Source organism: Lepisosteus platostomus, chromosome 5, assembly GCF_059453375.1.
Source record: "Lepisosteus platostomus isolate fLepPlt1 chromosome 5, fLepPlt1.hap1, whole genome shotgun sequence".
NCBI classification, from domain to species: domain Eukaryota; kingdom Metazoa; phylum Chordata; class Actinopteri; order Semionotiformes; family Lepisosteidae; genus Lepisosteus; species Lepisosteus platostomus.
The window spans coordinates 9,161,403-9,233,491 of record NC_142615.1 but is presented as its reverse complement, the minus strand read 5'-3'; the positions used below and the strand labels follow the sequence as shown (position 1 = coordinate 9,233,491).

At 44.0% G+C, this 72,089-nt stretch overlaps 10 non-coding genes and 2 pseudogenes across 10 annotated transcripts; 6 read left to right on the top strand and 6 right to left on the bottom strand.

Moving 5' to 3' along the window:
• Positions 1-8,452: 8,452 nt before the first annotated feature.
• trnaf-gaa (transfer RNA phenylalanine (anticodon GAA)) lies at positions 8,453-8,525 on the top strand. Its single transcript has one exon. It is a non-coding gene; the product is annotated as a tRNA-Phe (tRNA).
• Positions 8,526-8,634: 109 nt separating this feature from the next.
• On the top strand, positions 8,635-8,707 carry trnav-aac (transfer RNA valine (anticodon AAC)). Its single transcript has one exon. It is a non-coding gene; the product is annotated as a tRNA-Val (tRNA).
• A 574-nt stretch (positions 8,708-9,281) lies between these two features.
• On the bottom strand, positions 9,282-9,353 carry trnah-gug (transfer RNA histidin (anticodon GUG)). The gene has a single exon. It is a non-coding gene; the product is annotated as a tRNA-His (tRNA).
• Positions 9,354-10,043: 690 nt separating this feature from the next.
• trnav-cac (transfer RNA valine (anticodon CAC)) lies at positions 10,044-10,116 on the top strand. The gene has a single exon. It is a non-coding gene; the product is annotated as a tRNA-Val (tRNA).
• A 621-nt stretch (positions 10,117-10,737) lies between these two features.
• trnad-guc (transfer RNA aspartic acid (anticodon GUC)) lies at positions 10,738-10,809 on the bottom strand. Its single transcript has one exon. It is a non-coding gene; the product is annotated as a tRNA-Asp (tRNA).
• A 1,022-nt stretch (positions 10,810-11,831) lies between these two features.
• Positions 11,832-11,904, top strand: trnaf-gaa (transfer RNA phenylalanine (anticodon GAA)). Its single transcript has one exon. It is a non-coding gene; the product is annotated as a tRNA-Phe (tRNA).
• A 109-nt stretch (positions 11,905-12,013) lies between these two features.
• On the top strand, positions 12,014-12,086 carry trnav-aac (transfer RNA valine (anticodon AAC)). Its single transcript has one exon. It is a non-coding gene; the product is annotated as a tRNA-Val (tRNA).
• Positions 12,087-27,749: 15,663 nt separating this feature from the next.
• On the bottom strand, positions 27,750-27,832 carry trnal-uaa (transfer RNA leucine (anticodon UAA)). Its single transcript has one exon. It is a non-coding gene; the product is annotated as a tRNA-Leu (tRNA).
• A 20,827-nt stretch (positions 27,833-48,659) lies between these two features.
• LOC148663152 (5S ribosomal RNA) lies at positions 48,660-48,778 on the bottom strand (annotated as a pseudogene).
• Positions 48,779-65,878: 17,100 nt separating this feature from the next.
• Positions 65,879-65,997, bottom strand: LOC148663151 (5S ribosomal RNA). The gene has a single exon (XR_015938735.1). It is a non-coding gene; the product is annotated as a 5S ribosomal RNA (ribosomal RNA).
• A 3,436-nt stretch (positions 65,998-69,433) lies between these two features.
• LOC148663150 (U1 spliceosomal RNA) lies at positions 69,434-69,598 on the top strand. The gene has a single exon (XR_015938654.1). It is a non-coding gene; the product is annotated as a U1 spliceosomal RNA (small nuclear RNA).
• Positions 69,599-70,197: 599 nt separating this feature from the next.
• On the bottom strand, positions 70,198-70,316 carry LOC148663149 (5S ribosomal RNA; annotated as a pseudogene).
• Between the last annotated feature and the right edge of the window lie 1,773 nt (positions 70,317-72,089).

The window sequence follows — 72,089 nt, the reverse complement described above, 5'->3', positions numbered from 1 at the left end:
TTGAGCTTTATTAGCTCCACCTTGCGGAAATTCCGGATACTATAATTTTGCTTGCCGTATTATAGGAGAATTTACGGTAACTCGCGGTAGACTGCGTACAGCGTACCGGAAAATAATGCGGTATCGCCCACGCATTTTGAATGGCTGCATCTGTATGTTCCAGCAGTCAAACACTAGGGTGTCAGCCGTCTCCAAACAGACCTTCATCTCCTGAAAAGTGCCCCTCCCTGCCACACAGGTTGCTGTACCTGGTGCAATGCGTATCTCCATACAACCCTCCACCCCCAGCAGAGCACACCCCTTCAGGACACTCCATCCTGTCCTCTCTGCTCACCACCACTAATGAATTGGCTGGTGCCGTCCCCACTGTCTCTCTCCCCTCAGGAAGCACCATCTACACAGCAGAACTCACAGATGCCACGTACAGTTCTCCCAGATGTCCACCTTTTGCCCATCAGTCAAGAGAAGGAGGGATTGAATGTGCAGTGTGTCGGCACAGAGGGGACAGCCAGAGCCGACCGCTACGCCACTCTTCTGTTTAGCAATTTTGGGACTGGGGGTGAACCACATCCATAAATTTTGACTGGTCCAGAGGCAAAAGGGCTTTGCATTCTCCAGGAAAACATAGGTATGTTGAATTGGAGATTCTCAGAACTTACTTTGTATGATTGGAAACCGATACATGATAGGATAAACAAAATGCTTCAAAGAAAGAGGTGCTATTTCTCTCTGGTTTTAGTCTGTGCAGCAATAAAACAATCAGATTAAACAAGAGAGAGTGCGACATTACTTTTCGTCAATGAAAAAATAGTCTTTTCATGTTTATTTAAGTGTCCTTCTTTCATTTGGATTGCATTAAACAACTCGGGAGTTATTGTTATGATTACTCTATTATCGAATCCTCAACTCGTTCACTTTTTGTTATTTTGGGAACATTTTGACATGTTGCTTTTAGCCGTCGATTCTGTTGAATTCACTCAGTTTGTAATGTAGGGTAAGTTAAACTTTGATACAGGACAAATGTATTTCCCACAAGCTGTACTGTAGTAGCATTAAAAATATACAACATGACACTGTATGCATGTGGCACATCTTTGTTCAACTTAAGAAAAAACAGGACATTTGATTGCTGGTTGCGTTATGTTACAGGCCAACAATGACACCAGAAAACTGAAAGTTCCTTCCCCTCCCCAAGTAGAACTGTCTAATCTGCATAAACACAGTGGGGTGTAACACCTAGCCTAGACTTTGTGAGAAGTATGGAGCTGCGTTGCATTAAAATGGCTGCAATGGAATATACATAGTAGGCAAGAGTTAATTTCAAGCTGAAAAGAAAAGACTCAACATGTCCCATTAAAATCAGAAATTTTCTTACAAGTGTAAATCCAACTATTTTCTAATTGCTTTATCCAGGACAGGTAACAGTTTCACTAATATTATTTGGTAACTTTTTACGATTGTCAGACTTCAGAATGCTTCAACTGATGCTTAAAGATATGACATAATGCGTACTGTGTTAAAGAGCTATTGAGCACAGAACATCTTTACACTTGTGAAAAGATTTGCACGTGCAGTTTATTCTTATCTGTGTGAAAACAGGAAATATCGATGGAGTTTCAGAAAGTAAACAGAGGTATAGAACACCATATCTAAGATGTTTAATAAATTGAAGTTTGTGAAAACAGTGACAAATCACCCGCAAACAAAATACAATTTTAAAATACAAGCAGTTTGAAATTATTAGTTGTTATTAATAAATCACTTAACTTTGAACATCTTGTGATATTTAGAAATAGCAACAAATCAATATATTTTACTATTTTAGTTTTTCAAAGAAATGTTTTTGTTAAAGGAAAACTCATGCCAGGAGCTGGGTTCAAACAAAGCTATAGCTGAAAAGGGCAGGCAAAATGTTTAAGTAATCATGGGTGAATGAGACAAATTGATGCAGATGTTTAGAAAGAAAGTGGACTATGGTAATATTTTGAGCTTACAGCCTATCCAATATTATTCTTTATTAATCTTTCATATCACATTAAAATGAATGTTTTTTTTAAATGTAAGAGAATACACAACGCGTGTCCTCTAACACTTCAGTGTACTTTTTAATCAGTTTAATTTTTATCAATGTTATACAAAGCTTAAAATTATTAAATTGTATATACCGTTTAGACTGTTAAAGTCTGTAATTGACAAAAGATTGTCCCTCAGTATTGACAGGGATTCAAAACCAAACATTTTCTAGCAACACTGCAAATGCTGCACATGAGACATTAAGCTTTCATAGCTCCGCCTGGCGGTTTTACAAGATATTTCACCCTACTTTGATACATCATGCGATATCCTACAGTTCTTTGCAGAACAAGCACTGCTATTTACTGCACATTTTGAATGGTTGGATCTGTAGTTCTACTCAGTTTGGTGTATTCTTGATAAACCAAACTGGTGCCCTCCCTCCAACTCACCATTCCTCCCTTATGGTAGTGTATGCAGAGAAACCCATGTATATAAACCCACAGGGTCAATTGCAATGGACATCCCAAGTTAAAACACAGCCGCGTGCTAAGTTAGTACGGTACATTCTGGAGATCATCTCCCGCTCCGAGTTCAATTGCAGCAAAAACATGTGGAACAAAGATGGAGCTCAGCTCAACTTGTGCTTAATCCGGTTCCAAGGGCTTGGCCTTGTTGAACTAATTAGCCCGAACTGGAGAGGACTGTACATCAGAACACTTCTGATTAGTAGAATAATACATAGGCCACATTAATATACAATTACTTTTCTGTTTCTTCTTTATATTCAAGCTAAATTTCCTGACAAATCAGTTAGTTTTTAATTTAAGAATTGCATTTAGGCTACAATTCACCTGATGAGGCTACGTCATTATTAAATGAGATACCCAATTGTAATTAGTCATGAAACAAATGAGAACCGCAGCTGTGCATTTGAAATTAAACACTACTGTATTATTGCAGCATTAATTTTGTTTAACACTCCAGATGAATAAGTGGACACATCGTTATAGCTAAATCATTACAAAACACACCGACTAATAACCAGTAAAGTTAAGTTTAATTTTTAACAGAACTGGAAATTAAACTTGTGCAAAAAAAACAAAACAATTGTTCCTCTGACCTAAGCATTTTTTTTAAGGCAATACATTTCTTTAGCAGGGTGTGCCTTGTGCTTACTTTTCAGAACTTTGATTTTCTCCCTCTCCTGTATCAGTAGGACCGTACATTTCAAATTAAGTTATTTTTTAGTCAGTTCCAATGTCTTCCTTTCAGTTCAGCTCAACTTGTGCTTAATAAACATTTGGAACCAAGTTGGAGCTCAGCTCATCTTGTGCTTAATCCAGTTCACAGGGCTCAGCATTGTTGTTGTACTATTTAGCCCGAATTGCAAGGGACTGTGCATCAGAACATTGCATCTGATAAGTAGGTTAATTCATAGACCACGCTAATTACTTTGTCTCTTGTTTAAAATTAGTCAGGAAATTTAGTTTAAATATAGTTTTAAAATGTAAGAATTGCATTGAGGCTACAATTCACCAAATGAGGGATACTCAATTGCAATAAGTCACAAAACAAATGAGAACTGCAGCTGTGGGCTTGAGACAGGACACTACTGTATTAATTTGACATTAATTTATTTTTAACAGAACTTTACTGAAAATTAAACTTATAAAACTACCTGAGCAAATAAATACAACAATTATTGTTCGTCTGACCTTCTCAGAATCAGTTCCAGCATCTTCCTTTCAAAGTGGGGAAGTGCTTGCTGGCGTGTTGTTTTGCTAACTCATGCTTATCCTTTATAACGGTATCTTCTGACACCTGTGCACAATCCAACAACATTACAAGACCAGCACTATAACAGGAGTCATAAAAACACAAGAAGCCACATTGAACGAGCTTTCAGAATTGTAAAACAACGCTTTGCTTCTCTGTCATTTGGTTTGCATACCAGTCCATCAAGAGCTAGCACAACCCTGGCTGTTTCAACACAGTCATTGGATCACAGCCACAGGACAGAAAAGGGACTGTAAACCATCATAAATCACTTAAAATGCCGAGTTTTTTCCTTTAACATGCTTGGGTGCCACCTATTTCCTCCTCATCCCTGCTTTCCTCTGATAACCACAAATACTGAGACCCATCACTAAAATATTTAACAAATCTATCCAGTTGACTCCTCAATTTTATAAAACACATTAAAGGCTCACGCTACATTTATATAAATAATAGCTTAGGTTCTGTTCTCTTCACTCCCTAGCACCTCAAACTTCACAGCTACTAGTAATGATTAACATTCAACATAATAAGTAAATGTCACTTTTGTAAATACCCACATTAAATCAACTTCATCATGAATAAATGTGGTATGAGTGTTAAGCAATTTTAATTAAATATTACAATGTTTCCAAGCGACGGATGCATAAATTCAGTACGTGGTAACGATATTATTTCCACTATATTCTGGAGCCTTCTAATGCAATTCATCGTTACACCAAGTATGGTACTAAGTTGCTCAAGCCATATTAAGAGGTGGTTTAAAATAATTCACTAGTTTAGTCACTTCTAGAGGGCAACAACTATTACTCTGTGTTCGTTGTAATTGAGAACAGGTTTAGTACGGTGCTGTGGACTAAGCACAGCAGCAACGTTCGTTGCAATTGGACTTAAAGTGGAGCACAACTTCAGACCACAGCTGCGTACTAAACACGGGTTGAACGCCTGTTAGTACTTCACTTTCAGTTTGTTGCAATTAACCCCTAGACTTTGCACTACGAAGGTGTAAATCAAGCTCAAGCAGAGACAACCCATTAATGGCTTTCATAACTTCCATTAGTCTCCACCTCTGTCTTCCCTAACTCATTCTTGATCTTCCTAAACTAGGCGTTTAACTGAAATTCAGCCCAATGATACTGTTTAGTCTGAGAAAAAAAAAATATAATAAGCGCTATTCCTGACAGCCTGAAAAGAAACACAGATTCCTATAGCCTCAACTGAGCAAAAGAGTCCGTTTCTGCACCTTCTGAAGTATTATTTAAAAAAAAAACTCCAGCACTGGCTGGAGAGGCTGTGGGTGTCCGGGCTCAGCGGTTATATAGGACAGGACTCAGCGCGCAGCAGGTGTGACTCATTGCTCTGCGCTGCCCGTGAGGAATGCGCGTCTCCTCCCTCCACACGCCACCGCCTCGCTAAACCGCCTTCATACTCCCCAGCGGCAATAACATCTCCATTTATTAAATTTATTCTTCCATCTTAACCCAGAAACCTCCTGGGACGTTTCTGTGAACCGGTAAAGCTCTCTCTGTTGGTGGTCACAAGTAGAAACAATGCACGAGCTGAAAGCAGGAAGTCAAAGCACTCCTCCCTCACTGTATATCTGGGTCCAGACTTCCGAAAACTCCTAAAAGTGAATTCCCAGAAAGCCATATTAAAGTCTCCCATCCGTTCGTTTCAAATACATAAATTAGATGAGTTTGGGTACTTTTCTGATGTATTTTAATTGTTTGGCACTGTACCTTGTTAAATATGTTACAAGCAAAGTTTATCAACTTCATGCGAGGTTTTGCGTGGATACAAAAACATTATATGATATCTATAACACACGTGAAGAGTGAATCTGAATTAAACAGAATGCCTCGCTGCACCAGAATTGTTATTTGCGTATTTTAAAAATACATCTGGTGCATCTGAAGACAGAATAAAACCCATAACTGTAAAAGGACGACAGACCATTAAACTGTCTGGTGATATTGCTGCATGGGGCGCAAGATCACAATAGAACACGTTATTGTAAAAAAATGTTTACATTCGTGAATGAGTATTTTTTTTTAATTATACCAAATGTCCGTTAAATAATGAATTACGTTTATCAGACCATAAACACTATTATATGAAAAAGAAAAACATTTACTATATATGCATTTAACTTGCTTTTTTAAAAAACATGACAATACGGTAGATGAAAATTGTTGTTCAGCGCTCTTGTATTAAATATACTCTACCAGCCTTTTAAGTCATGTGTCAGAAATAAAGTGTATAAAATTCGCTAAATCAAACAAAACACAAGCGCTACGAAAAAGAAAAAATGTGTTTATCCTGCAATTTTATCTTGCTGAAACGTTTTTTTTTTCTGTGGCACTAACGGGCTAACGGTTAGGATTCCTGGTTTCCTGATTACATAGAAATGTGTCTCTCTTGTCCTACGGTGTCCAAATGATCAGTTCAGTGTAGAAAAGAGCAGCGTAAAACACCGGGGTAAAGTTAGCTTGAAGTTCGAAAACGATTTTGCCACGCCTGTAGCGTTTTCACGAAACCTATTAGAATCGCGAGAATACTTGCTTTGTGCATAAAATACATTGTGAATGCTTTCTCAGCCTTTACTTTTTCGTTTATATTACATTTTTTGGACCAAGCACGAATATTCTTTTGTCCATATCTTCGCAACGGAAGCACAGAACGCTTTCAAACCAAATGCATTTTAAAGACCACGACGTGGATATTTCCACAGCCTCTACATCAAAGTATCAGTGAGCTAATTATCTTTTTTTTAAACCCCCGAGAAATACTGTTCAATACGGCTTCATGCGAAAAACCCGTATATGACCATAGGAAGCATAACAGCGCAGTCTCCAATTACCCAGACTGTAAGCACGGGAATAAAGCTTTGTCTGAATTCTGAAACCCTTCCTTTACGTCCTGTTTTCATTCAGGTAAGAGTCAACTACATGCACAATACTACTGACAGCAGGAAGATTAAAATATTCTTTACTCAGCAGCTTATTAAAAACAGCTCCCATGATGTTCAAACCGATTTTTTACACAGAACACTGACACAGCTTTGTGTTCTGAATCTCTTTTTCTCGTGTGTTTATTTAATGTGGCACAATGTACTGGGATAGGGGTATTCTGTTCACAAACCAATAGCATTTAAACCACAGCACCCACAATGCTGCAAGTAAGTGTTTTACACACTAAGCAGAGAGCGATGTCTTCCTCGTTAGTATAGTGGCAAGTGTAACGCTGCTCTGTAGAGGTGAAAAGGATCCGATGCAGATGCAGGAGTCGCAGGGAGGTAAGTAAACGTACCGAGCAAATCCAGGAGCTGAGTCGTAGTCCGAAGGCGAAGGTAAGTCGAGATCCGGTAAAGGCACTGGTGGCGAACAATCCAAAACGTGAGACAGAATCGTAGTCGAAAAGAGAGCTACAGGGTCAAATCCAAAACAGCCAATGATAGCAAACAATCCAAGGGGCGAGACGAGATCCGAAGTCCGAAGGCAAAAGGTGCAGGCAGAATTCCAGGAAGGCAAAAGAGGGGTAAGAACGCTAGGCTGAGCAACAAGTAGAGAACTCAATACCGAGCAACGGGAATCAGGTACGAATGGTATAAATAACCCGGCGTGCCGCACGGTAGAGCAATTGCAGGTGTGTTAACTCGTGCGGCGGCGCTTGTTAGTAGTTATCCACTGCTGGTGCTGATTGGCTCGCTTACGTGATGATCTCCGCTGGCTGGTGGTCGTGACAGCAAGTATCCCCACCTGTCACGCGGGAGACCAGGGTACATCAGGACATGCATTGAAGTGAAAGCAAGATGCGCTGCGACATCCACTGTGCAGATCCCGCCACACTAAGAGGTGAGTGGGTCAGTTCGATCACAGCGCTAGGCGAATCCCCAAACATTGTGCGTGGCAACAAACGAAACGGGCCTGTTTCCGCCCGGTTTCGATCCGGGGAAATCGGGCCCAGTAGTGGCGGGATCTGTACAGTGCATGTCGCAGCGCTTCAATGTGCTTCCTGATGTCCTACCCCAAGAACAGAAAAGACAGCGTCCGAAACAACAACAGCTCAGGTCTCTGCACTGGAGCTAAGCTGCCCCCATCTCCTCTGCTCTGCTCTGTGGCTCCTGCGGAGTGGAGTCCTGCCTGGAGCCGTGTTTGCAGGCGGCGGCTCCCCGCGCTCTGTCTGTGCGTGGTGTCCAAGAGCTCCTGGGAGGAAGAGAGAGCCCTCCCACTCGGGGGCTTTTCCACGGTCTGTGTGAGGAGGGGCGGGTGTGTCCAGTAGCTTATCGAGCGGAAGCCTGGGGCGGCGGAGAGCTGTGATCGTGCAGACCTTGAGGTGTCACCTCTTTGTCTGCTTTCCCGCCCCCCCTCCGCCCAAGCTCTGCTCCAAAGTAGCCCGGCAACCCCTCACACCTGCACGTGTCACAACCTAAGGTGCGGTCATGAGACACCCATGGGGTGTCGTTCTGTTCTTGCTAATTGTTTCCTGCCCGTCGCAGGCAGGAGTCCATGCGAGGAAGATGCGCTGGACAGAGCTCAGAGGGCGCAGCTGGGTGGCTTTCCTTCTGAGTGACGTTCCTGCAACACTCTCCCGCTACTCTTGGTGCGCTCATGCCACAACACAGGAAGGCTGGAGCAGGTGGCTGTGGGCTTTGCGCACCGCCGAAATAGCTCAGTTGGGAGAGCGTTAGACTGAAGATCTAAAGGTCCCTGGTTCGATCCCGGGTTTCGGCATTTTGTTTCATCGCGCCCTTTGTTCCTCTCTCCAGCGCCACCTGCCTAAAGTGACGCGTCCCTTTCTCAGCCCGAAACGCAAGCGAGACACCAGCAGCAGTCCCTACAGGTTTCCGTAGTGTAGCGGCTATCACGTTCGCCTAACACGCGAAAGGTCCCCGGTTCGAGACCGGGCGGAAACAGCCTCATTTTGCACGCTCCTGTACTTCACAGAGGTCTTGAGCGACCGGTCATTTGTTCCCAATGTATTTCCGGTGCCTTCGTGCACTCTTGTACCAAACGCACGTTCCTTCTGTACGCGGAGCCGATCATTTGCAATTGGGCTGTGCCGACAGACCAGGTCGAGCTCTGTCGGCTCAAAAGCAGCGCAGGACCTGCAAGAACAACAGAATGATTAGCATCCAGCGGGGGCCTCTTAGTGAGCCCAAGAGCTCATCAAGAATCGGCTCCAGCAACAGGGCTGGGCGCATTGTTCCATTCTCCGCCCACTCTCGGTGTAAACAAGTCCCTCCTGGTCTCTGCTTGAAATGCACTTTCCTGCGTTTGCTTTGGTGTAACTGGCTTCCCCTGCATGGGCGAATGTGAAGAAGATCCTTAGTAAGTCATTGAAGAAAACCGAGAAGAGGTCGGAGTGGCCTCTGTCGTTCATCAACGATCCAGTCAGGCAGTACTCCTCTGTAAAGCGCCGTTCGTTCACATCGATTGGCTTTTATTTGCCTTCATTCGTGCGAGTAGTAAAAGCAGACGCCCCTATTCTGCCGTGACCCGGATTCGAACCGGGGTTGTTGCGGCCACAACGCAAAGTACTGACCACTATACGATCACAGCGAGTTACCGAGACACACGCGGCAGGGCGGAAAGGGCTGTGCTCTCTTCGTGTGACATAATTCGGAAAAGTCCTGACGTTGCATTTCAACTGAGCCCCAGTATACATCGACCGACACTCTGAGTGACAACTCTCTTGCGTGTTTTCTCATATTTATGTAGTTTGCTTGCATGATGCCGGGAACAGCATGGTTGTTCGCTGCCATATAGTCTAGCGGTTAGGGTTCCTGGTTTTCACCCAGGCGGTTCGACTCGGTTTTGCCTCCTGCTTTCCAAAAGATCAGCACCGTGTACGAAAGAGCCGCATTAAAACTACTCGAACGTGCAAAACGTGCGAGAAGAGGGGGCGCTTGTTTCCAACCGAAACTTCTCGCGTGTGAGACGAGCTGATCATCGCTGTGGGAGGGTTACTCTGGTAGACAGGGCTGACCTTCGGCAATAGGATTTATAGTCTCCAAGATGATATTTGCACTTTCTGGAGAGGCGATTTTCTCCACTTCAGTAGCCCGATTTCGTCGATTGCGTGGAGAGGGCTGTAGAATGTGGCGCCGCCTTTCCTGCTCCGTCCATGACAGGCGTGCTGGTCTCTGGAGAGAGAGCACGGTCCATCAGCGCACTCCAATAAAGGCACTGGAAGCAGCTAAATCGCATTGGCGAAGCTCAGCGCTGGGCCGCTGGGCACGTCTTACCACCGTTTCCGTAGTGTAGTGGTTATCACGTTCGCCTCACACGCGAAAGGTCCCCGGTTCGAAACCGGGCGGAAACAGACATCTTTTGTCGCCAGGCACAAAAGGGGATTGGGGATTCGCCTAGCGCTGTGATCGAACAGACCCACTGGACCCACCTCTTAGTGTGGCGGGATCTGCACAGTGCATGTCACAGCGCATCCTGCTTTCACTTCAAGGCGCGTCCTGATGCACCCCAGTCTCCCGCGTGACAGGTGGGGACAGGTGACAGGTCCTATACTAACGAGGAAGACATCGCTCTCTCCGACCCCCGGCATCGTGTCCCGACCCACCGTGCTGGAAGCCGACGCGTGCTGTGATTCCTTTACGGAGCAGAAATGACAACCGAGGAGCCGAGAGATCTTTTCAGCATTTCGGGTCTGAACGGAAAACACAAACGACCAACTCGGAATGACTTGCCTTTGACGCTTCTCAAAGCGTTCCTTGTGCATCGAACAGACCCACTCACCTCTTAGTGTGGCAGGATCTGCACAGTGCATGTCGCAGCGCTTCCTGCTTTCACTTCAATGTGCTTCCTGATGTCGAGTCGACTGCCGTGCGGAGGCTCTGAAAGCGAGAGCAATGAAAAGGTGCACGACGCTGTGAAAGAAAACAGAGAAGTGAAAGGCAGTCATTTCTCTAAGGAGGTGAAAGAAAAGCTACTCCCCGTCGGGGAATCGAACCCCGGTCTCCCGCGTGACAGGCGGGGATACTTGCCACTATACTAACGAGGAAGACATCGCTCTCTCCGACCCCCGGCATCGTGTCCCGACCCACCGTGCTGGAAGCCGACGCGTGCTGTGATTCCTTTACGGAGCAGAAATGACAACCGAGGAGCCGAGAGATCATTTCAGCATTTCGCGTCTGAACGGAAAACACAAACGACCAACTCGGAATGACTTGCCTTTGACGCTTTTCAAAGCGTTTTGTGCACGACGACTGCGCCGCCTAGCAGATACAAATGGGTTGTACAACTTTGAACTAGCAAATGGAAGAGGGCTAAGCAACCTCTCTTTTAGCCCAGGTTTGATCTGTCTCCCAGAATCACCAGGGCGCGCACACACACACACCCGTGCCGTTGAAGTGCTCTGCTTCATTTCTAAGGGCAACTCAACATTCACTCCTACCCCGAGTGCAGAAAAGACAGCATCCACAGCAACAACAGCTCAGGTCTCTGCACAGGAGCTAAGCTGCCCTCATCTCCTCTGCTCTGCGGCTCCTGCGGAGTGGAGTCCCGCCTGGAGCCGTGTTTGCAGGCGGCGGCTCCCCGCGCCCTGTATGTGCGTCGTGTCCAAGAGCTCCTGGGAGGAAGAGAGAGCCCTCCCACTCGGGGGCTTTTCCACGGTCTGTGTGAGGAGGGGCGGGTGTGTCCAGTAGCTTATCGAGCGGAAGCCTGGGGCGGCGGAGAGCTGTGATCGTGCAGACCTTGAGGTGTCACCTCTTTGTCTGCTTTCCCGTCCCCCCTCCGCCCAAGCTCTGCTCCAAAGTAGCCCGGCAACCCCTCACACCTGCACGTGTCACAACCTAAGGTGCGGTCATGAGACACCCATGGGGTGTCGTTCTGTTCTTGCTAATTGTTTCCTGCCCGTCGCAGGCAGGAGTCCATGCGAGGAAGATGCGCTGGACAGAGCTCAGAGGGCGCAGCTGGGTGGCTTTCCTTCTGAGTGACGTTCCTGCAACACTCTCCCGCTACTCTTGGTGCGCTCATGCCACAACACAGGAAGGCTGGAGCAGGTGGCTGCAGGCTTTGTGCACCGCCGAAATAGCTCAGTTGGGAGAGCGTTAGACTGAACATCTAAAGGTCCCTGGTTCGATCCCGGGTTTCGGCATTTTGTTTCATCGCGCCCTTTGTTCCTCTCTCCAGCGCCACCTGCCTAAAGTGACGCGTCCCTTTCTCAGCCCGAAACGCAAGCGAGACACCAGCAGCAGTCCCTACAGGTTTCCGTAGTGTAGCGGCTATCACGTTCGCCTAACACGCGAAAGGTCCCCGGTTCGAGACCGGGCGGAAACAGCCTCATTTTGCACGCTCCTGTACTTCACAGAGGTCTTGAGCGACCGGTCATTTGTTCCCAATGTATTTCCGGTGCCTTCGTGCACTCTTGTACCAAACGCACGTTCCTTCTGTACGCGGAGCCGATCATTTGCAATTGGGCTGTGCCGACAGACCAGGTCGAGCTCTGTCGGCTCAAAAGCAGCGCAGGACCTGCAAGAACAACAGAAAGATTAGCATCCAGCGGGGGCCTCTTAGTGAGCCCAAGAGCTCATCAAGAATCGGCTCCAGCAACAGGGCTGGGCGCATTGTTCCATTCTCCGCCCACTCTCGGTGTAAACAAGTCCCTCCTGGTCTCTGCTTGAAATGCACTTTCCTGCGTTTGCTTTGGTGTAACTGGCTTCCCCTGCATGGGCGAATGTGAAGAAGATCCTTAGTAAGTCATTGAAGAAAACCGAGAAGAGGTCGGAGTGGCCTCTGTCGTTCATCAACGATCCAGTCAGGCAGTACTCCTCTGTAAAGCGCCGTTCGTTCACATCGATTGGCTTTTTTTTGCCTTCATTCGTGCGAGTAGTAAAAGCAGACGCCCCTATTCTACCGTGACCCGGATTCGAACCGGGGTTGTTGCGGCCACAACGCAAAGTACTGACCACTATACGATCACAGCGAGTTACCGAGACACACGCGGCAGGGCGGAAAGGGCTGTGCTCTCTTCGTGTGACATAATTCGGAAAAGTCCTGACGTTGCATTTCAACTGAGCCCCAGTATACACCGACCCTTCGACACTCTGAGTGACAACTCTCTTGCGTGTTAGTAGTATAAAGCGACACCTTTCGTCAAACTTTTGACAGGTACCACGCCCCCTTTTCCATCCAATGGTCGTCCGCGGTGTTTGGTTGTCCCGCCCCCCAGCCATCCAATGGCGTGTTGTTATTTGTGCATGTCCCGCCCCCTCAGGAGCCAATGGTGTGGTTCGGAACCCCCACCGGCCGGTCGCCCCGGCGCCTCGGGGTCCCAAAGCCCCCAGCCGGCGCATCCCTGGGTGTGTGCGAGTGTGTATTGGTTCGGAATGGGGAGCATGTCTGCCGCGGGGTTGAGTGCGCTCTATTATAACCCTAGGAAATCGGGCAGTTACGGCGGCGCAGGGGGTCTGTTGCGGGCCGCGAGATCCCGGGGTGTGCGCGGCGCCAGCCGTGGCCGGGTGGTCGAGTGGCTGTCCGGCCAGGCTGCTTATACGCTGCACAAGCCGGCGCAAGTACGTTTTAAGAGAAACAGGACGCTGGTGTCCGAAATGGACTGGCAGTGGCAGGCCGACTTGGTGGACATGAGAGAACACCACGCGTTCAACGACGGTTTCTGTTACATTTTAATGTGTATAGACATGCTGTCTAAATACGCTTGGGCCGTGCCGCTGAAAACCAAGACTGGTGGGGCCGTGACAGGCGCTTTCCGAAATATACTGCAAGAGGGGCGTGCTCCTAAAAAGCTACAAACGGACGAGGGTAAAGAATTTCTTAACAGGACCTTCCAAAATTTTCTCAAACGTGAGAATATTGAACATTTCAATACGGCCAGCGATGTGAAGGCTAGTGTGGTCGAGAGGTTTAACAGAACTATTAAAACAAAAATGTGGAGGTACCCGACACACAAAAACACCTTTCGTTATATCGACGTCCTTTCAGATCTTATTTACGCTTATAACCATAGTTACCACACGACTATTAAACGAACCCCGGCTTCTGTTACGCCCGACAACTCCCTTGAGGTGTGGAGAACGGTCTATGACGCGCACTTTAAGAGAAAACCGTCAAAGTTTTCATTTAATGTGGGTGATCGCGTGCGGGTGTCCAAAATAAAGGGAGTGTTTGAGAAGGGATATGAACAGACCTTCACAGATGAAATTTTCATTGTCAAAGAGCGGTCCGCGGCTCTGAGACCCTATTACAAACTGCAGGACTACGCAGGCGACGATATTAAGGGTTCCTTCTATGCCGAAGAGCTACAGAAGATAAACCCGGATGTTGAGAACGTCTACCGCATCCAAACGATTTTAGCAACCAGGGGTCGTGGCAAAAACAAACAGCTTTTGGTAAAGTGGCGTGGCTGGAGCGATAAATTCAATAGTTGGGTGAAGGCTTCTGAGGTCCGAGACATATAGAGGTGGTGAAAAATGAACCCCAATGGTTTCTATGTGACGCTGGCCAGTAATTCATCCTCAAAGATGTTTCCAAAGAACACTAACGCCTGCTTCACAGAGCATCTGGCAAAGGCGATTGACCTGGACGGGGGCTGGGAAGTGGGCCTGGTCGAACTACACTATCCGAATACAGTAAACACTTTTGATGAAGACGAAGTTTTTCTGTTCATCAGCGAGGAGCTCAAGACTATCTGGACCTGTACCTTACCGAGAGGGTACTACGGCAACATCGAGCAGCTCTTGCATGAAATGAAACGGGCTGCTGAAAAATACAAGTTATCGGCTGTAAGTCTTAAATACAACCCCATTAGCCGGTCGGTAAGGATTGTTAGTGATAAACGGTTTGTTATGCAGCTGCGTAATCGCCTAGCGCGGATGTTGGGTTTCAATTCGGGTGTAGCGGGTGTAAAATCACCGCACCCCGTCGATATGACTGGCGGATTTAACACCATGTATATATACACCGATATCATAGAACACCAGTTAGTAGGCGACGTCTACGCACCGCTTTTGCGGTGCCCTTCAGAGGCGTGGATGGTGAATTCGTCACAGTATTGTACGACAAACCCCATTATGTGCCGGTGAGCATCGACCATTTTAACAACATCACTATTGAAATAAAGACGGATCAAAACGAACACGTGTCATTTGCATTTGGAAAGGTCATCGTCAAGCTGCATTTCAGACCTGTGAAAGCGTCAAACATCTAAAAGGATGACGGTCATCAAGAGCTAGGGGATCCTTCTCTGTATACGCACTACTACAAACAACAGGCTGGTTATGGATTACCAGGATTTTCAGGGCTACCAGTTCAGTACGGCGCTGGTATCGGGGGTATTTTCAGAGCGCTATTTAGAAAAGCCGTGCCTTTTCTGAAACGCTGGTTTGAAATAGCTAAGCCGCACATGGCATCGGCAGCTAAAAACATCGCCAAAGACGTGGTCGGCAACGTTACAAGCGCGGTCATGTCTAAGGTGGCTGCACATCAGCAGGAAGGTTCGGGTCTAGCATACATCCGCAGGGGTGTCAGTAGAAAAAGACAGACGTCATCATCCCACCGTCGGGGGCCGCCGAAACCTGATAAAAGAACGGCTAAGCGCAGACAGGCAACTCATAGAAGCTTCAGGTCGACCAAGAAGAGCGTGACACACCGCAATCAACGCGACACGAAACGAGACATATTTTAAACATGGCTTTTGTTCACGGCGGGTCTGCAGAATGCGCCAAGTCGGAGCTGGACATATTTCAATTAGTACCTACCCAAACAAGCGTCGAGAAAAGCTTTTACATAGAAGTTCCACCCCTCACGGCCCTCACGGAAAACGCACCTCTGGAGTTCTACGTCGCAGGCAACGGTGAAGATTATTTAGATTTAAACAACACACTGCTCTATTTGACCTGTAAAATAACGGAAGCAGACGGTCGGGACATTGATGCGGCAGCCCGTGTGAGCCTGGTGAACTACCCCATCGCTGCCATCTTCAGCCAGGTTGACATCACCGTAGGAGACCGATTGATCAGCCAGAGCAACAACTGCTATCCTTACAGAGCCTTTATAGAGTCGGTCCTGAACTACAGTGAAGAGACGCTGAAGACGCAGTATTCAACAGGTCTCTTTTACAAAGACACAGCCGGGGAACACGAGTCCACACTTTTGGATGGTCCCAATCAGGGGTTCCGAAAAAGAGCATCATACACGGCGCAAAGCCGAAAACTGGAGCTCCTGGGTCACATTCACGCTGACCTGTTTTTTCAGGACAAACTACTTCTGAATGGCGTAGACCTGAAAATAAAACTCACGCGAAACAGAGATGCTTTCTGCTTAATGAACAACGCCGGAGAACACAAACTGAGCGTACTCTCTGCATCTTTGTTTGTGAAAAGAGTCAGAGTGTCACCCGGGGTCAGACTGGGACACGCCGAAGCACTCCTGACGGCCAACGCTAAATACCCCATAGACCGCGTACAGATGAAAGTCTTCAGCCTGCCAGCAGGGAGCCGTGTGTGTAACCAAGAAAACCTCTTTCTCGGGCAGTTACCCAAAGTGGTCATTTTGGGGTTTGTGGACAACGCGGCATTCAGCGGCAGTTTTACCCAAAACCCCTTCAATTTTAAACACTACAACGTTAACTTTCTGGCTCTCTTGTTCTGGAACAAATCCCCACTAAACCGCTTCAACCAGACTTCCAGAATGGACATTGCGTCCGTGAATATTTTAATCTGGTGGAAACAGCCGGGAAGCGTCTGAAAGACAAACCAGTTCTGGTGGACCGCGAGGAGTACGCGCGCGGTTACACATTGTTCGCTTTCAACCTCAGCCCCGACGACGAGTGCACAGGACATTATTCACTTATCAAAACGGGTAATCTGAGAGCTGAAATACGCTTCGCGCTCCCGCTACCCACTACAGTTAACATGGTTGTGTACGCGCTGTTCGACAACGTGATAGAGCTGGATATGAGACGTCAAGTCATTTACGACTTCAGCTAAAAAGCACTTGGAGACCACACAACCTGCACATAAAGATGAACACCAAACAGCTGGAAGACATTCTAACCCGAGACCGCTATACCCGAGACAGTTTTCTAGGCGTGTTCCCCAGTGATGCCCTACCGAGCGAGAGACTGGCGCGGCGCCCTCTGAGTTTAATAGTTAATACTCACCCACACGACCGCCCCGGTGAGCACTGGCTGGCTATTTACTTACCCGACGACGAGGGCGCAGAATTTTTCGACTCCTACGGATTTTCACCCCAAGCCTTTTTCTTTCCCAAGAACATTAATGATTTCTTAAACAGAAATGCTAACTCCATATTTTACAATAACAGATAATTGCAAGATTCTTTTGCAGTGACCTGCGGTCTACACTGCGTCTTTTTTCTATACCATAGATGTAAAGGTTTATCTTTTAGAAACATTTTAGAACTTTATTCTACGGATGCAATCCAGAATGACCGCATGGTGGAAATGTTTCTGAAAAACCGACGTCGTGTCGTGAGACGGAGACCCCTGTACCCTTTCAAGCCCTTTGAAAATACGAATGTTCAATTATGCGGGTGTTTACGACAATTTAAAACATGTCATAAATGTTAATCGGTCGTCTAAAATAAAAATGAAATCGAACCATTTCGACGTCTGTGTGGTTATTATTTAAAAAGAACACAAAACATGGATGAAAATCAACACAATATTTTTATTATACATTCGCTGTTACAGCGCTCAAGCTTTTTTTAATACATGTTACAGACAAACCATTTTTAAACATATTGCGCACGCTTTTTAATATACATTTCAAGTCATTTAACACAAACACACAGACCCAGAGAAAAAAATGTTACAAAGACAGCCATGTGGGTCTAGGTATTAATGATCGTCTCCTTTCAGCGGTTATCTTAGAGACCGGGTCGACCGTCGACAACTCTACCGGTTGTTTTAAAGTTTTGGCCGACGCGGCACACCCCGGCGGGGCAGCCTTGAATTTTTCAAGTAGCTCTCGGTTACCAGCGTTGGCTAGCAAGGTGCCCGGCACGTTGATTTCAGCCATAGCCTCCATGAACACATCCCAACCTTTTGGCTTCTTACCGCCAGCAACTGCTTGCTGCTGCGTGAGAGCCCTGACAAGATCAATCATGTGAGAGCCCTCAACGGGTGCCCCCCACAAATTCCCCCTTTTCATTCCAGGCTATTAGTGGTTCATTGCGGGCCATGGTCTTTAACAATATCTCGGCATTTCTCCGGAACCTCTGAGACACGCTGTCCAAAATATACTCAAAGTCAGCCTCGCTCGATGACGGCGGTTGCGCGAACGTACGTGATAGTTCGGTGGGTGCATTTTCCGGTAGTACAACGGTTAATGTCCCCTTTTCGGAAGTCTCCTGGCGTACTAATGTCAAATACCGTTGCAACACCTGGATGTACAATTTCACTTTTTCATATTCGGCCAGATGCGAGTTCTGCAGAATGTCACGCATTTCATCATCCAGGCGACGGGCGGTTATTTTTCTTACATCGCTTTCGAACCCAGACCGCTCTCGGAGTCGATCGAGCTGTTTCTGAGGTACCAGGTACATTTTTTCAGCGTGCTCCATTATCGAAGTTGTAGAAGCCCCGTAATCAGTGGTACTGCAATACTCAACAGGGCCCCGATAAAACCACCGGACTGGTTCACCAAGAGTCTCTTTCTTTTAAGAGAAAGACCCTTTCGACTCAAAGTCTTTATAAGCTTACGCTTTCTCTTCAGGGTCCCAAACTGCTTAGCAGATAACGGTATGTTCCCTTTCAAGGTATTCAAGGCGATTTCAGCTATGGCCTGTACAAGATCATTTGTAGCCCCGCAGAGAATAGCTTTCCGCTGTTTGGGGGTGGCTTTTACCAGAAAATTTAAGAGAGTCAGGTTTCTCCGAACGCGTGAAGACATGACGACGCCCCGAACGTGTTTTTTCGACTGAGTCGGTGGTTGTGAGATCACCGACTTTTAGATTTTTTAAACACATAAGCCGTGGCTACATCTGGGGGGAAAAGACCTGTTCGCAAGCGATAGTCATCTGGGGTGTCGGCATTTAAATCCACCAACAAGTAACCGAAAGGTTTTTTAGTAGCGTCATCGAACGCTTCCAAAAAAAAATTTGGCTTTACCGGGGTACATCTGCCGGGACAGGGTTGTAATCTGTAGTTTATCTCTAGGGTTTTTAAACAGCACCATGTACTTTGTATTTAACGCGATGGTTCTACTTTTCCGGCCTTGACAAAACACATTTTGGACGATATACATGATGCTGAGGTTTCGGTGGTGTACGTATTTGGTAAAAGCTTTTTCTATCTCATTATTTTCACACGCAGACTCCATCAAATCATCCACTATAATCAAATTTACTCTACCCGGCGGCAGTAGCTGGTCGTCGGAAAACGACGTCGGTAGTCCTTCTATAAACTGAATGTATGGAAATTTCACAAGCAACTCGTCGTATAGAGGTTGCCAGCAGCTGTAACACCAGACTATGTTTTCGGGTTTACGAGTCATAACGGTATCACCGCTCTCCAAGAGCTGTTTTATAAAATAACTTTTACCGCAATTCGAGGGTCCGGACAAAATGCACGAAAAAGGGTGTTTTAACCTGACATCCATCGTGTTAATATCCGTAGGGCAACGATGTCAAATTTTCTTGCAGCACCCGCTTGTCGTACACCACCTTCTGGGTTTTCTTTAAGGTCCGGGTCTCAATGCGCCAATCCTTTTTAACACGCACGATCATCGGCTGTTGAATAGAAATGTGTTTAAATTCCCGGCACTCTGCATAAGGGTTAACGCCATAGTCAAAAACCAAGTCCCGCAGACTCTCAAAGTTAACTTTTTCACAATTGTTCACATTGAGCGTAATGCCTTTTACCTTTAAACAGGCTTTCCCTCCAGACAGTTTGTACCCGTACGACTTGGGTCCTGTTGATACAAACTCGGTGATGTGTTGACCAGCATCGATTTTGCTGGTCAGCTCACCCAAGTAGTCACCCAGTTCCGGATTCCACTCACCTTCCCGGCTCACAAAGATAACTGAATCTGTGTCGTGGTACAGACAGCGGCCTTGCAAAGCATTTAGCAGATTGTATAACTCCAAGCGGGCATAGGCGGTTGTAAAGCTAGTGATGAAAATGTTAGTGTTTGAATGGCCCGTATAGTGGTGTTTAGTGTGTTTCCACGTAACAAAGGCTGTGTTTTCATCGATAAACTCGCAGGCTGACACCTCATGATATGGCGTAAATAAGTACCTGAACAATTCATCGGGGTTTCTCACAATGGTGGTCTGTGGTAAATTGTCTCTTTGTCCATACTTGCCCCACAAACTGTTCAAGGCAATTTTTGAAAGCTGTCTTTTGGCCGGATTCTTTTTAATGTTGCCAGGGTCCAGCCGGACACCCTCTTTTTCATAATATTCGCGGATATATTTCTGTTGTTTCTCGACATCTGTACACCACTCTGGAAACCCCGAAGCTTCCTGTTTCCCTTTCAGATGCAGTTTGATGTAGTCGGTAAAAAGATCGTGTGAGGACTTTTCGAAATGCCAAATTTTGTAATTTTTACCCACTCTATACCCCAGATCTAAGGCCATATGTAATTCCGGGGTGCACCAGACACCAGTCAAGGCACGATCTTCATCACTGTGCTCGCAGGGAGTGGTCTGTTTTGTTTCAGCACATGTACGACACAGTGTGAAAAACAGTTTTTTGTCAATTTTGGTTGGAAGAACTGGAAAGTACAAACGTCTGGGTGGGTAAACTTTCACCTTCGCTAAACCGAAATACCGTTTTAAATCTCCAAAGTTGTTATAAATTATTCAGGGGTGCCCCATTGGGTTTTTGTTAGTTTTGTTCACAAATGGGTACAGACTGGTGAAATCAGAGTAATGAATTTTTTCACCTGGTTGTGCGATGTAATGCAAACAAATAGCATTTGTTCTCCCCCCAAAAAGCGAATCGCTCGGTTGCAGAGGCTCTGGTAAGTCTCCATTTTCAACAAGCATGTCTCTGAACTCGTGTTCCCACAAAACACGCATGTTAAAACCTCTCATTTTGAAAAAATTAATTTTCACCACCATCTTTCTGTACAACCAACTAAAAGTAGTGTTTGTCAGCGGATTAAAACCATTTTCACAATAACAAACGCTACAACCGTGAAAAAGCAACCGTTGAACTCAAAGGCTATCTGCACTCCGTCAATTACAGCATAACCATCCAGAAAATATGGGCCAACCTTGAACTCACCAGCCGTGGTTAAGGCGTGTTGGATTTTAACGGGCTCTGTGTGTTCGATATACATAAGCCACTGAATGCTGGGTGTAGAAATTGTTTTTGCTGGTGGTGGTAATTGTCATGGGGTAGCAACGCTATCGTCTCTTCCTGTAAAAACATAAGTCTGAACATGGCCATGCAGACACTAGCGATGGTCACAAACTGACAGGGGTCGATGCACACAATGCAGGCTGCCCCTGAATCAGTCACGCGTGTCTGTCTGGTCATAGTCATGACCTTGTCCCGGAACCTGACACAGCCTTCTCTTAGAACTGCCACATCGATCTGGCAGTAGCGTTTCAGCTCTCTCTGTAAGATAAACACACTTCCCTTGCATTCTTCATACCAAACCAAAAATTCGGCTTTCTCGCTCGGCAGCATGTAGTTAATGCCGTAAAGTTCTGGCGGCGGCATCAGGCCGACATAATTTTGGTTTTCTGAAGAGTTCATCAAGTATGGAAAATGACCCTTACACCCGGGGAACCCCATGGCGGCCGGCAGTTTGCTTAATTTCATAGGCAGAAAGTTTAAAGAATCGATAAATCTGATGTTCAGAGCTTTTACGGTCATACACATTATCTTTCCACCCTGATTAATTAGTTCAACGTCCATCTTTTCAGCTAACAACTGTCTGATCACTAGGTAATTGTCATATCCCTTGCCATTGTGCGATATTAACGTATGGTTTTTGAAACGTCTATCGATAAATTTACACAAAAAATCCTTTAGACAAGTTTCACTATAAAATTCCCAGCTTTGTTTATTGTTAATATGAAGGGCGTGGACGTAATTTGGTATGTGTGTCCCTGTTTCTTGCATGCATTCAAAGTCGAAAAAAATGTACTTGTTTGAAATTTTGGGGTTGTCCAAAGGCAGTATGTAGCACAAATGTGTGTCAGGGGTGTCGATCACGTTGTTACAACGCGAGCACAGTTTCTCTTTACATTTGTGACTTGCGAGGTTACTCACACTGTTCTTGGTGAAAATGTGCTGCGGTGTCTGTGTTTGATTCAGACCGCTAAGAATATTATCAAGCAAAATGTTTTTTATTAACGCTATAAGAAAATGTATCTGTTCTTTATAGCGACGTGTTCACAAACCAAGCTTAACCTTTTGAGGTTTTATTTTTTCGCGATGCGATGTTAAGAACATTTTTCCGTGAAATACATGTGGTGCTTGTAAATTAGAAAACTTTACATGAATATAAAATGTAAACTTTCCCTGGGGTCAATTTTAGCCCCCCTCCCCCACTCTGCATTCCAAAGCCTTTAACTAAACGCCACACCGCTCGTCTCCAAAACAACTCAAATTATCTCTAATGCGTGATTTTAAAACTTTAAGACCAATCCGTTTAAGTATAAAGAACAACACCCCATCATTTGTTGCCTGTTAATACCTTAAAGATTTTTATGCTTGCGATGTGTGGAAATTTATCTCAAACTTTCGAAAAAGCTGTTGCGAATGTTTTATTAAAAATCTTATTACATTATTTTAAAAACTTTAAGACCAACCCCGCGTGTTTAAAATTTCTTTTCTGGGCAAACACATCATTTGTTTGCGTTGTGTGTTAATACTTTTAAAGTTTAAAACTTATAAACTGATATGTGAATACTTTTCACTCTCGATAAAACAATGGGGGGGGGGGGGTCTTTTTAAAGCATCACAACCAATTGAAAAATGTCTTGTGTTATGTAGGCTTGGTAACACCATTAGCGCATATTCTCAAACGCGCCGGCCTGACAGGGTCGCAGCGCGTCCCTGGAGCTGTCAGACACCACCCCTTGTTGGGAACTGCGAAGATGGCTTCTTTGTGTGGAGAAACATCGGGGTCCGCTACTCTACAAAGTGAAGAGGTAGGTGGCTAAAATATTTTTTCTGATCGTGGAATTGTTGTATCGGTGCTTAGCGTATGTCATTTTAATACTTGGTCTTCTTTTTAGCAAAACCAGACCCCACCCTCTGCACCCTGTGACAACGGCGGGGATGTGAGTTCAGCTGGGGTACCAGAAGAACTGCTGGGTGCTAGCGATGATACCACGCTACAAATGGTAAATATTAATGAAAAACCTTAGCTCAAAAGTGCGTTAAATGCTCGATATTTTAGGTACAAAGCATGTCTATTTTGTTAAGCCTTCCTTTTCTTTTTCCTTTAATAGAATAAAGAGGATGTGGATGGGTCAATCTTCAGCCTACTGGCACAACTGAATGTTTCGTGTCTATGTGTTTGGCCAAATGTTAATAAAGCTGATGCCCATGTCCCTAATGAGCCCGATGTTATGCCCCAGATTGTGAAAGCAGTAGTTTATTGCATCTTCAAACACTGTTTAAAGGGGGTCCTGGTTGATGACTGCTCGGCCTGTTTGATTGACCATCCCGGGCAGCAAGGTCACACATGCCTGTCTGTCGGCTACACAGATGGGTTTGAAGATGTGACGTTTGCTGCTTTAGAAATTTATAAGTCTCTCAGTTTAGCCTGAAATTTATCGGCTGTTCTGTACACTGCCAGGTGTCTGGGTTCGTACACCATTACAAATGACACTGAGCGGGGCATAAAACAGTTGCTGAAAAATATAATTGAGGACCGCTCCCCATTCGAGCATGTACACACCATACTTAAACAGCTGGATGAAAAATTAGTAGACGTGACTTTTGATGCGTTGCAAAAGAAACACTATTCTTATTTTTACAGACGCAAAAAAAAAGATCTATGTAAAATGTGAATACAGATTTCACTCTGTTTTACAGACCCGGGTGTGCCATCGTCCGAAGAATGAAGTATTTCTAATGTATACGTCTGAATTCTTACTAAGAGTGCTTTACACACTTCTCTCTACAAAGCTTGATATGCAAAACAGAGTCGAATGCTAATGTCCTTAAATTTGTTGAAGAGATAGATGTGTATGTCAAGAACTTGAGTGAAATTATTGCAGATCTGATGTTTTCAGATCAGAAATGGAAGCCTGGGGTGTTCTACAGTGTGTATTCCAAAATACAGCGTGTTTTGCACAGAACCTGTGGTAACACCATCCCGCTGTCTACGCAGGCAAACTTTTTTGCTCTGCTAGATCGGATCGCCCAGTGTGGTTAGCATGGCTTTAGACATGGGGAGCGGAAGGGGGTTATGAATGCTTTTTCAGATGCCTCAAAGTTTCTCAGCAATGTTGGGGTGGTGGTTACGTGTACCGAACTAATTTTCCGCACCAACACTTAATTGTTGAATGCAAACAGGGGCCGGTAACGCGTGTGTGCTACGTTGTTTCAGTGTTTGAAGCACGCACTGTTGAAATAAAGCGGTTCACATTTCACATACTTGCAAACTGGAGTCTGTAACTTGTGTGAAAAGTGCTGCTGCGCTGTTTCTGTGTTTGAAAACCCCCCGTTGAAATAAAGCAGTTCACATTTCACATGGTGTTTGTCCTGTGCGTTCTTTCCGTGAGACTTTACGCTGTGTGTGTGTGTGTGTGTGTGTTTACACCCCTGATGCTTTTGAGACACAGCTTATGCAGCGTATAAGCAGCCTGGCCAGACAACCACTCGGCCACCCGGCCGCGGCTGGCGCTGCTCACACCCGGGGATCTCGCGGCCCTCACCAGACTCCCAGACACGAAAACTACCCGATTTCCTAGGGTTATAATAGAGCGCACTCAACCCCGCGGCAGACATGGTCCCCTTCCAAACCAATACACACTTTCACACACAAGCGAGGGATGCGCCGCCTTGGGGCTTTGGGACCCTAAGGCTCCGGACCGACCGGCCAGGGGGAGGCGGGAGTTCCGACCCTTAACGACACACCATTGGCTCCTGAGGGGGCGGGACATGCACAAATAACAACACGCCATTGGCTGGCAAGGGGGCGGGACAGCCAAACACCGCTGACGCCCATTGGCTGGAAAAGGGGGGCGTGGTACCTGTCAAAAGTTTGACGAAAGGTGTCGCTTTATACTACTCGTAACAATGCTTGTCAAATTCTCAAACAAATCTGCGTTGTATTTCTAATCTCTTTTAGCAGAGGACGCAACAAGAGTATAAATGATATCTCCCGCCAGCCATTCAAAGATACTTTTCCATGGGTAAATATGGATTTCTGGGGAGTTGCGGTGTTGATCACTATTGGACTTCCCCGGTCTCAAGTGTTGTTGTTGGACACGGGCAAAAGACTCGCATTTTCTGCAAATATAAAGAGGGTTAAGGTTTCAGCTTTAGCGGAGACAGTGTTTACATTGACAATAATAAGAAGATTGTCCCTGGGTGGGTTTGAACCACCAACCTTTCAGTTAACAACCAAACGTGCTCACCGATTGCGCCACAGAGACTGATGAGAGAGGCTTTTCTCCATTCGCACCTTTCTGGTCAAAAATTAAACATTGCTCTGATAGGCAAAAATTAAATTTCATTTTTCACAAGCTGTATGAATTTCTTGAAAAACAAGTTGTTGCAGAAAGGAAATGCATTCATGCATTAAACTAAATCAAGCCCTATGCGGTTGTCCAAGATGGTTGTTTCTGCACAGAAAGACAGGAAGAAAGGCACAGCTGGGATGTGGAGCCAGGATCCCCAGTTAACGAGACAGATACTTAAACCGATTCAGCTACAGTGCCGGCAGAATTCTCCTCTTTTACAGCCGCTTGGACACACCGCTCTGAGCCATTTGCATTCACTAAGCCCTGAGTCTGACGGCTGAGCAAGCTGTCTCCTTTACACGGAACAGGAGCCCTGACCGTAAAAGAAACGAAGAGAAATGGCTTTTATTGGGCACTTTTCATGTCCAATGCGCTTGACATCTCCCAAGGGCAACAGAGTTCATTTACGACACTTTTTCTTTCTTTCTTCTTTCTGTACTCTTTGATGAAACAAAATTCTTATAGGCTTCAGTTTGGAAAAGTGCGCTCTTTAGAAGTTACCGAAACCGCTAATGGTTACATAACACTTAATGAAAAAGCAACGTTCGGGTTTGAAAAAGAATATTACTTGCTATGAATACAAACACTGTTACAGGAGGCGTGTTAGGGATATTTTAGCTTAGATCATCAATTCATCTTACATTTCTTCTCCATCTATATCAACAGCGTAATCGCTACTGAGCACTAAAGGCAGGTCCTGGCAATACAATCTTCTTTAGAAAACATTTTTAAAACTATTTCCACTACCATCCGTAAAGTAAAAGATTCCGATTGCACGCAACTAATAAATTATCTTTTCCAGGGACGTTGTAGCTAGATGCAAATTACAATTGAAAATATAGCAGCTTTAACATTTTCTTTCAAATCCACAGGACGATCAGCATGAGCCATCAAAGAGCCTGTAACGGCAAAAAGGTTAAAAGTGCACAAGTGATCTGTCTTTGGTCAAAGGAATTGCTGGAGCAGTAGGACGCAGAGCAATATCTAGCAGCTGTAGATGATGTTCGGGGAAGAGATAATTCTGTTTTCAGCACAGGGAGTGAGAATGAGCTCAGTCCGGCTCCCAGCAGAATCCATTCTGGTTTGGTTACTGTCAGACTGTGTGTCTGAGGCTCTTTGGATCGCAACGTGAAAAAAAAAGAACAAAAAACATTTGCTCACATCTTGTGATTTCCACGAGAGGAAGAGAAGATATCACTTTAAAAAAAATCAGAACTGAAGATTTGGATCCGGGACCTCATACTTGTCAAATGATTAAAATAATAATTATGAAAATATCAGGTTGTGTTTCTGCAACATATCCTGCACAGTATGCCATTTTTTTCTAAAAATACAGTAGATTGTACTTAATAAAAATGTACAATTCACCACTGGTATAAACAGATGTGTGCTGTGTTTGCCTTTGTAAGCATTTGTTAAAAAAATAAGTTCACAATATGATAAAAAACACAAAAAGCACAAACGTAATAATATAATGATACAAAATCAATACTAAATCATAAAGCCAATTAAGTACCTATCCTTTGAAAACAGTGACATTTGTATCTACTTTTGAATTACAAATCAGACAGCGTAGTCCCTTAATTCAAAGATAAGATATTTGCCAAAACAAGACAACCAGATGTTAGCTGAATTCGGAACAAGAGCCTCTGCTTCATTGTTTATTGAGCTTTTGATCAACGTCTGAGTGAAAAAGATTTGCTATTTTAACTATTTGATTAAAGTTCACAAAAGCACCTTTCTTCAAGCTGGAGTCGAAACAGCGACTTAAGGATTCCAAACTGTTTCTAATACAATCAGCCACGCTACCAACTGAGCTATCGAAGGGATTTAAAGTGCTCTTCTCTGGCACATATTGCCCAATGTAGTGAAATATTCCGGGTACTTAAATTCCAGTTCGACATCAAGTTTCCAACTCGTTTCCTTAGTCTTGTTTACCTTGAATTTAAGCCACAAACCAGGATTCTACTGTATAATCTTCCGGGGATGTTACAAAATGTTTGATGGGGCATCCATCATTATAGGTGGAAATCCACTCCTTTTTTTTTCTCGAGGCATCATATTAAACATTTCATTTGGATCGAGAAGAGGATCACCATGAGAGACAGAACAAACTGTTTGATTCCGTCTTTATTGGGAACTGAATCACAGCTAATGCATGTAAAGCCTTCAGTATGCGATAGTGAGAGCTCAGTTATGCCAGGGAGTGGGAGTGAAGAGAACTGAACTGAAATTTATTAAATTCATATTTAAATAGAGTGTAAATCATCAAAGTGTTCTGTCACTTAAAACTTATTACAACACTACCAGGAGTGGGGATTGAACCCACGTGGACATTTGTCCATTGGATCTTAAGTCCAACGCCTTAACCACTCGGCCATCCTGGTCTACAGCAATATGCTCTTCAGTTGTTTAACATTTAAATATGATTCAACAATTAAAAAAAATTAAACCACGAAACCTCTTAGAGTTGCGAGAATACTTCCTTTGTGTATAAAATACATTGTGAATGCTTTCTCAGCCTTTACTTTTTCGTTTTTATGACATTTTTTTGACCGAGCACGAATATTCTTTTGTCCATATCTTCCCAAAGGAAGCACAGAACGCCGTCAAACCAAATGCATTTTAAAGACCAAGACTTGTGGATATTTCCACAGCATCTACATCAAACTATCAGTGGGCTAATTATCTTTTTTTAAACCTCCGGTTTTTCATCGATGCATAATTACGCACTTACTGGAACCTGGAGGACTGCTGTGTACAGACGTTCACAACGCAAGAAATACTGTTCAATACGGCTTCGTGCGAATAAGCCGTATATGACCATAGGAAGCAGAACAGTGCAGTCTCCAATTACCCAGACTGTAAGCACAGGAATAAAGCTTTGTTTGATTTCTGAAACCCTTCCTTTACGCCCTGTTTTCATTCAGGTAAGGGTCAACTATATTGACAATACTACTGACAGCAGGAAGATTAAAATATTCTTTACTCAGCAGCTCATTAAAAACAGCTCCCATGATGTTCAAACCGATATTTTACACAGAACACTGACACAGCTTTGCGTTCTGAATCTCTTTTTCTCGTGCTTTTATTTAATATGGCACAATGCACTGGGATAGGGATATTCTGTTCACAAACCAATAGCATTTAAATCACAGCACCCACAATGCTGCAAGTAAGTGTTTTGCACACTAAGCAGGTCTTCTGACTTTTTCCAGCTTTGTTTTGGGTTGTGGAACCTTTATTTTTTATGATTTTCTGAAGATAACACTACAGGTATACACTGGGATAGGTGGGTCTTTTTCATGGCTCAATAGTAATTCAAATACAACAGCCACACTGCTGAAACCATATGTTTTACACACCAGACAGGGCCCCTAACCTCATACAACCTTGCTGTGGCTGTGGCCTCTTTCTTTATTTTTTTATGATTTTCTGAAAGTAACACTACAGGTAATACACTGGGACAGGTGGGTCTTCTTCATGGCTCAATAGTGTAGTGGTTTGATGGGTTTACTGAGACAATTATTAATTGTAACAGTAATCACGAGGTTGTTCGTTGTAGCTTTTAGAAAATAAATCGTCAGAACAACTAACAACGCACACACACGGGTTCAATACACGAGATACATTTATTAATATAAATTGTGCACCAAAGATATACTAGTCTGCCTGGATACGAGTGGCAGACCTTGCTGTGAGGGTTATCAATATACAAGGTATATAATCTCGAAGAGATGCAAACACAAAGAGATACACAACAGAGAATATATGTCAATATATATCGTTCGGTTACCAAATCGCTAACCAGTGTTATTACCCACTGTTACTCTAAACTCGGAAGTAAATACATTACTCATGAATTAAATTGATAACAACTTGTGTTGAGGTACAATTGAATTCTCGAGACGCAACGTAGAATATGGGGTTTACTTATCCACTGTGTATGGATTTGGAATCTCCTGGCACGAACACCAAACCAGCTGACAGGCTCTGTTGCAGCCTCTGTTGCAGCGGTTGGCCAATGGGCATTGTGTCGGCGTCCTCTAGCTACCGGCCAACCAGTCAAGGTGCAGCTCAGAGTAGGACGGGCGGAGGAATCTGACTGCGGCGCACAGGGCAGTCGTTGCTCCGAGGGGATCTACCAGGAGTCCGGCTGGCTAGTAGAAAGTCTCTATGCAAAGAGTGTGACCGTGAGTCTTCACAAGTCACTCTTTTGCCTGGGAAGAAGCTGGTTCGTTCCCGGTCCAGCGCTGCTTCTGAATAAGCTATTCAGGTTGTCGACGAGGGGTCCAACTGTAGGCTGCCGTTGATCAAGTGGAGCATTCACGTTGGTAGAATTCTGAGTACGTACGGGATCCTCGGCCTCGCGCTTAGAACAAAGTCCAAGTCCTTTTGCAGACAACAGCAGTTGTCACGTGATTGTCTCTGAGGATGCACGAAAATGGCCAAGGAGAGCCCCGATCTGAGCTTGCGCTCCCTTTTTGACCAAGACCCAGATGTGTGCTGATTGGTTGAGAGTTTGGCGGGCATTGGAGACCCACGTGGTATTACCACGCCCTGCCAGTCCCTGATTGGTTGGTCAAGATGAGATATAAGTCACTTACTCTTGACACTTAGGAATGCAGTCCAGATGTCCATTCGGCACTCTCTAGACTGATAGGCACCAATGGATGACCATTGATCATGATAGCCAGGCTTAGCTAAGTGCATCCCCGTCTGGGAGCTTGTTCCTTATCAAAAGAAAACATCTTAAATCAGCCTGCATGAATACTTTCTCTGTGGCTGCACCACAGAGATGGAGGGTGAGATGGGGCCTCCTTTAGGACAGCATACCAACGCCTAATTCTGTCTTATTAACAAGCATTGCCGCTACATATCCCCCCTTTTTGAAGGTCACGAGGTCCTGAGGCGTTGTTGCCTTCAAAACAAAAACAGAGTTAAGTGATGTCTGTTGTACCACGGTGGATTCTACCACCCAATATTCACATTACCTCTCGAGAATTTGTACAGGAAATAGTGTTGGAAAGAACATTGCGTATACCTGCTCTCAGTTATAAGGTACATAGAAATGAGGCATCGGGCATCATCAATAGCCCTAGACCTTAAACTTCCGGCAGTTCACTATCAGTATCGGATAGCTCTGCAGCAGGCAGACGTTTGGGAGTGGTTACCTGATTTCGGTGATACACCATTGCTCCCTTTGTCTCATTCAAACTACCCCGCAAGGCTTTGATACAAGAGAACAGCATCCAACGCATTACCCCAGCCATGATCCAGCTACCCAGCAGCAGTGTCAAGATGACCACGTTTACTGTTCCCAGCGCCCCAGAGGATCCACAACGACCGTACTTGGGACCTACCAGCGTAGTTTTTAAGTTTGTGTCGTTGAGAACAAATTCAAGTAACTGTACACCCTCAAGGCTTACTGTCTCTTGGATTCTCTCATCCAAGTCAACGCTGTGTCCTCTGAAAGCGTCCTCAATCTCGAGTTCCGTTTCATACAGTTCTGACTCCAGGTGATATAGTGCTAAATCGTTGAGATGCACTATAGCTCCTTCAGAAACTTGTAGAAAAACTGTTTGGTTGGGTAGCTGCACTTCGGTAGCTATGTCATGTCTGTCATAGGTTCTTGTAACAGTTAACTGTGGTGTGCTGACCAGCCATATCTTTCCCACCTGCTCAACCTGGGGTTCATTAACCTCACTTTTGCTCGTCACTGTGGCTTTACACTTTTCAGTGGCAGCCCCCTTTCTGATACCACACAACCTCTGAGTTGTGTCCCTAAGGAATGGCTTACTTGGGCATACCCAGTGGATATCCTTGGTTGACATACACAGTTCCAGGTTTGGAACAAGGTACAAATTTGGATCATCCTCCTGGTAAGCTACGAGCGATGGGGTGGTCAACTTCACATGCATGTCCCCCCTCCAGAAGCCAACGTTCGATATAGACTTGAGTCTATAGATATCCTTGCTACTCACGATGGGAAGGTTCAACAGGAAACCTATTTCCTTGGCTTCGGGGTTGACATGTATGGGAATGGCACTGCCTAGACTGTATGCAAGATGTACTTGCACTGGCTGCACCATCTCAGAAGTGGTGATCCTCAGTACTTCTTCTACCAAGGACAGTGGAACCAAGTAGGTTGGAATCTGTCCCATGGCTAGGCTAGTTACCATGGCACTAAGCTCCCTAAGCAAATCCTGCATCAGCATTCTGACCTGTTGCACGTAAGCATAATCCCACTGTAACACGTCGACAATCCTGCCCACGGTGTGGAGGGTGTTATTTAACACTGCTGCATGAAGGTTTACTGCTAATATTGTGCCCTGTAAGGTTTTCCCTAGGCTTTCCAGCCGCTGCTTCTGTTGATACAGTCTTTCACTACCCTCTGGCATTTCTGACACCTGCCTTCTTGGGGCAGTCAGGGTGAGAGTGCCGGTAACAAACAAACCTATCAAAAAGAGCAAATGCACAACAGTGGCGGCAGCAATCAGTCCTCCCAAAAGTTTTTAAGGGTGGCTGATCCCAGTCATCTCCTTCTGAGTGACTGTCGCCTTTCTAAGCTGGCGCAGCGTGTACATGGTGTCTTTCTCAGTATGCCATGTGGCATCCTGGGCACCAACATCCTGGAAATCTGGGGAGATCTGACGCAGCTGCTGATGCTGCTCCTCCATTTCCAGGGCATCTGCTTTTTTGATTTGTTCATGCCTGTGCTCTAGGAACGTTGCAGGGGGCGGTGCAGCGGTGGAGCATGCCTGACCCTCGGCTGAGTGGTCATCTGGAGCACCTGAGTGATCTGGGATTGTTACCCCATTCTCACTGTTCAGGTCCACCCTGCACCCCTCCTGATTGAGGAATCCCTCTATCGGCATGTTTACAATCGTTCGCTGGGCGTGGGTGTAGGACACCTGCTCACTCCCCCCTTCCCTCGCTAGGGGTTCAGGGAGCTGCCCCAGCACTGGGATAGCTAGTTCACTGTCTTTGAACTCGCTATCACCCACCAGGCCCATGTCAGTGCAGGCGGGGATTCTGACACCCCTCTTTGCGATGTCCTGCGCTGGCAGGCGGGTGGCTTGAGCATCCAGCTCCAGTATGGCTGAACCACTGTTGGTGAGACTCAGACTGACAGACTGAGCTGGTGGCTGTAAGAAAACCGGCTCGGCTTTCATTCCCTGTCCCTTCTTGGGGACTGGATGTGTTGGAAACCCTGCCGTTGAGGCAGGAACAATCAGGTCGGTCTCTCTCACTACCTGGTAGTTGTGAGAAATAATGTTACCTGACTGCAGGTTCCCTGGATCACAGCAGAGGGAATCGGCATCCACAGCGGTAAGCTACAGCGCAGTAGTCCCAGTGTCCAGCTGGACCTCCTGTCTAACCTGTGAATGTTGCACCAGGGGCACCTGGCGGTGGCCCTGTGACAGCTGCTCAAGCAGATCCTCACTAATAGAGGACCTCTCAGGGCTAAGGGTGAGGGCTACATCACCAACCTGCTCTCTTGCCATCTGGATCCCTTCCACCCCTGCGGGGTGGTGGTCCTGACCCCTCTTGGGTGCCAGGGTGCACAGGGAAAGCTCCTTTTCATCACCAAGTGGGGAGATCCGCTCCTCTTTAGGGATGTGAATGGGGTTTGCTTTACCTGGTGGATCAGGCCGCTGCTCGGAGCACCGCTCCTGTGGCATGGAGGCTGTTGGGACCTTGGCCAGGGCACGACTTCCCTGTAGTTTTGGAAAGCAAGAAGAGACATTTATTTCTCGTCCAGAGGAACCAGGAGGAACCTCCAACTCAGCTATAGTGTTCAGTGGGCACTGTGTGATCACAGCATAACCACTGAACCCCCCTTTTTGCTGTGCGACAGGCTTAGGGTTTTTGACCTGAGCCCACAATTTTCCACGCTGGCAGTCCACCAGAGGCTCCAGCCTGTCAAGCAGGTCTTGGCCAATGAGTAGTGGCTCTGTTTTAAACCTAGAGTTATAAACAGGATGCACCACGTTCATTGGCCCGAACCTAAGTGCCACCCACACTCGGTGTGTGATCCTGGCATGATCCTGGGTATAGCTGGAAATATCTGTCTTACATGGTTCTACCTTAAGTCTGATGCCTTTTCCTTTTGCTACTCGTTTGAGCTCGCTGAGTAGATCGGCTGACATCAAACTAATTTCAGCCCCAGTGTCAATCAGTGCTTCTCTATCTAAGACGTTTTCAAGAGAAACCTTGATATAAATACGCCTTGCTTTGCCTTTCTGGCTGAGATTCCTTAAGAATTGTTGGAAGCCTGTCTTTTCTTTGACTTCAGGGGCGGGGTCAGCGCCCAACTCAGAGTCACAGCCTTCTTCCAGGCAGGAACCCTCCCACCCAATCAGATAGACTGAGGGAGGGGTTTGGGACGGATCCCCGCCTCCTCCAGTGAGAAGGGGCGTGGTCCCCCTCAGCTTATTCACGCTTCCAGCATTCGGTGCGGAAGGTTTACCCTGTCCTGATCTCTCAAGCAGGGTGTAACGAACAGTTCTTTCCGGACCCTATGCGGACGACACAGTCCGACGGAGTGGGGAAACACTAGGGAAACGTCATGCAGGAATACGGGGCTGAAGACAGGGGGGCGTGTCCAAGGTGCGCTGGTGCACGGGGAAGGTGTGGCCGAGGCGAACAATCCGAGAGAGTAGTCCTTTGGGAATATCCAAAACACAAGGGTAAGTCCAAAACCAGAAGATCCATCAGAAGAAGGAATTAAAAGCCACGAAGGCCGGGTCGGAACCGGCGGACGGGGAACAGGAACAGGAACGGGAACGGGAACGGAGGTTAAAACCTTAACGGGACCAGGCGCTTCCAGGTCCCGGACTCGCACGATATGGAAATCAGATGCAGAGACCGGATGAGCGTCAGCGCCTGGCTTTTAAGGTGGGCTGGGAATGGGAAACAGGTGCAGAGAATAAAGTCTTAAGTGAAAGGGCTGGAGCACCCTTAAGGAGGGGGGACTAATATCATGACACAGGGCTTGTTCAAGCCGGGCCAGGCGGGCTGCAGTCGACTCCCTTCGTCCAGCCTTATGATAGGCTCTGCCTGAGCCCTTGCCTTCCCCGTAGCGCTCACAGCGGCTCTGACGCTTAGTGCGGTCCTGCCTGCCTATTTTGCGCCGGGGCTTAGCGGGCTCAGGAACCTCAGCTCCCTCAAGCTGAGGCGAGTCGTCAACCCTGCTGGCTTTAGTGGTGAACACGGCCGTTTTAGCAGGTTTTCGCTCTGAGGAAGCAGAGACTTCAGCTCCCCAGGCTTTTTGAGTGTGTGCATCACAATCATTTTCCTGACTGAGGGATGCAGATTAGCAATGAATAAACCTTTGAAATTCACGTTCTCTTCGCAACCCTCTTCATTCCGCCCTGCAAAATAAGTGCGCCTAAGCCTCTCATAGTAGTCGCGAGGGGCTTCAGCTTTTTCGTGCTTAATATGGTGCGCAGCGGCCACGGCAGATATGGGATCGATAAAAGCCGAAAATTCTCCGATCATTGCCTGACACAGCTCCTCAAAGCTATTACAGACCTCCGGTCCTTGTCTAGACATCCACTCGTGGACCGCTCGGCTGGTAGTTTTCCTTACTAACATAGCCTTTTCCTGTTCGGACGCTTCGGGCATAAACTGCAAAGTATATCTCAGCTCATCGATGTAGGTTTCCACATTATTCCCTGACACTGACAGGTCGAACCTTTCTACATCTTTGGCTAACTGCCTCAGGGAGTGGAGGTTAATTTTTACGGTTTCTCCGCGGGCAGGAGGACGGCCGTGATCAGGAGCAGGGGGTCTATGCCTGAATTGAATCGCCCTTGCGTCCCGCGCAGGACTTGGCGATCTCCCCCATGCCGATCCGACCACAGACCCTGGCCGGGAGAAACCTCCTCCCGGCGCGCTGGGTGAGCGCTCCGGGCTGCTAGGTGGGCTGGCATGCAAGTGGGATCTAGCCTGTTTTGCTTCCAGTACGGCAGCATCTAACTCCTTTTGCCTTTCCTGGCTGAGCTCATTTAAACTCTCAATTTCTTTTTCTTTCAAGGTCGCTTCCAGGTCTCTCCTAGCTACCTCAGCCGCAGTTTCTCTAGCAGACAGGTCATCTAATTTACCTAAAACTTCCCTGAGTCTGTCTTCACTTTCCTCATTTTTCACTCTCTTTTCTCTGATTATATCCAACAACTCAACTCGCTCCGCCTTATATCTTTCTAGCTTTCCCTGAAGCTTTTGAAACTTTGTCAGCTCGGACAAAGACAGTTCCAGCTGTTTAGCTAGATTTAAGGCGAAACTCGATAGGACCTGAACTGCATTCACAGACTCTCCTGTGTTAAGCTGGTTCGCTACCTTAGTTACTAGATTTACTTGCAGCTTCTCAATATCATCAAAGTTCAAATTTTCGATACCGCTCCAGCAAATAGGATTGTCGTCGCTAGAAATAGTATTTATAAGCGACTCCACTTCAGACATTTTAGCAGCCATTGTCATTACGTCAGAAAAACTTTAAGAGTATTACTTTTTTTCCTTTTTACCAAAATACAGTACGGAATCTAAACACCCGAGCAGATGGATTTCCAATCAGCACACGTTACACTAAATGCTAGAAAACAGGGGGATTTCTTTAGGCAGTTATCAGCACACCCGGTATTCACGTATAGAAGCCGTGGTGCTGTGCTGAACTTGAACTCACAGCAACATCAGTTATTCTGTGCGATTGATTCTCATTTCATTCTAAACTCGCCCGCACAGGGACGCCATTAAATGTAGTGGTTTGATGGGTTTACTGAGACAATTATTAATTGTAACAGTAATCACGAGGTTGTTCGTTGTAGCTTTTAGAAAATCAATTGTCAGAACAACTAACAACGCACACACACGGGTTCAATACACGAGATACATTTATTAATATAAATTGTGCACCAAAGATATACTAGTCTGCATGGATACGAGCGGCAGACCTTACTGTGAGGGTTATCAATATACAAGGTATATAATCTCGAAGAGATGCAAACACAAAGAGATACACAACAGAGAATATATGTCAATATATATCGTTTGGTTATCAAATTGCTAATCAGTGTTATTACCCACTGTTACTCTAAACTCGGAAGTAAATACATTACTCATGAATTAAATTGATAACAACTTGTGTTGAGGTACAATTGAATTCTCGGGACTCTCCCGGCACGAACACCAAACCAGCTGACAGGCTCTGTTGCAGCCTCTGTTGCAGCGGTTGTCCAATGGGCATTGTGTCGGCGTTCTCTGGCTACCGGCCAACCAGTCAACGTGCAGCTCGGAGTAGGACGGGCTGAGAAATCTGACTGCGGCGCGCAGGGCAGTCGTTGCTCCGAGGGGATCTACCAGGAGTCCGGCTGGCTAGTAGAAAGTCTCTATGCACAGAGTGTGACCGCGAGTCCTCACAAGTCACTCTTTTGCCTGGGAAGAAGCTGGTTCGTTCCCGGTCCAGCGCTGCTTCTGAATAAGCTATTCAGGTTGTCGACGAGGGTCCAACTGTAGGCTGCCGTTGATCAAGCGGAGCATTCACGTTGGTAGAATTCTGAGTACGTACGGGATCTTCGGCCTCGCGCTTAGAACAAAGTCCAAGTCCTTTTGCAGACAACAGCAGTTGTCACGTGATTGTCTCTGAGGATGCGCGAAAATGGCCAAGGAGAGCCCCGATCTGAGCTTGCGCTCCCTTTTTGACCAAGACCCAGATGTGTGCTGACTGGTTGAGAGTTTGGCGGACATTGGAGACCCAAATGGTATTACCACGCCCTGCCAGTCCCTGATTGGTTGGTCAAGATGAGATATAAGTCACTTACTCTTGACACTTAGGAATGCAGTCCAGATGTCCATTCGGCACTCTCTAGACTGATAGGCACCAATGGATGACCATTGATCATGATAGCCAGGCTTAGCTAAGTGCATCCCCGTCTGGGAGCTTGTTCCTTATCAAAAGAAAACATCTTAAATCAGCCTGCATGAATACTTTCTCTGTGGCTGCACCACAGAGATGGAGGGTGAGATGGGGCCTCCTTTAGGACAGCATACCAACGTTTAATTCTGTCTTATTAACAAGCATTGCCGCTACAATAGCAATTCAAATACAACAGCCACACTGCTGAAACCATATGTTTTACACACCAGACAGGCCCCCTAACCTCATACAACCTTGCTGTGGCTGTGACCCCTTTCTTTATTTTTTTATGATTTTCTGAAGGTAACACTACAGGTAATACATTGGGATAGGTGGGTCTTCTTCATGGCTCAATAGCAATTCAAATACAACAGCCACACTGCTAAAGCCATATGTTTTACACACCAGACAGGCCTCCTAACCTTATACAACCTTGCTGTGGATGCGGCCCCTTTATTTATTTTGTAATGATTTTTTCAATATGGCACCATTAGACAGCCGGTACATGGGGATAGGGGGGTGTTATTCACGAGTCAATAGCTCTTCAAGCACAACAGCCACAGTGCTGCAACCAGGTGTTTTACACACCAGACAGGCCCCCTAACCTTATACAATCTTGCTGTGGCTGTGTCCCTTTTCTTTATTTTTTTATGATGTTTTCAATACGGCACCATTAGACAGGCTGTACATGGTGATAGGAGGGTGCTATTCACGAGTCAATAGCTCTTCAAGCACAACAGCCACAGTGCTGCAACCAGGTGTTTTACACATCAGACAGCTCCCCTAACCTTATACAACCTTGCTTTGAGTTGTGGAACATTTCTTTATTTTTAATGATTTTTTTACTGTAATCAAGTGTTGTGCTCATTAATAATAATAATAATTGCTTACACTTATATAGCGCTTTTCTGGACACTCCACTCAAAGCGCTTTACAGGTAATGGGGACTCCCCTCCACCACCACCAATGTGCAGCATCCACCTGGATGATGCGACGGCAGCCATAGTGCGCCAGAACACTCACCACTATCAGTGAGGAGTAGAGAAGAGAAATGTAGCCAATTCAAAGAAGGGGATTATTAGGAGGCCATGATTGATAAGGGCCAATGGGGAAATTTGGCCAGGACGCAGGGGTTACACATCTCCTCTTTTCAAGAAACGCCACGGGATTTGTAATGACCACAGAGAGTCAGGACCTCAGTTTTACATCTCATTCGAAGGAAGGCGCCTGTTTACAGTATAGTGTCCCCGTCACTATACTGGGGCATTAGGACCCACATGGACCGCAGGGTGAGCGCCCCCTGCTGGCCCCACTAGCACCTCTTCCCCCAGGAACCTTAGTTTTTCCCAGGAGGTCTACTATCCAGGTACTGACCAGGCTCACACCTGCTTAGCTTCAGTGGGTTGCCAGTTGTGAGTTGCAGGGTGATATGGCTGCTGGCCATAATCAGCAGCCTTCAGTACTGAAGCAGGTGTGAGCCTGGTCAGTACCTGGATGGGAGACCTCCTGGGAAAAACTAAGGTTGCTGCTGGAAGAGGTGCTAGTGGGGCCAGCACCACCATTAGGCAGGCCTCCTGACCTTTCAAAGTCATGCTTTGTTGTGTGAAACTTTAATTATCTTTTTAGGATTTTTTGAACATGGCAACTTCCACCGAGATGGGTGGGGGGTGTTGGGGTGCTCTTCAATAGCTTTTTCATCTATACACACAAACGGATGTAAACAAGACACACAGAACCTGTCACGCATTGGCTGACTGCTGAGGATAGGGATCCAATGCGGTGCCCTTGGTAGGGTTGGCGCGAGACGCAGACGTAGTCGGAGTAAACAGGCAGGGGTCCGAGTCCGGGAAGGCGTATGTCGAAGAAAACTCTTCACTCAGGCTGGGAGATTGTCAACAGAGATCTTTAATACAATCAGCTGAAGGGGAGCATATCACAGAGAAAGGGTTTCCCCTAGCACTCAAGACATGTTCATTGGACTGAAGTTATACTTTCCTTTTTTATACAGTAAAAGTAGGCAATACTTTAACATGTAATAGGTTTATTCCATGCTGAAAAAAAGAAGAAAGAGAACACAACGTTTCGGCCGTGGAGCCTTCTTCAGGTGTGAGAGAGACAGGGCAGTAGGCAAAGGTAAAGTAGCGGGAGAACAAAGGTTGGGAGGGAGGAGGAGTGAGAGGCGGGAGCAGGGGACAGAAAGAGAGGCCAATCAAGAGGTGTGAAGTCAGAATGGGTGCAGAGAGGTGTGAAATGAAACTTCCAATGAATGGAGAAAATTTAAAAGAAGGGAGAATGTGTGATCCTAACTGCAGAATAATTTTAGTTTCGGTGGTCTTTCTGATGTATGAGTTCGGAAAACCGTCTTTGAGAACACAGACGGAGAGATTAGTGTGGTCGTGGCCGTCAGAGGTGAAATGAGAAACAATGGGCTTGGAGAGATCTTTAATCTTCACAGCCCTGACGTGTTCTCTGAAGCGGTCTCCGAGTCTCCTTCCTGTTTCTCCAATGTAGATGGCTGGGCATTTACTGCAAGAGATACAGTAAATAAGGTTGCTGGAGGTACAAGATGCTGTCTGGGTGATCCGGAATTGTCCTGAGGGGCCTTGAATGAGTGTGGTGGTGGCTGTGTACTTGCAGGTGATACAGCGAGCTCTGTTGCAAGGGAAAGTGCCTGGTGTGGATGGTTGTTGAGGGCGGCACCGACGCAATCATCAATATATCGTTTGTAGAGACGATATATTGAACGATATATTGATGATTGCGTCGGTGCCGCCACATGCTCCAACGATCAGCTCGAGTTCTTCCTGCACCATTTCACCAACTTCCACCCGTCCCTCAAATATACAGTTCACATATCTTCCACCACTCTTCCGTTTCTAGACATCCACTTGTCTATCAACTACCCCTGACTTTCCACTTCAGTTTATTACAAACCCACGGATTCACACAGCTACCTCCTGTACAGCTCATTTCACCCCAACCACACTAAAAACTCTCTTCCTTTTTCACAGTTCCTTAGGTTACGAAGACTATGCAGCGACGACATCGACTTCGAGAACCAAGCCCTCGAAATGTACTCATTTTTTATCAACAGAGGATATCCCAGCAGTGTGATTGACAGGGCCCTTGCCCGAGCCAAAAACACCCCCCGGACCATCAACCCGATCAGGAACTCCCGCCGTAACAACCGCATTCCCTTGGTGCTTCCTTACCACCCTAACACACTTCCTATCCCCAGGACCATTAACCAGAATTTTTCCATCCTACAGGATGATCCCTCCATTGGGGCCCTCTTTTCTGATCGCCCTATCATCTCATATCGCCGACCACCTAATCTGCGTAACCTCCTTGTTCACAGCTCCCTTGACCGCCCTCAACAACCATCCACACCAGGCACTTTCCCTTGCAACAGAGCTCGCTGTATCACCTGCAAGTACACAGCCACCACCACACTCATTCAAGGCCCCTCAGGACAATTCCGGATCACCCAGACAGCATCTTGTACCTCCAGCAACCTTATTTACTGTATCTCTTGCAGTAAATGCCCAGCCATCTACATTGGAGAAACAGGAAGGAGACTCGGAGACCGCTTCAGAGAACACGTCAGGGCTGTGAAGATTAAAGATCTCTCCAAGCCCATTGTTTCTCATTTCACCTCTGACGGCCACGACCACACTAATCTCTCCGTCTGTGTTCTCAAAGACGGTTTTCCGAACTCATACATCAGAAAGACCACCGAAACTAAAATTATTCTGCAGTTAGGATCACACATTCTCCCTTCCCTTAACGACAGATTACTGTTCTTTTAAATTTTCTCCATTCATTGGAAGTTTCATTTCACACCTCTCTGCACCCATTCTGACTTCACACCTCTTGATTGGCCTCTCTTTCTGTCCCCTGCTCCCGCCTCTCACTCCTCCTCCCTCCCAACCTTTGTTCTCCCGCTACTTTACCTTTGCCTACTGCCCTGTCTCTCTCACACCTGAAGAAGGCTCCACGGCCGAAACGTTGTGTTCTCTTTCTTCTTTTTTTCAGCATGGAATAAACCTATTACTTGTTCCTTTGCAGCCTACGCATGCTGACGCAGCTACCCACCTGAAATACTTTAACATATCAAAGGAACATACAGGGAAAGGGGCAGTGTCAGAAGTCAAACAAACAGGACAGGGGGGTGCCATTTGGCATCCTACAATCTGTTTCAATTTTGTCTGATTGAATGGGTGTGAGGAATCACAGGCTTTAGTTTGCACCTAAGACAGTGGTCTTAGGTGCGAACAGATAACCTTTCCCACGCATAGTCACTGTCCTGACCTTTTGACTCAGTCTTCCACATGTAGCACAGGCGTAGGCACAGAATCGACAGGCGAAATTGTAGTTGAGGGACTGGCAGGGGTCGGAGTCCGGGAAGGCGTAGAAGTTGCGTCGGTGTGGATTCAGAAGGCAGAGGTGTAAACGAAGAGACAGGCTTGGGTCAGGATCCGAGAAAGCGTAAAACAGGCGAAGGTACAAAATCGAGTGGCTAAAGCGGTAGTCGGAAAAGCGGGGTCGAGGTCCAGGGGAGAAGTCGTAGTAAGGCAAAGGTGTAGTTAGTACGTAAGCTCCGGGAGAGAATCTCAATCGTGAGCAATGACCGGGGGGCAGATGAGGGTTTAAGCAGAGGACTGATTGACACGTGCACGTTTGGTACGGGGAGAGCTCGTAGGAATGCGGGAGCGCTTGCCTGCGTGAGGGAGATTCGTGGCAAAACCAACCTGAACTCACAGAAAAACAAGAATGCCCCCGAGACACCTGCACCCCCCCGGACCACTCTGGTATCAACACCCCCAAACCCATCCATACCAGCTAACAAGACTCAGAATCGGTGCAACCCTCCAACCTGGACCAAGAGCAGGATGGGACAAGAACCTGCACCACACTACGCACCCCTTATCCAGACCAGCAGGACAGCCAGACCACAGACAGCACCATCATGTAACCCCCCTGTTCATTCCAACAGAAAAGGCGAACTGACCCCCACCAGCATGGCGACGCTGCAGCTCTGGTCACACCAGTAGGCCCAATGGGCTCAGAGCTGGGGGACATACAGATGCAGCCATTCAAAATACGTGGGCGATACCGGTACGCTGTACGCAGTCTACCGCAAGTTACCGGTAAATACCGCGAGTTACCGGTAAATACCGCTAGTTACCGTACATTCTCCTATAATATGACAAGCAAAATAATAGTATCCGGAATTTCGGCAAGGTGGAGCTAATAAAGCTCAACCTCTCATGTTTGAGCTGTGGCCATCAAAGTCTTTAACGAAGATATTACTAATAGTATTAATAATGAATGACCTTGGACAAGCTGTAAGTGTAAACTCAAAGTATTGCCCTGGTCAACATTCTTTTTTTCATTGACCGTCTTTGTAAAAGTAACACCACAGCATTTCGCAATGACGCATTTGTTTCCAATCATGCAAAGTACAGTAATTTTTGAGAATCGATTCACCATGCCTTTCACATGCTCATAAAAGAGATTGATTTAGGAACGTAAACATATTACTGTATGAAAACTGTACTGTATACAGTATGTATATGTATATTTAATGTCTTAACTGTGCCCGTTTAAGTATTGAATATTCATATCTAATTTTACCACTGAAGGGAAATCTTAGTAGCTGAGCATAAAAAGAATAGGAGAATACTGCAACGCGTGTGAAGGCCATAAACGATATTAATTTTGGAACATAAACATACAGTATATGGCTGGTCTCGGTACTTTAAAGAAAACATACACGAAACATGGTTTCATTATGACCAGAATCGGTCTTGAGATATTTTTAACTTGATTTACAGTATTTGAGAGGTATGTCTTAACACCGATACTACAGTACGTAAATACTGCTCACGTATATGTTTCTAGGTTTATATTATGCATTTCATACGGTCAAATTTCTTTTGAGCAACTAATAAGAAGCGCGAAACGGTATGCCCAGGGCATTTTAGTTTCGTTTTACTGGGACTCTGCTTTAACAATGTCGCCGTGGATTGATTAGAGATATCAAGTACATACAAGTCATTTTTTAAATGTTGTAGTTCGTCTTGTAAAAATGTTACGAGTACATCATCTATCAATAATTACACAGGTTCTGTTTCCATATTGCGGATTTTGGTTACATAATATTATTTTCTAAATTTCATGTTGTGAATATATGATTTGGGCAAACAGAGCCGCAAAGAAGTACATTATGGGTTGTTGTTTTTTTTTTTCAGTTTTATCTAGAACAAGCGATGCTTAAACCTTTGTCTGATTCTTGTGAAACTATCCACACGACAGTTACAGTACCTAGGAGTTGACTTCAGTGATGTCACTGATGGGATGAATCTAAAAATCCATCCTCTGTAAAACGTCTTCTCTAGTTGTCCTGCATATGTATTCGCTAATGAAGCTGTGTGTTCTGAGCCTGGATCTCTACATTTCTGTATGAACCAGCTTAGAGGGCTAAAGACAGCTTATGTTTAAATTGAGTGTAAGGCAATTTATGCTTCTAAAGTCATGGTCAGCATTTATTATTGTACTGTGCTGTAAACTTGTTCTGTGCCTAGTCACATTATTTTATAGCGTTTTTATAGCGTTATCAAATCCGGTGGCGCTGTGTGTTAGTTTCCTGACTCCCATGTCACATGGTCTGTGATTGAAACCTGTGAAACCGGTTTAATTAGTCACAGCCAGCACTCCGGCAGAGAGGGGTTGTACTTGTAAAGTAGAAGCAGGCGAGATTTCCAGTGAAAGACACCTCCCCCTCCCCCCCCACCCTCATACGATTCAAATTGTATTACAGCATTGTAATTACACATTGTAATTGTATTACACATTGTACACATGCTTAAAAGAGAAGAGAGAAAACGTAAGCCTTCTTCAGGTGTGAGGGTCTTCTGCTCAGAATGAAACACTAAAATGTAATGTAGGCTCTGAATGGGTTCAATTATGATTTGGGCTTGATTAAGGTCGCTGCCTTTCATCTAAAACCCTACTTGAATCCTTCTAAACTAAAAATCAGTGTTAGTGAGTTCTAAATAAAGAGGTATCCAGGTAACAGTGAAACGGGCGGACAGTCTGGGGAGATCGCCCGTTTTCCATGTAAATAGTTCCCTGGTTCCGCACCCCTTGGTGTTTCTCTCGCTCTCTCTCGGGTAACCTGATCATTAGCTCGAAAGATTTGAGTGCTTTGTGTATATTCTAATGGTAGTGGGGGCAGGTGTGTGGGAACAGGTTTGGTTGAAATTGCATTGGAGTTCTATGTTCTTCACACCTGAAACATTTTCTCTGAAAGCATTTTCTTCGCAGTTTAACCGATCTTGTTACAGCATGTTACAGTTTACTATTATTAACCATATTCATTTTAAGTGCTTAATGCCATTTTTTGACCAGGCACGAATATTCTTAAGTCCATATCTTCGCAAGGGAATCAGTGCGAATTGCAATACTAATTAAATTAAAACTACTAACTACTAACTAATACTAGCTAATTAATACAAACCAGAAACGTATCTAATGACATTACAAGTGGAAAGATTACAGATTTTAATAGTCTTTAATTTTGTTATGTTATACATTTTAGAAACGTTTCATCCATACAAACACCACAAAACTATTTTCGATTGTATTTCTGAATAGTATGTTACACTTAGTTCACTGTTTTAAATACATCTAATTAAGAAAGTTAGGTGTTAGCATAAACTATTAGCAATCAATAATATTAAATTTAGCACTGTAATAAGCTGTTGCACTTTCCCCCGCATCTTGTAAAAATATATTTTCATTGTTCAAATATACATTAAGTCTGACTATCATATAATAAGTTAAATACAAAACTAAAGAAAAAATAGGGTTAAATATAATTCAAAATATTTTGTTAACAATGTTAAAATAAAATGTATTAACTAAGGAGTAGGGTGGCACAGTTGTTAGTATGTTTTTTGTTTTGTTTCTTTTTCATAAATACAATAGTAGTACCTGATGTCTCAGTGGCTTTCAAAATTAAATTATGCATGCAAACCTGTGAACTAGAAAGATAACTAAGATATCCATCCATTTATAATGGTGGCAAAGTGGTTAGCATTGCTGTCTTGCAGCACTGGGGTCCTAGGTTCAATTCCTGCCATCCTGTGTGTGTGGGGTTTACATGTTCTCTCTGGGTTACATGGTATTTCTCCATATGTGTGATATGACTCCCTCTCGCACTCCAAAACATACTGGTAAGTTAATTGATGTATGGGAAAACTGGCCCTGGTGTGTGTGTGTTTGTGTCTGTCTGTCCTGTGATGGACTGGCGCTTCGTCCAGGGTGTATTCTGCCTTGTGTCCGTTGCTTACTGGGATAGGCTCCAAATCCTCTGTACTGGATAAAGAGATTAGAAATGGATGGAAGTAAAGGCACTGTGTGGATGGAACTATACACAGTGTTAGAAACCCACTATGAAATGGCAGCATCTCACTGAGAATAAAATATCTTATAGTGCTGGCTTAAGGAAACAGCCTTTCCACCTCTCTTGCACATCAGTATCCATACCTAGTTATTTAAACAAATTGCCTCTAATTATAAACATCTTAATATGCTGGCTCTGTGGATCTGCATCAGCTATGTTTGCCCATTCCTTCAATTCATGTGCATCCAACACACAGTTCAATGCCAGCAACTACACATAATCTAAAATACAATCCTTATTTCAGTATCTATGTAAACATATAGTCTGTTAACTTCATCATCTTCATCAAAAGTATGCCTAACCCCATTAGGAAGTGTTCTTGTTATAAGTGTATTCCTCAGGTTTCCCCAAATTATCTTCTTCTTGTCAACATCTCTAGTCTTTTATCCTGCAATAACTCAGCCAACACTTAAATCTCCAAAAGCTGCTTGTGTTAATTTCTTTAAATCACAAATATCATGTGTAAATACTGGCCATGTAATACTCTGCATTGTGGAATAATAGTTTATTTTAAAGGGAAATAGAGAAACTAAGAACTAGAGAAATCAAGAAAGGCTTTTTTTCTAGAATTAATAAATGCACATCCTGTTCACTGGGGAAATTAAATCCACACTGAGCAATCTTCAATATGTTCAGAATATGACAGCAAGAATCCTATCAGGGATGCATTATACCTGTTTTCAAGTCCTTGCACTGGTTACCTATCAGATTTAGAGTCAACTTCAAAATCCGTATCCTCCTTATATACTGTCCTACAACTGTTATTATTGATCACCGAATTATTGTACTTGACATGACTTCATTCAGCCTTTCCTGAACGTCTATGACAGGCAGAGAGAGTGCTGTTTCTGGTGCGATCTTTTGCAGCTGACATTTCACTGTTTTAAACGAACAAGAAATTAGATTGCTCATAAATCAGTTATTCTATATAAACACAGCGTAATTGCCCTCCGAAAATCCTTTTTCTTGTTCGTTTTAGAGACCTTGATCGAAACTGATTTTAGATGTCAGAAAGGATTTATTTTCTCTGTATTTCCTACATTGCTTTGTCGAGATTTTAACTTTATATCTAACTTTATATCTAGGCTCAGATTTCAACTATAAATCGTACAGTAATTAATAGCAGTAAATACTGATGTGTTGCGCCCTCTTACCACAAAAATATATGTTTTGTAGTTGGGATTAACTTTATTTCGTACGCATAGCTACTCCGATTCAGACACGGAACAGTTAAAGATGGCGGCAAATCAGACACCCAGAGGGGGGCGGCTTCTTGCCTTCATAACTAAAATGCCAAATAGGAGTGGCTTAAGCGACATACACAGTCGTGTAACTGACAGTTTGAGGTAGCCTATCGTGTAAATTTCGCTTTGTTGCTGATAGGTTAAGCTTTCGAAACTCTGCCCCAAAGTCATGTGACTGATTTTTCGCCCTGTTTCGTTGGTTAAACGCAATGATCACAAGCACCACCATGGTAACTGGGATGTGTAGTTTTTAATTCCGTTTGAATTATAACTGTACGTACTGTCTTCATATTTGACCAGGGCTTCAAAGAGAAGGCGCGCCAAAAAATTTCGGTGCCGTCGTCTCCGCTTTAAAGGTACCCCCGTGCTGGAAGAATTTGACCTTGGAACGTTTGCCCAGCATAGTTATAGTGGACATAAAAACAAGAGTTCGCTGGCATTATATCCTAGAAGACGCAGACCGGCGCCAGACCGGTAAATGCTTGATGAACTAGGGATTGGACAGTTTCCAAGTGCTTGTACAATTGATAGAAATGTTCAAATAAATGTGCAAAAGAAATAAACAAAATAATCATTTATTTCTTTATCATATTGGCTAGCTAATGTCCTCTCTTTGCTAGTTAGTGGCTGTGTTTCTGCGTTGGGTAGCAACGGGTGACTGTTCTCAGGCGGAAGATGTAAACAGCTTAATTTTCGTGTTAAATAATTTTTAAAAATTAAAATTCATTCTATACAGCAATCACATATTTGGGTACCATTTCATAAAACTTTCATGCTTAAAATGTTTAGGGAGAAATGGAAGACTGGTGTGTATTTTTTCTTTAAACAAATCAAGACCAGCCATACACAGTACAGTTTATGTACATACAGTAATGTTTATGTTTCTAAATTAATATCGTTTAGGACTTTCAGATGGGTTATGCTCCTCTTCTTTTTATGCTCAGCTACTAAAATTTCCCTTTAGTGGTAAAATTCCATATAAATATTCAAAACTAAGCGGATTGAAACGTGCACAGTAAAGACATTAAATGATTAAATCTTTTCACTACCAACCAATGCACCACGAGTGCCCCTGTCGGTCATTTTGGCCAGCAAATCACTTACCGCGGTGCCCTACGGTGCCCTGCGGGTTGGTTAAAGAACCACGGGTTTTTAACGCTCATTTTGAATGGCTGCATCTGTATTTCACTTCAGCCTTTCACTCTTGCTTCCTTCCAATGAGGACGGAGCTGCGGGAGAAAGGGCGCTATAGAGGATCGCTGTGGAGAGCTGCTGCTGTGCTTTGACATCTGAGCTCTGTGGAAAACGATCTCAATACAATTCTGAAAAACGCAACTCCCCGAACGCCAGCCGAACAAGTCTCCAAAGCCGAACTGCTGTGTCTCTTTTCAGCTGACGATAAACCTTTCCTCGATCCTTTGCGGACTTGTAAAACTGTTCATGATCAGAATAAAAAACGCTCACGCTAATACACAAGCACCCGTGTCTCGCCAAAGCTGACAAATAAACAGACGGACAAGCCGCACTGCACGTGTGAACAGGGGAATGAGCGAGCGAGCGGGGATAGGGCGCCTCCTGCGCTTAAAAGCTTACAGCACCTGGTATTCCAACGCGGTCTCCCATTCAAGTACTAACCAGGCCCACCCCTGTTTAGCTTCCGAGATCAGAAGAGATCAGGCGTGCTCAAGGGGGTGTGGCCGTAAGCGAGAGCAAGGCTCGCTGGCACCCTTCTTATAGAGAATTGTCATGGAAATATAACTATCAAGGAAGCCACAAGAGAGAGTTCTCACCTGAGTAAGGTCTTTATTTCAATATTGCAATATTGGGAGCCCTGCAAAGTGCAACCAGAGACTCAATTTGTTACAAGCAGTACAGGGTTTTTATAAGACGTTGCGCTGTAAAAAAGTTCAGCACTTGGTCCCTTCTAAAACTTCCCCTTTCTCTAAGAGAAAACAGATTACATCATAGAGCGAGAGAAGAAAAACTAGATTTGTTATTCAAAGCTTATCAGTTACTTTCAGCTAATTCTAATGACCCAGACAGCATATATTGTTTTGGTACATCTAAACTAGTCTTCTAAACTAACCTAAACAGTGTACTTTGTTGACGAACTGTTTTCTAAAATTCTGCACGTACTGTAGCACAGCAGTTACATCTTTGAAATATATTATCTAAAAGCACCAATATATTTTTTTCAAAGCTCTCTACATTTTTAAGAATCAATTTACTTATTAGATTTCCACTTCAATTCCCTCCTTTTTATTCTTGAAAATGATTAAAAGTTAGATTCTTCATATGGACTCCCAGGAGGCTCCCGTACTTCGGATTCTTGCGTTCTTATCAGAACATACTGATGCGCAAACATATTCATTACCATATTTCAAAGCATTGGAATAATATATTTCGTACAGCAACACAAAACCAGGAAGACAAGTATCACAGCTACTATAATCGGTGTTAGTAACTTAAAGAAAAACATTCCCCCTGTCCCAAACAGTGATTCTAACCAGGAGAGAAATGGGTGAGGCTGTAGAATGAGGCATTAAAGCACATACATAACAAGATGCATTACATTTCTTTAACTTTACAGTATGATTTATAAGTTTATACCACAAATTACTCATATCCCCCTCATTATCAGTTTCATTCAGCCAGTTTGTATACAAATAGGCTTCGCGTTTAGATTCTTCCTCTTTCTGGGTGATGACAGGCTTCCACATAAAATGGAAAAAGGCTGGGCACATCAGTCCCAAGGATGTGATCTCCATCTATCCCTGTGGAGACATCACTCCTGCGCTTTGCTCAGTTCATTTGTGACCTTTTTACAGTGGGAAGCATGAATACAGGGCACCTGGCATGGCCCCCTCCACTTGAGTGAACACCATTTCTTTTTCCTGAAGTCTTTCACCAGAATCCAGTCTCCTTATTCATGCATTAGTTCTTACAGCACAGGTAAATCCCTGTGGGCTGGAGCCCAGCATTTTTCTTAGGGTTTTATTTTTTACAAGATTGGTCAACAGCTGGGTAATAACTCTTAGAAAAATCTACACATTGTTCCACTGACTCAGCTGTGCCGTTTTGCAGAACAATTCTAGCTGAAGTTGTAAAATTTCTCTTTGGTCCGTTCCTGCAAAACATCTTATTATGAACAAACAAACCATAATAATAATGTGCATCTATGGGAATCACTCCCAAGGGTAACCCCCCTTAAAACTATATTGTTCTACCCATCAGGTTCTGCCACTAGATAAGAGAACCTTTCCCATGAAATCATTTTTTGACCTTTATGATCCCTTCAGGGCATACAATTAGCACAGAAGCAGCAGCTTTAGTCCACATGTTTTTCAAGCAGGATATTAACAGTATGATCGTAACGAATAATACCAGACACACAAATCTGTATTGAACCAGAGACCCTCGCCAGGTTCCTAGCACAGACTGTAGCCATGCACCAATGCCCCAATCATCTGGATTCTAATTATGGTATATATTTTTCTTCATCATAGATGTGCTTTGCTAAGTCATTAATTTGCTAATAATTGTCTAGAATACAAGTACTGTTTAGTCTTTGCTCACCTAAACAGCTGTCTATCACCCTAATAGAGAATGGCCTAAAACTGTGATTATAGCGAGGAGCATACACTTATTTCCATTCTAATACATCTGAGTTACACACAGACTAAAAGCAGGGCTATTTTCCCATGCCAGTAAACCTAAATAATCACCTCTATCAAAGGGGATTACTCCCATGACCATCTTTTATAGCAATACAATCCCAACATGAGCTCTGATTATTATTTGTGGCTGACTGATAAAGTATTGATTCCATATCCCCATTTTATCAAAGTAAAGCTCCTTACACTTAACAGGTACACTGTCGCCCCCCCTCAGGAAGCTCAACAAACACAGAAACAGTGACAATATAATAATAAATGTTCACTCAGTCTCTGGTGAAGAAAGATGTGAAGACGGGGGTTTGAATTTAATCCTTTCTGTAGGGGGTTTAGACTTCCAAGTCACAAGCTGGGGTTTATGGCAGGAAAGGGGGTTAACTGATAAGGATTGCAGATGCAAGCTAGGAACCCCCCTGGGTGTAATCTTAAACTGACCATTTGTCCAGAACATCGTAAACTGGTCAAATACCATGAACCCCCCTCTTTACCATCAGACCGAGTGTCGTCAGAAACGGAGAAGAAAACACTATATAACCCAAAAGTTTGTAACAGTACGGCGAACAATACTTCGGTTTTGTTGTTTCTTGCGGGAAACAAGACTTCGGCTTTATTGTTCCTTGTATGCAATAAACTCATCTGTTTTACTTCATCTCGGGATCAGGAACCTTATTTCTTCTGTTACAACACTGGTGCAGTGGTTCGGTGTCGGCGCAATGCGTAGATCCAGTGATCTCATCCTGTCACTCAGATGGCAGAGTCGGTAGTCAGTTGCACTTGATATGGTCCTTCCCAGCAGGGTTGCAACATCTGGCAGGATATATCTTCCACACCCACACCCCACTCGCCAGGTATCAGGTCGTGTCTTCCCTCTACTGGAGGTCTCCAGGAGCGTCCAGCACCTGTTCACCAGCCCCGTGCACCACTTCAATTAACAACCTACAATACTACAATAGAGAATTAGCAAATTCAACAATCCATTAGCCAAATTCATCCCTCCAGGAAGTTTCGTTGATTGGCCTGTGATGATATCAAACAGGCTCTATTACACAGTTCTGTTTGATCCAGCCCGCATCCCATGGCGTTCCTTCAGTCTGATGTCTCGTCGATCTTTTAGAGTTCTGTTCCTTCATTCCACTGTTCCAGCAGACTGAGGGTGATCTCAGTCCATCTCACCCCGAATAATGCAGCCACAGCCTGTCCCTTGATCATAATATAAGCGGTAGGGCAGTGCCCACCGAGGGCTTATCTCCATCATCAAGTGTTTGGTAGACACAGAGGCAGTGACAGCAACCCACTGGGAAAACAGATTATAAGAGCCAAGGTTTCCCTTTACAATTGTAAATTGTAAACATTTGCTACTGCATGAAAGGTTTCTCAGGAGCAGGCCTTTTGAGCTGTAGCACCTGCACCTGAACTGTAGTTGAGTTCCTTTGATAAGCATCACATTGAGATACAGTACCACATAAGTGGCTACTGCTTCAAACACGGTCCCCACCCAGGTTTGGGTAACCGGCATACCATTTGACTCACACCCAGGTGTCTGACAGAGTGCATTTGTCGAGCTACAAAGGGCATTAGGCTGTGAGGGCATGCAGGGCGTCCAGTGTGCTGGCAGCACCACACTCTTTTCTTACCATGTCCTTTTCTCTGCTTTAGAGGCCTCAGCCTGAATATCTTGTAGCGGTCCCCTTTTCACCAACAGAGGTTTCACAGGGGTCTCAGACTCCTGTTCTACCAGGACTGCGCACCTGACAGCTACATCTGCAAAGTTGTTCCCTCGAGTTACTGGAAACATTTCTTTATTATGTGATTTACACTTTACCACAGCTACTTCAGTCAGTAGCTGCAAAGCTTCTAACAGTTCAGAGACAAACTCAGCATTCTTAACTGGAGTCCCTGCCATGTTGGGGAAATCCCTATTCCTTCACTGCCATCCAAAATTGTGGCATACACCAAATGTATATATACAGTCTATATAAATTGCTACAATTTTCCATTTAGCATATTTACAAGTTTCAATTAAATCTTTTCATAGTCTGCTAGTTCTACACCAGATTATTCACAGTTTATACAGCCAGGCAGGTAGCCTGCACAACACATAAACACGGCCCCTTGGCCACCGCATCAAGGGGTCCTGAATAATAATAAACCCACCAGACGATGCCTATCTCCATGCTCCTGCACCAGCACAATGGCTCACAACCCATTTCTTTCACTTACAGACAGATTACATACAGATGATCCGTCTGAGGGAATCCAGTCCAGGGCCAGTGCCTGCAAGAAAGCTTGTCTCAAAACATCAAAAACAGTTTCTGCTGCAGGGGTCAAGGCAATTTTGTCTTTAGACTGCACTACCCCCCTTAAACCAATACGTCACTAGACAAGCTCGTTCTGAGAAGGCATTCACCCTGGCTTTATCATGCAGTTGGTTTTATACTCCTTTTTTTTTCAAGATCCAGTACTTGGAGTAGCCCGGCCTTATGGAGTCCCTCATTAGGTAAAACAATCACAATATCACATAACTCTATTGAGTTAGGTTTACATAAATGCTATTTCATGCAGTAATTCCTTATAAAATGCTACAGTCTGGGCCTAAAATAGGTCTGGGGTGTCCCCCACCCACATCAGTAGTTGAAACTGTACATCTTTACCCAAGCAGACTCTGACAGCTTATATTTGTTTTAAACACAACTCCTTCTCCTGTAGCCTCCTGTTACCTGTTAGAAAACTTTATATCACATTTTTATGCTGTTTTAGTCTAAAAACAGAACAGCTGTGCTCCTGTGTCCCCCAGTTACTGCACACTGTAAGATTATTTCACTTTTATTTCAATCCTGAGATAAATTTAGGAAGGCTACAGAGGGGTTTACTAGATTAAAACTGTTAGTTCACGCACAGCTCTCGTTTCAGCTTCTGACATGTTCTTTAATTGTGAAATCAAGCCTCTTTCTTCCAATTTCTCCAAAAAACATTTTTTGTTTTAGTAACTGCACACCAGCTTATTAGTAGTTTTGTCTTTGGGGTTTTATATCTCAGTATAACATGAAAGTCGCACAATAATTTTGACAAACTGGCGGCTCCCTTTTCTCCTCCTTGGGAGTCTTTTTACCTCCCATTTGCAGCGCTCGCACTTCTGCATGCATGCTTCGCGAGTTATTAAATCAAATCTGTCTCCGCTGTCCGTAATATCAGGAAAGCATAGTTGTACATTCTTGGCAACATCAGGTTTTAACACACTCAAGTAAATTTGTTTTATTACTGTGGAAGTATCTTCATTCACTTCCTTTTCATCGGCTAACCCCGAGTATACTATCCATTAAGCTATAAACCTTTCTGTAAAATCTGAAAACATCCTCACTTCCTTCTGCTGACATGCTGTTACTTTTCTCTAATCAGTTTTCGGTGGGTAATGCTCTTTCAAAAATCTCCACACTAATTCCCACCCTTCTCCCAGATTCTCTCTTAAGGCGTTCTATTTCTTCTTTTGCTGTTTCTTTTTCTGCATATATAACTTCGTTTCGTTCAGCCATTGCTTTTAGCTTTTCCATCAGGGATTTTTGCGTCTCATCTATGATATTCTGTTGAATTCTCAAATATTCTTCTAACTATTGTTTATTTTTATCCAAATATTCATACACTTTTCTACATTCCTGTTCAGCCTAAATTCCGTCTGACAGTCAATATTTCTTTTAAGTTTCACTTTGGATTAATCAAACTTTTTTTCTTCACACCAAACCATTTTCACGTCTCCCACGTGCCCCGCGGAATCCCCCAGTCGAGACAAACTGACGAACTATCACAATACGGGAACACGGACCAGGTTCCAAATCCTGGCTTTAAACACACAGTTGAATCGAGTTACCATTTTCGGCTCTTCTGCGAGTACAGTTCTAGTTACTACCTTCAGCCGTATTGCAGTCGTGTACCAGGATGCAACACCTGGATTGTTTCGCACGGGCAGGGCGAGACGCTATTCCTTCAGCAATCCCTCTTTTTCTACCCCACCTTCACAAAACAGGCATCTAAAAACACATACACCATTAACTCATTTTTCTGTTGTACTTGCTTCAGCACCACAGCAACATGGAGAGGACAAGGGACTTTTTAGAAAAGAGGAGTCCTTACCTCTTTTTAGAAGCGGCCGCCTATCTTTTCCTCTCCATGTCCGTGTGGTTTAATTTAGATGGACACTTCTTCATCATTTGGGTCATGTATCGGCCAATCTGCCTCCTCCTTTTTAGAGGATGTTGTAAACCTTTAGGAACAATATGATCTAGCAACAAGGTTATGTCACTGTAATTACAGATGCAGCCATTCAAAATGAGCGGTAAAAACCCGCGGTGCAGTAACCAACCCGCAGGGCACCATAGGGCACCGCAGGGCAAGTGATTGGCTGGCCAAAATGACCGACAGGGGCACTCGTGGTGGATTGGTTGGTAGTGAAAAGATTTAATCATTTAATGTCTTTACTGTGCACATTTCAATCCGCTTAGTTTTGAATATTTATATGGAATTTTACCACTAAAGGGAAATTTTAGTAGCTGAGCATAAAAAGAATAGGAGCATACTGTAACGCGTGAAGGCCATAAATGATATTAATTTTGGAACATAAACATACAGTATATAGCTGGTCTTGGTACTTTAAAGAAAAAAATACACACCAGTATTCCATTTCTCCCTAAACATTGTAAGCTTCGAAGTCTTTAACTAACGTGATACCGGAGTCAACAAGCATACATTTAGAATTTGATTAAAAGGGAATATAATATGGAATCGCGTATCTCAAGAATTTAATAACGGTATGATTATATCCGTGTGCTGCGACAGGGCTGTGTGTTAGTTTCCTGACTCCCATTATTTAAACTTTGACACTGATCATTCATCTCTAAATAAACTTTATTTTATATAGCGTTTTAAGCGAATAGGTAATTAGATTGCTCATAAACCTAATCGCTTTTTCTACATAAACTGCCTGATTGCTCTCTGAAAATGCTTTTCCTTTATTTTTAAAGTAGGCTCAGATTTCAACTATAGATCGTATTATTATAAACTTTCTTGGAAAAATGTATTTTATGTAAACCATGTTTGCTATTAATTCATTTAGGGCTAAAATACGTTCATTGTCTTCCAATCGAGTTGAGTTGACATTGGAAGCCTGCCACACCCGGACTGTTAAACCAACGCATTACCACGTCAAAGCCCATTGAGCCAGTATTGGCTTTAGTATTCCCCCCTTCTCCCCTCAATTCAATTCAATTCAAGGTGTTTTATTTGCATGACAGATGGGTACAAGCAGTGTTGGGTATGTATATTGTAACGCTTACGGCAGACAGGCACTGTGTAAGAGCCGACGCACCAGAGCAGCGCACCGAGGGAGCGTCTGCATTTATAACTTAGTTTTTAAAATTAGTAAAGCAATATGAAGCATCTCCTTTTACTTAGTGCCTGAGCATAAAAAGAATAGGAGCATACTGCAATGCGTGTGAACTTTGGAACTTAAACATACAGTATATGGCTGGTCTCGGTACTTTAAAGAAAACATACACACCAGTATTCCATTTCTCCCTAAACATTTTAAGCATCGAAGTCTTTAACTAACGCGATACCGGAGTCAACAAGCATACTTTTAGAATTTGATTAAAAGGGAATATAATATGGAATCGCGTATCTCAAGAAATTAATAACGATATAATTATGTTCATGTTGCAAAAGAACTGCAACGGACATAAAAACTCCCTTGCTTTTAACAGAGCGTTCCATAATTTCTAACTACGAAAATGCCAGGTGAAAGGATTTGTAAACATATTTTGTTAAAGCAAGTCACTTTTTTCCGCAACACATAAAATACATTTTTCCAAGAAAGTTTAGCCTTTGTCACTATGAAACCACTAAATAAAGACATAAATATAGAAATCTTATTTAAATCTTATTTAATGTTGGTAGCAGGATGAACTGTCAGAGTGTATATTTTGTCGCAGATTTGCTGCAAGATGTTAACAGTGAAAAAGGTATTTAGAAATGAGTTATTTCAAGATGAAAATTTTCAGAATAATTGCAAATCTAGGAGGATAGAGAAAGCACAGAAAACTGGCAGTTAGATTGATCAGATTAGTATGAAAAGTCATTTAGCAAAGGGAATGAGAAGAGTGACAAACTAGTACACTTTAGATCTTTTTTTCTGAACCAGGGAAAATCTGATCATGTTTCCCTATAACAATAATAAAAAACTTTATTTGATATATCACCATTAAAGGTGGCATCTCAAAGCAATACAGTAGATGTAAAAACAGATAAAAGGACCACAGATTACAAAGTAAATGCATATAAGAAAGACAAGCAGTTAGAGGTGCTACCAAAATTAGAAAATGAAGCAGATACAGACACTAAGTCTTCTGAAAAGAAAGGTTCTGAGGTTAGATTTAAACTGGCCCTGGTGTGTGTGTGTTTGTGTCTGTCTGTCCTGTGATGGACTGGCGCTATGTCCAGGGTGTATTCTGCCTTGTGTCCGTCGCTTACTGGGATAGGATCCAAATCCTCTGTACTGGATAAAGAGATTAGAAATGGATGGAAGTAAAGGCACTGAAGAAACCCAGAAACCCACTATGAAATGGCAGCATCTCACTGAGAATAAAACATTTTATAGTGCTGGCTTAAGGAAACAGCCTTTCCACCTCTCTTGCACATCAGTATCCATACCTAGTTATTTAAACAAATTGCCTCTAATTATAAACATCTTAATATGCTGGCTCTGTGGATCCGCATCAGCTATGTTTGCCCATTCCTTCAATTCATGTGCATCCAACACACAGTTCAACGCTAGCAACTACACAAAATCTAAAATATGAGCTCTACTTGCCACTTAAAATACCAACAGTACCAGCTAACTTTAGTAGTGACATTTTCATGGATCTTTTTAACAATAAAATTTACAACATCAGACTTCAGACACAATTAAACAGGCCTCAAAAAAGTCTGGTACAAACATTTTCAGCATGGAATAAACCGTTACTTTAATGGTATAAACCTTAAATGGATTCATATTCTCAATAAGATTTGGTGCTCAGTAACATGACTTAGAAAATGACAGAAGACATACGTATCATGCTTATCCTTCTATTTTTCATAATCATAAACTCCTTAAGGCAGTTACATTTTCTCTGTTCTGACCTGGAGTTACAGAGAAATTTAAATTCTAATAAGAGATTTGTAATGAGGAAAGTCATACCAATCACTCATACAGTACCAGGATTTCCAATTACAATACAAATACTTTCTTTCTGTGTTTATTTTGCAGTTTGAGTCTATGGCATTCCTTTGGGGGTCTATACTCCAAGGCATGACTTTTTTATGTATAAACATCAGTATTTACTGCTATTAATTACTGTACGATTTATAGTTGAAATCTGAGCCTAGATATAAAGTTAGATATAAAGTTAAAATCTCGACAAAGCAATGTAGGAAATACAGAGAAAATAAATCCTTTCTGACATCTAAAATCAGTTTTGATCAAGGTCTCTAAAACGAACAAGAAAAAGAGGATTTTCAGAGGGCAATTATGCTGTGTTTATATAGAATAACTGATTTATGAGCAATCTAATTTCTTGTTCGTTTAAAACAGTGAAATGTCATCTGCAAAAGATCGCACCAGAAACAGCACTCTCTCTGCCTGTCATAGACGTTCAGGAAAGGCTGAATGAAGTCATGTCAAGTACAATAATTCGGTGATCAATAATAACAGTTGTAGGACAGTATATAAGGAGGATAAGGATTTTGAAGTTGACTCGAAATCTGATAGGTAACCAGTGCAAGGACTTGAAAACAGGTGTAATGCATCCCTGATAGGATTCTTGCTGTCATATTCTGAACATATTGAAGATTGCTCAGTGTGGATTTAATTTCCCCAGTGAACAGGATGTGCATTTATTAATTCTAGAAAAAAAGCCTTTCTTGATTTCTCTAGTTCTTAGTTTCTCTAGTTCCCTTTAAAATAAACTATTATTCCACAATGCAGAGTATTACATGGCCAGTATTTACACATGATATTTGTGATTTAAAGAAATTAACACAAGCAGCTTTTGGAGATTTAAGTGTTGGCTGAGTTATTGCAGGATAAAAGACTAGAGATGTTGGCAAGAAGAAGATAATTTGCGGAAAGCTGAGGAATACACTTATAACAAGAACACTTCCTAATGGGGTTAGGCATACTTTTGATGAAGATGATGAAGTTAACAGACTATATGTTTACATAGATACTGAAATAAGGATTGTATTTTAGATTATGTGTAGTTGCTGGCATTGAACTGTGTGTTGGATGCACATGAATTGAAGTAATGGGCAAACATAGCTGATGCGGATCCACAGACCCAGCATATTAAGATGTTTATAATTAGAGGCAATTTTTTTAAATAACTAGGTATGGATACTGATGTGCAAGAGAGGTGGAAAGGCTGTTTCCTTAAGCCAGCACTATAAAATGTTTTATTCTCAGTGAGATGCTGCCATTTCATAGTGGGTTTCTAACACTGTGTATGGTTCCATCCACACAGTGCCTTTACTTCCATTTCTAACCTCTTTATCCAGTACAGAGGATTTGGAGCCTATCCCAGTAAGCAACGGACACAAGGCAGAATACACCCTGGACATAGCGCCAGTCCATCACAGGACAGACAGACACAAACACACACACACCAGGACCAGTTTTCCCATAAACCAATTAACTTACCAGTATGTTTTGGAGTGCGAGAGGGAGTCATATCACACATATGGAGAAAAACCATGTAACCCAGAGAGAACATGTAAACCCCACTCACACAGGATGGCAGGAATTGAACCTAGGACCCCAGTGCTGCAAGATAGCAATGTTAACCACTTCGCCACCATTATAAATGGATGGATATCTTAGTTATCTTTCTAGTTCACAGGTTTGCATGCATAATTTAATTTTGAAAGCCACTGAGACATCAGGTACTACTGTTGTATTTATGAAAAAGAAACAAAACAAAAAGCATACTAACAACTGTGCCATCCTACTCCTTAGTTAATACATTTTATTTTAACATTGTTAACAAAATATTTTGAATTATATTTAACCCTATTTTTTCTTTAGTTTTGTATTTAACTTATTATATGATAGTCAGACTTAATGTATATTTGAACAATGAAAATATATTTTTACAAGATTTTACATTAAGCACTTAAAATTAATATGGTTAATAATAGTAACTGTAACATGCTGTAACAAGATCGGTTAAACTGAGAAGAAAATGCTTTCAGAGAAAATGTTTCAGGTGTGAAGAACATAGATTTCCAATGCAATTTCAACCAAACCTGTTCCCACACACCCTGCCCCCACTACCATTAGAATATACACAAAGCACTCAAATCTTTCGAGGTAATGATCAGGTGACCCGAGAGAGAGCGAGAGAAACACCAAGTGGTGCGGAACTATTTACATGGAAAACGGGCGATCTCCCCAGACTGTCCGCCCGTTTCACTGTTACCTGGATACCTCTTTATTTAGAACTCACTAACACTGATTTTTAGTTTAGAAGGATTCAAGTAGGGTTTAGATGAAAGGCAGCGACCTTAATCAAGCCCAAATCATAATTGAACCCATTCAGAGCCTACATTACATTTTAGCGTTTCATTCTGAGCAGAAGACCCTCTGCTCCTGAAGAAGGGGGAGGTGTTTTTCGCTAGAAATCTCGCCTGCTTCTACTTTACAACCGGAGCGCTGGCTGTGACGAATTAAACCGGTTTTACAGGTTTCAATCCCAGACCATGTGACATAGGAGTCAGGAAACTAACACACAGCGCCACCGGATTCGATAACGCTATAAAAACGCTATAAAATAATGTGACTTGGCACAGATCAAGTTTACAGCACAGTACAATAATAAATGCTGACCATGACTTTAGAAGCATAAATTGCCTTACACTCAATTTAAACACAAGCTGTCTTTAGCCCTCTAAGCTGGTTCAAACAGAAATGTAGAGATCCAGGCTCAGAACACACAGCTTCATTAGCGAATACATATGCAGGACAACTAGAGAAGACGTTTTACAGAGGATGGATTTTTAGAAACATCCCATCAGTGACATCACTGAAGTTAACTCCTAGGTACTGTAACTGTCGTGTGGATAGTTTCACAAGAATCAGACAAAGGTTTAAGCATCGCTTGTTCTAGATAAAACTGCAAAAAAAAACAACAACCTATAATGTACTTCTTTGCGGCTCTGTTTGCCCAAATCATATATTCACAACGTGAAATCTAGAAAATAATATTACGTAACCAAAATCCGCAATATGGAAACAGAACCTGAGTAATTGTTGATAGATGATGTACTCGTAACATTTTTTCAAGACGAACTACAACATTTAAAAAATGACTTGTATGTACTTTATATCTCTAATCAATCCACGGGTCCCAGCACAAAACGAAACTAAAACGCATACCGTTTCGCGCTTCTTATTAGTTGCTCAAAAGTAATTTGACCGTATGAAATGCATAATATAAACCTAGAAACATATACGTGAGCAGTACTTAAGCACTGTAGTTTCGGTGTTAAGACATACCTCTCAAATACTGTAAATCAAGTTAAAAATATCTCAAGACCGATTCTGGTCATAATGAAACCATGTTTTGTGTATGTTTTCTTAAAAGTACCGAGACCAGCCATATACTGTATGTTTATGTTCCAAAATTAATATTGTTTATGGCCTTCACACGCGTTGCAGTATGCTCCTATTCTTTTTATGCTCAGCTACTAAGATTTCCCTTCAGTGGTAAAATTAGATATGAATATTCAATACTTAAACGGGCACAGTTAAGACATTAAATATACATATACATACTGTATACCGTACAGTTTTCATACAGTAATATGTTTACGTTCCTAAATCAATCTCTTTTATGAGCATGTGAAATTCACGGTGAATCGATTCTCAAAAATTACTGTACTTTGCATGATTGGAAACAAATGCGTGATTGCGAAATGCTGTGGTGTTACTTTTACAAAGACGGTCAATGAAAAAAAGAATGTTGACCAGGGCAATACTTTGAGTTTACACTTACAGCTTGTCCAAGGTCATTCATTATTAATACTATTAGTAATATCTTCGTTAAAGACTTTGATGGCCACAGCTCAAACATGAGAGGTTGAGCTTTATTAGCTCCACCTTGCCGAAATTCCGGATACTATTATTTTGCTTGTCATATTATAGGAGAATTTACGGTAACTCGCGGTAGACTGCGTACAGCGTACCGCAAAATAATGCGGTATTGTCACAGACGTCCAAAGGGACTAACCGTGGGGAGCAGGAGAGCGGAAAAAGACCCATATGCGTAGCAGCGAGACGGGAAAAAGGCCCGGGCTCATTAGTGCAAAGAGTTCAGGAATGCCATATAGAAACCTATGCCCTCAGGGAGCGGATGTGGGGCGCCCTGGTGCTAGGCGGGTCTCAGGACATCCGAACATCAATGCTGAGCGAGGACAGAGTGCAAGACCCGGAAATATATAGCCCAAGGAAGAGAGGGACAGGAAGGACAGCAGACCAGAAACTAGGGACAGGACAGAGAAGGAGCGCCCTCTGGCTGCAGAGGGCGTGACAGGTATCGCCCGCGCATTTTGAATGGCTGCATCTGTAGGCTTAAGACAATCAAGAACAAGGCTTGCCTTTCGTCTAAATTCCTTACGATCATCAGGCAATTTAGGAAAAGACTTAACTAATGCAAATAATTCACCAGGAGACCAATGTCAATGTACTGTACATATGCTGGAGTTCCTTCTGGACCTGGAAAAGTGCACATTGGCATTTCACAAACAAGTGGCTCCGGACCGCTTTCTAATTTAGGTGGAGACTTTTTCTTTTTAGTAGGCATGGCCATGACTTTAGCTGCAGCTTGCTGTTCTTTAGTTTCAAGACTAGTCTTTTTTGAAGCTTCCCATTATTTCTGTGATTCCTCTTTCCATTACATAAATTTTCCAATTCAATTTCTTTCCTTTCTTCTCCTTCTCTTCTAAGTTTCCCCTTCTTCAGGAAACTTCTTTTTCCTAATTCAACTTTCCTCTGTCCATTCTGATTCACTTACAAAGATCCTTCATAGTTATGGGCCCCTAATTATCATAAATAAATTATATGCAAGTTCCCTTACACCTATTACCCTAGCTTTACAGTTCATGAACATAAATTTTTTTTTTACTTTAACCCAGGCTATAATTGTTTCTCTGAATTTGTCGTACATATACTTTTGCTGGACTGCTCGGTCCCATTTTCGTCTCTGAATTTTAATTTCCCATTTTTACCGATCGGTGCCTTACTTAGAACCTTATCACATTAACTACTCCGCAGAGCAAAAACCACACGTCTGTGTTAAGATAAGTTCTTTATATGAGTCCTGGACTCATCAAACCCGCGTGAGAACACCCCTGTGACTCACTTCTCAAACTATTAATTTTAAAGGATCACTTACTGACATCAGACAGCTGCCAATTCTCCAGACGCGTCTCTGGAAGGATAAACAGTTTATCCTCCGAGGTTCGTCCAATTTGCTAAAATTGTCCGGGTCCGGATGGAGTTTCAGCAGCCGTTCGCGCTCAGGTTTGTGATCCCGGACGAGCCCCCAAATTGTCATGGAAATATAACTATCAAGGAAGCCACAAGAAAGAGTTCTCACCTGGGTAAGGTCTTTATTTCAATATTGCAATATTGGGAGCCCTGCAAAGTGCAACCAGAGACTCAATTTGTTACAAGCAGTACAGGGTTTTTATTAGACGTTACGCTGTAAAAAAGTTCAGCACTTGGTCCCTTCTAAAACTTCCCCTTTCTCTAAGAGAAAACAGATTACATCATAGAGCGAGAGAAGAAAAACTAGATTTGTTATTCATAGCTTATCAGTTACTTTCAGCTAATTCTACTGACCCAGACAGCATACATTGTTTTGGTACATTGTCTTCTAAACTAACCTAAACAGTGTACTTTGTTGACGAACTGTTTTCTAACATTCTGCACGTACTGTAGCACAGCAGTTACATCCTTGAAATATATTATCTAAAAGCACCAATATATCCAATATTTTCAAAGCTCTCTACATTTTTAAGAATCAATTTACTTATTAGATTTCCACTTCAGAGGACAGCTCCGTCACCTCTTTTACGACGCTGCTTTTTTTCCCCTGCGTTTTTCTCTTCTTCCCACGTTCTCTCTCTTCACTGCCTTCGTCCCCGCTCTATTTCACTTCAGCCTTTCACTCTTGCTTCCTTCCAATGAGGACGGAGCTGCGGGAGAAAGGGCGCTATAGAGGATCGCTGTGGAGAGCTGCTGCTGTGCTTTGACATCTGAGCTCTATGGAAGCCCGTTTCCGCCAGGAAGGAAAAAAAAACGCGCTATGGTATCTCAGAATTCCGACTTAGTATCTCAGAATTGCGACTTAGCAACTCAGAATTCCGACTTAGCATCTCAGAATTGCGACTTAGTAAGTCAGAATTCCGACTTAGTATCTCAGAATTGCGACTTAGCAAGTCAGAATTCCGACTTAGTATCTCAGAATTGCGACTTAGCAACTCAGAATTCCGACTTAGTATCTCAGAATTGCGACTTAGCAACTCTCACATTTGTGACTTCGAAATAGCCATATTTCATTGTCTGTCCTTTTGTTATTGTAACGGATTCGGGTTCTAGGGCTTGTGCCCTCGCCGCTCCCACCCTTGTTCGTGCCTCGCTGCACTGGCTCATTTTCTTTAACCCTGGCGGCCAGCATCCCTGTTCTGCGCAGGGGAGGGTGGTGTACTGCAACCAGATCGTACAACCTGTATGTCGGCCGTTCTGTTACACTATTTTCATGAATCGTACAGGATCATAGGATCTATAAGCCTGAAGACTTGTCCTGTACAGTGCCCTGATAAAAATCAAATTAATTACACTAATTTTTATAGAATCCCATTTCCGCCAGTGAGGCTTCCATAGTACCCGGATGGAATAGTGCATGGTGGGCTTTTTAAAATAGTTTTTATTTACGTAGACAGAATATGAAATAAGATACAGAAATAGGCACTTCACATCCAGAAGAATTCACAATTATAAAAGCTGAAACATACTTTTTACGTATTTCCATTGTATGTCCTTTTTTACTTAAAAAAGAAGGTCTTCTTTAGCTCAGCTGGCAAGACTCAGGTTCGAGCCAGTGCAGCGAGGCACGAACTAGGGTGGGAGCGGCGAGGGCACAATCCCTAGAACCCGAATCCGTTACAATAACAAAAGGACAGACAATGGAATACGGCTATTTCGAAGTCACAAATGTGAGATATAAAGTCGGAATTCTGAGTTGCTAAGTCGCAATTCTGAGTTGCTAAGTCGCAATTCTGAGATACTAAGTCAGAATTCTGAGTTGCTAAGTCGCAATTCTGTGATACTAAGTCGGAATTCTGACTTAATAAGTCGCAATTCTGAGATACTAAGTCAGAATTCTGACTTACTAAGTCGCAATTCTGGGTTGCTAAGTCGGAATTCTGAGTTGCTAAGTCGCAATTCTGAGATACTAAGTCGGAATTCTGACTTACTAAGTCGCAATTCTGAGATACTAAGTCGGAATTCTGAGTTGCTAAGTTGCAATTCTGAGTTGCTAAGTCGCAATTCTGAGATACTAAGTCGGAATTCTGACTTACTAAGTCGCAATTCTGAGATACTAAGTCAGAATTCTGACTTACTAAGTCGCAATTCTGAGATACTAAGTCGGAATTCTGAGTTGCTAAGTCGCAATTCTGAGATACTAAGTCGGAATTCTGAGATAGCATAGCGCGTTTTTTTTTTCCTCCCTGGCGGAAACGGGCTTCCATAGAGCTCTGTGGAAAACGATCTCAATACAATTCTGAAAAACTCGACTCCCCGAACGCCAGCCGAACAAGTCTCCACAGCCGAAGCGCTGTGTCTCTTTTCAGCTGGCGATAAACCTTTCCTCGATCCTTTGCGGACTTGTAAAACTGTTCCTGATCAGAATAAAAAACGCTCACGCTAATACACAAGCATCCGTGTCTCGCCAAAGCTGACAAATAAACAGACGGACAAGCCGCACTGCACGTGTGAACAGGGGAATGAGCGAGCGAGCGGGGATAGGGCGCCTCCTGCGCTTAAAAGCTTACAGCACCTGGTATTCCCAGGCGGTCTCCCATCCAAGTACTAACCAGGCCCATCCCTGTTTAGCTTCCGAGATCAGACGAGATCAGGTGTGCTCAAGGGGGTGTGGCCGTAAGCGAGAGCAAGGCTCGCTGGCACCCTTCTTATAGAGAGGACAGCTCCGTCACCTCTTTTACGACGCTGCTTTTTTCCCTTGCGTTTTTCTCTTCTTCCCACGTTCTCTCTCTTCACTGCCTTCGTCCCCGCTCTATTTCACTTCAGCCTTTCACTCTTGCTTCCTTCCAATGAGGACGGAGCTGCGGGAGAAAGGGCGCTATAGAGGATCGCTGTGGAGAGCTGCTGCTGTGCTTTGACATCTGAGCTCTGTGGAAAACGATCTCAATACAATTCTGAAAAACGCGACTCCCCGAACGCCAGCCGAACAAGTCTTGAAGTGGAAATCTAATAACTAAATTGATTCTTAAAATGTAGAGAGCTTTGCAAAGAAATATATTGGTGCTTTTAGATAATATATTTCAAGGATGTAACTGCTGTGCTACAGTGCGTGCAGAATTTTAGAAAACAGTGCGTCAACAAAGTACACTGTTTAGGTTACTTTAGAAGACAATGTACCAAAACAATATATGCTGTCTGGGTCGTTAGAATTAGCTGAAAGTAACTGATAAGCTTTGAATAACATATCTAGTGCTTCTTCTTTCGCTTTTTGATGTAATCTGTTTTCTCTTAGGGAAAGGGGAAGTTTTAGAAGGGACAAAGCGCTGAGCTTTTTTACAGCGCAACGTCTTATAAAAACCCTGTACTGCTTGTAACAAATTGAGTCTCTGGTTGCACTTTGCGAAGTGGCAGCAGGGCTCCCAATATTGCAATATTGAAATAAAGACCTTTCTCAGGTGAGAACTCTCTCTTGTGGCTTCCTTGATAGTTATATTTCCATGACACCGGTTTTAATGTCTGTAGATTGTATCTTATTTTTATTTTTTGTTTTGTTTCATGTTCATATTATGTGTTTTCACCCAGTTGACTCCAGTTAATAACAGTTCACCCAGTTAATAGCCACTTTTTATGCGCGAAAAACGGGTGATCTTTCTATCTCGTGATCAGCTTAGTATCTTTCTGTAAGTTTTTTTCTTCTTAATGAAACGTTTAAAATACATGAATTTCATAAAGACAACACACGTTTCGACACAGAAAAAAATCATATTCTGTTCTCTTCCTGGTATGTATAACAGATCAGCAGGTCTTATTTTCCCAATTGTTTTTTCCACTGTATTTATCATATTGGCTAGCCAATGTCCTCTCTTAGCTAGGTAATGTTACTTGTGGATGTGCTTCTGCGTTGCGTAGAAGCACATGTATCCATAGAAAGTGTATTATACTACTATTTGAGCTACAGTACATAAAAATAATTATATCGTTATTAATTTCTTTAGGTACGTGATTCCATATTATATTCCCTATTAATCAAATTCTAAAAGTATGCTTTTGTTTACTCCGATAACGAGCACATTCACAGAAAATGTTAATATCTTATGACTTTTCACAAAGTATATAAACTTAAGATGGTCAGAAGGAGCATGTAAAAACGTTTCCGAAACGTGGTAAAATCTTACTACATGTAAGACTTTGATGCTTAAAATGTTTAGGAAGAAAGTGGAATACTGGTGTGTATTTTTTCTTTAAACTACCAATACCAGCCATATACAGTTTACACTATATGTTTATGTTCCTAAATTAATATAGTTTATGGTGGTGTATCGTGGTTTGATGGGTTTACTGAGACAATTATTAATTGTAGCAGTAATCACGAGGTTGTTCGTTGTGGCTTTTAGAAAATCAATCGTCAGAACAACTAACAACGCACACACACGGGTTCAATACACGAGATACATTTATTCATATAAATTGTGCACCAAACATATACTAGTCTGCCTGGATACGAGCGGCAGACCTTACTGTGAGGGTTATCAATATACAAGGTATATAATCTCGAAGAGATGCTAACACAAAGAGATACACAACAGAGAATATATGTCAATATATATCGTTCGGTTACCAAATCGCTAATCAGTGTTATTACCCACTGTTACTCTAAACTCGGAAGTAAATACATTACTCATGAATTAAATTGATAACAACTTGTGTTGAGGTACAATTGAATTCTCGAGACGCAATGTAGAACATGGGGTTTGCTTATCCACTGTGTATGGATTTGGAATCTCCCGGCACGAACACCAAACCAGCTGACAGGCTCTGTTGCAGCCTCTGTTGCAGCGGTTGTCCAATGGGCGTTGTGTGGGCGTTCTCTGGCTACCGGCCAACCAGTCAAGGTGCAGCTCGGAGTAGGACGGGCGGAGGAATCTGACTGCGGCGCGCAGGGCAGTCGTTGCTCCGAGGGGATCTACCAGCAGTCCGGCTGGCTAGTAGAAAGTCTCTATGCACAGAGTGTGACCGCGAGTCCTCACAAGTCACTCTTTTGCCTGGGAAGAAGCTGGTTCGTTCCCGGTCCAGCGCTGCTTCTGAATAAGCTATTCAGGTTGTCGACGAGGGTCCAACTGTAGGCTGCCGTTGATCAAGCGGAGCATTCATGTTGGTAGAATTCTGAGTACGTACGGGATCCTCGGCCTCGCGCTTAGAACAAAGTCCAAGTCCCTTTTGCAGACAACAGCAGTTGTCACATGATTGTCTCTGAGGATGCGCGAAAATGGCCAAGGAGAGCCCCGATCTGAGCTTGCGCTCCCTTTTTGACCAAGACACAGATGTGTGCTGATTGGTTGAGAGTTTGGCGGGCATTGGAGACCCACGTGGTATTACCACGCCCTGCCAGTCCCTGATTGGTTGATCAAGGTGAGATATGAGTCACTTACTCTTGACACTTAGGAATGCAGTCCAGATGTCCATTTGGCACTCCCTAAAGGATAGGCGCCAATGGATGACCATTGATCATGATAGCCAGGCTTAGCTAAGTGCATCCCCATCTGGGAGCTGTCCCTTATCAAAAGAAAACATCTTAAATCAGCCTGCATGAATACTTTCTCTGTGGCTGCACCACAGAGATGGAGGGTGAGATGGGGCCTCATTTAGGACAGCATACCACCGCTTAATTCTGTCTTATTAACAAGCATTGCCGCTAAAACGGCATCTCTCCTGTCAAACTTCCTCCTGACGTGTTTGACAGGATCTGGGCCGTGGTGAACAGTGGGAAAGACCCCTTTGGAGAGTGAGAAACATGGGGCTGTTCAAAGGCATCGAGGTCCCAGTCAAGGCAGCAGGTAGCCTGGCCCTGTTCATCACCCGAGAGAACTATTACCTCAGAGATCTGTGGAGAGAAAGGAGGGAGGAAGCAGAAAATCTGTGGGAAATAGAGAGCATAGGTCAATATCTCAAGAAACTGTGAAAAACATTATCATGTTTAAGTAAAGAATGTGATTTACACCAGAAAAAAAGAAAATTGTTGCTATGTAACTGGTACCGTGTCAAAATGTAATGAGATGTGATCATATATACTGTTTTAAGTATTTATATTAATGTAAAGCTTTCGAATTTGTGATGTCCTGTATTTTTTTGTGAAAAGAAAATAAAGTTCTTAAAAAATCGATTCACCCAAGGCGAGGCTCGGCCATTGCACTCCGGCTGTGCTGACCCCTGCGAATTCCCCAAATGTGGGAATCTCGACTGCATCATTTCTGGTATTGGGGGACTGCGTTCGCGCTCTCCCCTGATGTGCTTGGTCCAATATCAGATACGGAAGAGTTACGACACCACGTGCTGCGATAGGATCCCAGTTCGAAAGCCACTGCTGGTTCCCGGTTTCTTTTAGTTAGAGGTCCGGAGAAGCATTTCAAGCTGGTTACACTACTCCTTCCGGACATTCATTCCCTTTTCAAAGTCAGTCGTTTTGCTGTAGTCTGCATTATTAAGGCCAATTTATTTGGTCATGGGGGCCTCGGTACTGTATGCTAATTCTCAAGACAGTTTCACCCGTTTTCTGATTGCTAGGTTCTGTACCAGTGCAGACATGTCAAACAGTGAATGGCTGTACCTCTATTGGATCTGTGCTCAATGAATGAAATCAGTAATAAATGAATATATGTATAGTTATACGAAAAACAAGTGGTTTATCGACTCATCTTCATTTGCAGATTTAGAGGCAGCTTCGATATTTGTTTTACAAACGGGTTTTTTTTTATATGGGTCACACACATGCCATAGCAACAAAACATCTCTAGAGATGAGGCTATAGATCACCTTTCCATCCTCCAGGTTTTCCTCCCAAAGCCTACGGCACCAACGGCGACCCCTGCTGGCCGAGAGAGCAAAAGCTTGCAGCACCTGGTATTTCCAGGAAGTCTCCCATCCAAGTACTAACCAGGCCCAACCCTGCTTAGCTTCTGAGATCAGATGAGATTGGGCACATTCAGGGTGGTGTGGCCGCAAGCGAAAGCCATGGCGCTTAACTCGCTACTTGAAGCTGTGTGTGGCTGGGGCTCTGTGCCCCCCGAGCGGGACTGAAGGATCGTTCATGTGCAACTCTTTGGAAAGGAGCCTCTTTCCAAATCGCATTGCGTACCTGGATGTTGGCGAATGTGCTCCCTTGTGTTGGCTTGTCCCGCACTGGAGGAGAACAAACAAACTGCACGGAGGAGCACAAGGCAAGTCTTCACAAGACAAAAACCTCCAGTGCACAGCACTCTGAAAACATTTCTGGGCTGTCGCGTTTTTATTTCAGCACATAAAGCGCACCAGTCCAACACGTCGGCCGGGCGCGCGGCGCCTCCGCCCTCTTGTGGCCTTGCGGCGTCAGAGCAAGAGGCTTCTTCTCGCTGCCTTTCCGCTGTGTTGCAGAGCCCCGAGAGGGAACCTGGAGCATACACTTTGTGGGGGGCGGGGGACCGCGTTCGCACTCTGCCCCCAGTCTCTTGCGCGAGTACTAAATCTCACGGCGCTAGCCAGCGGCCAGGAGACAAATACAATATCGCGGGACAGGGGGGCCTCGTCATTGATTGTTACATATGAGACGGGGATTAGGAGGAGACCCCGACTGATTGGTAAAGGGGAACACTAACACCAGAGAGACACCCCCGGAGTCTCTTTTTGAGAGACACCCTGGGATTTCTTAATGGCCAAGGAGGGTCGGGACTTCGGTTTTATGCCTCCCCTGAAGGACGGCGCCTGTTTGTGCAGCAGAGTGTCTCCATCAGGATGCTGGGGCATAAGAAAGCCACACAGACCGCAGGGTGAGCGCTCCCTACTGGTCCCAGTCACACCTCTTGTAGGAGCAGCAGCAACCTGAGCTTTTCCGGGGGGAATCTCCCATCCGGGTGCCAGCTAGGCTCACACCTGCTGGGCTGCCGTGGGTGAGCCCAGTCGAGAGTCGCAGGGTGAGATCTAGTCACCGGGGAGAAACGATACAAGCGAAGGATTACTCGACTCCCAGCACTTGAAAAGACCGACAAATGACTCGTTCCCACCGGAGCTGAATGTACCTGCATGTGTCGTGTCGTCTTCTTCCCCCGCCCCGCTGTGTTTGCTGTATTGTCTTTGAAGCCGGCCCCCGAGACGAGACGGGCTGTTCCTGTGCCCCAATTAACACTTTACAGGTGCTATTCCCCGGCATTGTGGCCATTGTCGGTGGTCACACGCGATAAGATAAGGTGGAGGAGAGCGGGGCATGCCCAGCGCCAGACATTCGAGGAGGTGGCCGTGCGAGGTGAGGTGAGGTGCGACACGCCGGAGCCCCGACGCTGCTAATGCAGAGCACTTGTTGAACTGGCATTGAAAGGACATGTGCGCACGGAGCGAGCCTTCCCTGCGGCGGAGCGTGGAAACTTTCTCCCCGCGCTGCAGGAGTTGTGTGCGCTGCAGCGGTGCCGAGAGAACAGCACAGAAGGCAGCAAGCTCTGGAGAGCGGGTAAGAGACGGAGCCTTGTGGGCAGGCGAGCAGGCGAGCAGGCCCGTTTTTTGGAAATTGCTGAAAAGGCTCCGGTGTTTGTTCGGTGTGTGGCAGGCACACGACGTGAGCTTGCGTAGCGATCTGCCGGTCTGGTGTTATGCAAATGACACCGAATTGCGTCCCGGGACATGCTGCGAATGCATTTGTGCTGTGGGTGCTGGCCGCTTGCAGGGCCTTATACAACTTATACTTACCTGGCAGGGGTGATACCTTGATCATCCTGTAGGTGGAGTAGTTGGATTGTTTTCTTGTTTTGTGG